Raw genomic sequence first — 72,089 nt, 5'->3', positions numbered from 1 at the left:
TTAAAACAGGAAGAGTATCCAGGTAGGTAGGACCTAATCCTAAAAGCCCCTTAAAAGCAGAGAGTTTCCTCTAGCTGGTGACAGAAAGGGAAGTCAGGGATCTCAAGCAGAAGGATTCAAGGCACCGCTGATGACTTCAAGATGGAGGAGGCTGCTTATCAAGAAATTTGGTGGCTTCTAGGAGAAGCAGCCCTGCTAACTACCAGAAAGGAAAAAGGGATCTCAGTCCTACAACTGCAAAGAACTGAACTCTACTACCAACAAGAATGGGCTTGGAAATGGATTCTTCCCCGGAGCCTCCAGATGAGAGCCCAGGCTGGTTGACACCTTGATTTTAGCCTTGGGAGCCTCTGAGCGGGAACCCAGACTCTCCATCCCAGATTCAAACCCTGACTTGTGAGATACTAAGTGGGTGTTGTTTTAAGCTGTTAAGTTTGTAAGGATTCCGTATGCAACACTAATACAGATCAGTGAAGAAATATGTAGTTCAGACTTAGGACTTAGAAATGTGTCCATCACCTGATTTATACTTCGGTTCTCCCCACCTTTATTTCCCATTACCTTCTTTATCATTTTCTTTTTGCCAATTTACTATCTGATTACTAGGAATCAGAAAGAATTTAACTATACCTAAGTGCTCGTAAAATATAAGAAAATAGAAAAATGTAAAGTCTGTCCCTGCTTCTGCCATTTAGTTTGTGTGGCTTTGGGAAAATTTTTTAGCCTCCTTCTTATCTCAGTTTCCCATCTATAAAGAGGGTTTATAAAACTTTTTTTTTTTAAAGATTTTATTCATTTACTTGACAGAGAGAGAGGGAACACAAGCAGGGGGAGTGGGAGAGGGAGAAGCAGGCTTCCCGCTGAGCAGGGAGCCCGACGTGGGGCTCAATCCCAGGACCCTGGGATCATGACCTGAGCCGAAGGCAGACGCTTAATGACTGAGCCACCCAGGTGCCCCGAGGGTTTATAAAACTTACTGCACTGAAGTTAGACTCAAGTCACATGATGTATTCCAATGTGCTTTACGAAGTATAAAGCTGTATACAAATGTGAGTGACTATTTTCATGAAGCCAGAACAGGCAACAGGATGCCTGGGGCAGGCAGGGGAGCCAGCAGCAGTGAAAAGTCCCAGCTAGAATACCAAGAAACCTAATAGAGAGGAGAAAATTTGTAAGAGGAACCCTTGGAGAAAGTGTTGGGGCATAGTGCAAGGGCTCTTCTCCTCGAGTGTGCTTTCATTCTGTAAGTACAAAAGAGCAGGCTGGGAAGCACGTGAGACTAATTCTCAGTGTCACCAATAACAGGGCTTAAAATCCTAGATGGGAAAAAAGCAGTATGGCCCCCAGAATGGCCTACCAAATTGTTTAGAAAGCTAGAGAGAAAAAACAGCCACACTGCAATGAGGACATTGCATAATGAGGACATTGCATAATGAGGACATTAAACATGGCAAATGAATGAAATCAAACGCCTATAAAGCAGAGGAGAAGCAGAAGGAAATTTCTTGGGGGAAGTGTTGTCATTGGCTAAAGACAGAACACGCCTATGTTTCACAATGGTGTATGAACCGTCTTACACGGTAAAGAGATGGTTGGAAAGAAAGGCTACAGGTACCATGGGGCAGCATGTGGGAATTCAAACGCTAACAAAGAAAATCAGATAAGAGCTGGGTGCTAAGCCCACCCATGAAGGACAAAAAGACATGTAAAAATCTGATGAGTTCTCCAACTACTAACAGCATCCAAATTAGCAGAATGTTTATTATGGATCAGATTACAATAGCTGCACAGAGAAATACTTTGGAGAAGATTCAGCAAAGGAAGAACCAGCACCAATGCTATATTTACTCTACAATAACAACAAAGTGTTTTGTTTCCTGCCTGTTCTGTTGTTTATTGACAAGGAAGCTGCATTTTATTTTATTTATTTATTTATTTTTTTAAGGATTTTGTTTATTTATTTAACAGAGATAGAGAGAGAGAACAAGTAGGCAGAGCGGCAGACAGAAGGAGAGGGAGAAGCAGACTCTCCGCCGAGCAGGGAGCCTGATGCGGGGCTCGATTCCAGGACCCTGGGATCATGACCTGAGCTGAAGGCAGCCACTTAACCGACTGAGCCACTCAGGTGCCCCAAGGAAGCTGCATTTTAAAAACATGAATCCAGGTAATATGAAAACACACACACACACACACACACACAAGGTAAATCTCAGATAAATTTACAGAAGGAATTAAAAGCTTTCACTAGCACACTAAATTTTGTGATCATCCTAGAGATGGACAAAACTGAGACCCAATTCCAGGAAGTAACCTCGTGCCCCAGAGAAGATCCATGTTTCAGATCTTGAGTTTACTTAAGAAGAGGCATGGGCTCTACCATTTATCCTTTGTGAGATACTGAGCATTTAAATCAGCCTCTCTGAGCATCAGTTTCTTGTCTGTAAAACTGACATAATAGGGTTTTGGAGAGGACTTAGTGGAATATTATATATAAAATGGCTGGCATATAATCAACGATCAAAAATGGTGACTAATTTTTAAACTACTAATGTCTTTCTAGCTGTAAAGGGGCTAACTAAGTACACTCAGGATTCTTTCCACCTTTAAAGTCTTATGGTTCCACCCTTGTACATTACTGGTGGGAATATAAAATGATGCAGTTGCTGTGGAAAACAGTTTGGAGGTTCCTCAACAAGCCAAACATAGACTCATCGGACAACCCAGCAATTCCACTCCTAGGTATATACTCAAAAGAATTGAAAGTACACTTACCTGTACACTGATGTTTATTATAGCATCTTTTAAAGTAGCCAAAATGTGGAAACAACCCAGTATCCGCCAACAGATAAATAACTAAACAAAATGTGGCATGTAATGCAATGGAATATTATTCAGCCGTAAAGAGGAATGCAGTTCTGTTACACGGATGAACCTTGTAGACTTTATGGTAGGTGAAATAAACCAGAGACAAAAGAATATATATTGCATGATTCCATTTATATGAAATATATAAAATAGGAACATAGAAACAGAAAGTAGAGATTACCATAGGCTGGGGGGAGTTATTGCTTAATGGGTCCTGGGTTTCTATTTGGAATGATGGAGATGTTTTTGGAAACAGATTGTGGTGATGGTTGCACAGTATGAATGTGATTAATGCTACTGAATTGTACACTTAGAAATGGTTAAAATGGCATCCTTTAGGTTATATACATTTTTTTCCCACAAAAAAAAGTGTGGTTCTATCTTTCGGACTCTTCTCCTGTGATATGGTAACATCCAAATTAGAGAAATAAATGCTACCTGCCTTTTTCTATTCCCTACAGTCACAAGTGTGGGCTCTGGAGACAGTTTGCCTGGGTTCAAATCCTCCCTCTGTCACTTACGATCTGTGCCATCTGGGACAAGCTGCTCAAATTTTTTGAGCTTCAGTTTCCTTTTATGTAAAATGGAGATAAAAATAATCCCTACCTCACAGACACTGTGATGCTTACATCGTTCCTGGTATGAAGAAAGTACTTATGAAATACAGTTTCTTACTATTCCTTGATAAGTACCACTAAAGCAGAAGGTAGAGAGCATCAGAGTGGGGTGCCTAATGGTGCTGGGGCCAAAGTTCCAATCCTGATTACCCAAGATGCTCCTCACTGAGGTGGAAACACTTGGCTCTTGTCCCCAGATGATCGGAAGACAACAAAGGGCTCCTTGAAGCTCTACTTCAAGCCCACTCCATCCTTCCCATTTTAGGCAGAGAGATCATTCTAATCTTTCAGTAGACAGCACCTTGCAGCTCTTCTATCCAGTCCGAGCTCGTGAATACCCCTTTCTGCTCCAACCATATTGACCTGCTTACAGCTCTGCCTGGAAGGCTCCTACCTTGCCACCTCCCCTGGCTCTCTGCTCCCCATCCTCTCAGTCTGACTCACCAGGGCAGAGTTAGATGCTTCTCCCATGAGCTCACATAATGCTCCTTCCTCTATCCCTGCAATTGCATACTTGCTCTGATGTTATTACCTGTTTTCTTATCATCTCTTATTAAGCTCCTTGTGCTATTAACCTTTTTATCCACAATGCCTAGCACAGTACCTGCAGTGCCTGGCTCATAGACCCTTGACATCATGTCAATATTAATGGGAAATAAAAAGTGACAGCCCAAGTCCCAAACAAGGGAGGTGGGCAATGGCTAGTTTTTTTAGAATTTACTGCCCCCTACTGTCTATTTTCAAATAGATTTCTACCTGTGGTTTCAGTCCCTCCACCATCCAAACCTACCTGTTTCTTAACTTTCTTACTTCTACTGGTGGTGAGTACTCTACTGAGCTACTAAAACTTAAAATCCTTTCATCTTTGACTCTCCCATAGCCCCTCAGATCTCTGCAGTCCCTCAGCCCACTAATTTGACCTCCTATCTACACCCACTTTCCTATTTCTACTATTACTATTAAAAAGTGCTTTGTTTAAGAACAAAGCTCTATTAAAGAATGTTTTCCTCTACACTGGGAAATCATCAAGGACACCCAGGCCACTCAACGTCATTTAATTAATATGTAACACAGACTTGAGGCTAACCTCTGTTTCTCTAGCACCTCTGGGAAAACAGCACTATTCGACTAGTTAGATTCTCATGGCAGAAACAGTACCAATTTTAAATGGCACCAAATGGGGCAATGACCTAGCACAGCTCCTTTTTTAATCTTCATAATACTAGGAAAATTAGGGGCATGTCCCCCTGCCTTAGGAAACAGGAAGGCTGGCCTTTCTCTTTTGAACCAGTGGCATTGTTTTATTGTCCTTGACTAGGAAAGGTCTTAAGCAACAATTGAATTTGTACTATAGTTATTGCCAGAAGGAACATTACTTAATATAAATTACACCATAATTAAATCATGGAAATAAGTAAGCATTCATCAAAATTCAAAAAGAGCAATCTTATACAATCTTCTCCAACTGGTTAAATTGAATCACTCTGCTATTTAAGTTGCCTTTTCACACTATTACTTATTTGGGGCGCCCAATAGACGCCTTCTTCAGCAAAAAGTAGAGAATGATAGAGAAGTTCGTTTTGGGAAGGTATAGACAGATGATCACAGCCTAAACCAGTTGTCAAGTGAAAGTCTTGGTTTCCCAAATAGTATGAACTAGAATTCCTAAGTCTGTCCAATTAGTACTGCACTTTGTTAAGAGCAGGGTCTCCACGCTCAAGGATGCTTATAGGTGACCTGTGATCTCCCTGAGCTTTTAATGTTCTCATCTGAAGAATGTAGATAATACTGGTGTCTCATTCATAGAGCTGTTTAGAACAGTGCCCAACACACTATTCAAATATGAGTCCAAGCTGTCCCCCTGCCCCACCCTGTGTGGCTCATGCTTGTCCTGCTGTGGGCAGACTGTCTGAGAAGGATTGGAAGTCCAGCTCTTACTATTACAACACAGAAGGATGTGTTACTTTCCCATCTTGTATCTAAATTGGATAGCTCTCATTCTAATGAACAGTTCAGAAAAATCTATATTATTTAGAGGCTATGGTCGTTATTTATAAGTATTTAGCATGTGCCCAGAGATTGTTGAGGCATCTGGGATTGGAGAGGGTCCAAGCATATAAACCACCCCTCAGAGATATCCAGGTTCAACTCGTGTGATTTTAGGAAGGACAGCATCACATTTTTTCAGCCTGTGGAGATGCTTTAACAAGTAGCAGGTTAGTATGTAGGGAAGCTGCTCTTATTTAAGAACAATATGAGAACCAACGGTCTGAAGTACTCTTCTGTGCCACATAAAACCAGGGTTAGGTATTTTCCACAGTGTTGCCTACCTAATTCCCTTCATTTAAGGTCCCTACATTAATTCTTTCTTGAGCTGTCTATAGCTGAGTTTTAGTGTTCTTATTGTCAGAAAATGGAAACTATGTCATCTAAATGTGTTTGGCATTTGCGTTCACTACCAGAAAGCTGATAACCAGCTCATTGCCCATATGTGCCCATCCATTCAATGTAAGTGCCAGTTGTCCACTCTCCTTGCATCTTTCGACTGTACCCTGCAGGACTTTGCTGTGAATTACCTTATCTTGCATTATGTTTTCTTTTTGAGTCCTTTCTGAAAAAAGGTTTTCAACCTTAAATGAAAAAAAAATGAAATAATTCATTCATTTCAACAACAGCAATAACAGCAAAAATACTAGGTAGGTATTATAAGCAAATGCGAGTAAATCACTGGATGGTATTTAAGATTTCTGTTCAGAAAGGATTAAATAGAAGCAATAAGTAAAAAACATTTGGAAATGTTTTATATAGGCACATATTATATATCTCTATGTAATATATAGATAGAGATAGAGATATACCTATACATGGATATATAGGCAGGTATCATATATAGATACATATCCTATATATCATACATATTTTCATATAGACACATACTATATATGCATATGCAAAGATATCAGATTCTAAAGTCAGACTGCTTAGGTTTGAATCCTAGCTTCACCCTCCACCAGCTCTATGTTCTTGCACTATGAGATTTATCATCTCATTCTCAGGCTCATCATCTCAAAATGACAGGTAAAAATACTCCCAACAAATGTTGCTTTGAGGATTAATGAGATAGTTACGATATGGCAAGCTTTCAATAGATACCAGCTCTTACTCTTATAACCCCCTTTTACTTGTTTATGATAACAATGTTCCTGATATAATATTTGCAATCCAGAATTTGAACAATAGGTTTACACGTTTTAAGGCAGTATCTTTCCAAAATGCTAAAGATTGAAAAGTCCTTAATTGTACTTCCTGTGAATAGTGCCTCACGCAAACTCCAGTAATCTAGAATGTATGAAGATCTTTAACAGGCACAGCTGGCTAGGACAGAGCAGCTATGATTAGGGAAGAGGGGCTCAAGGCTTAGTAACCCAGAGCAGCCCCCTTCCTTCTGCAGGTCACTCAGGATACACAAGGATCAGGGTAGAGGGAAAATGATCTCTTTTTTTGCTTCCGACCAATAGCTGCATGAAGGCTTGCTCTGCTGTTTCCTCCAAGCTCACCCCGGGGTAGGGTCCTCCACTCAGTGGCCAGTCTTCCCAGTATATGTGGTCAGAAGAGGCGGCTTAGCAGGGGACCAGCCTGGGATGATGTACTCTCACCTTGACAGTCATGGATGGGGTCACGGGTTTTGGGGGGGGGAGGTTGATGTTGACAAGGACATCTGCTACCTTACAAGCCCAGCCTCAGCTCTTGGTCCCCGCCCCCCACACCCACCCCAACAGGAAATGGACAACAGCCCCAAGTTCTTTTGGCTCAAAGTCATCAGCAATCAGATGACACAGGGAAAAAAACAAACAAGTGTGTTGCTTATTATGTTTTATTGTGTTAAATGGTTTGCATGGAATAGCCTATTTAATATAATGTGTAATAAACAAAAATGTGGAACTTGTGAAAGCTAAGTTTCTGAAAGTTGAGCTTTCTTAATTCTTAATTTATATGTTATTTCATTACATCCTTATTTAGAGAAGCCACATAAATGACAGTGTAATTATATTTTTAAGATATCTGTTCCTGTGTAGTTTTGAATATTCACTTAGGGAAATAGAATCCAAATCCCTTGATGGAGGGATTGGATTCAGCTAGGAGTCTACCAGGGCTAGCTACTCCATAATCTGAGACTACTATCCGGTCTGGTGACCACTGGCCACGTGTGGCCACTGAGCACTCCCAGTGTGGCTAGCACTACGGGGGCACCGCATCTTTTATTTTCCTTCATTGCTGTGATTAACATTTCAAAAACAGAAGTCGTGTAAAATATTTTTCTAATAACACCACTTGATCATTTTGGCAGGACCACACTTCACTTCAACCATTTCTCTTGCCTGATGGCGTACGTGTCGAGCATATGTGCTGTTTCTAGTATTACTTGTAAGCATTTCACTGATCCAGCTGGTGGCAACCTATGGATTCAATTCAAATGATTTTTTTTCTGTACATCAGTGTAACATTCTGATGTGTTTATTTGAATATTTTCTGCAGACAGTGCAAGTTACAGGAATACCCATAAATCACAATTGGTAGTAAAATAGAATATATTATTTTAATTGTAATACAATTTTCATTTTTAAATTCATTCCAATTTTAGTATATGTGCTGCCAAAGCGAGCACCATTTTTAAATTCAAAATGAAGGCACATAGCTGATGCTGCATTGCTTAGAGGTCCAGGAGCTAGTACTGTCATGGAAAAGATCTGTTGTAAATGTCACAACAAATGGCAATTGCAATTTGCTGAAGTGGTACAAAAGGAGAAAGCTGATTTTTGCATAAAATTTTTAAAAAGATAATTACGTGTGCAATAGTAAGGGACATTTTCAGCAAACACATAGTGAATTTGATAAATTTCCTCTCAATATTCAAAAAAGGGTTGTTGAAATTATACTTCAAATTAGAATCAAATGTCTAAGAAAAATTTTTTTCTTTTTTCCCTTTGTAGACAATCTATTTTCTTTCTTTAAAGTTTTTAATTTTGGGGGTGCCTGGTGGCTCAGCTGGTTAAGTGTCTGACTCTTGATTTTGACTCAGGTCATGATCTCAGGGTCATGGGATCGAGCCCTGCATCCGGCTCCATGCTTAGCATGGAGTCTGCTTGAGATTCTCTCTCTTCCTCTCCCTTTGCCCCTCCCCCACTCACACTCTATAAATCAATCAATCTTTAAAGTTCTTAATTTTGTTTTTTTGATGAATTTTACATGTTATAATTTAAAATTTAAAGTGTACAGCATATTTCTTTGAAACCTTTATATAGTGTAATATAATTGCCATTGAAGCAATATTTATCACATTATATCATGATAGTACAGTATTATTGACTGTATTTGTTATAGTTTGCATTAGCTCTCTATGGCTTATTCACTATGTGTCATAAGTTCATACCCTTAAACACCATCCATCTATCTCCCCAGTCCCCATCTCCTGGTAACCACCATTTCACTTCTCTGGTTTTTTTTATAGGTTTGACGTGTTTAAATTAATCAAATCTTTTTTTTTTCTTTTTTACAGCTTCATTGAGGTATAATTGAAATTTTAAAAACTGCACATACTTAATGTATACAGTTTGATGAGTTTGGGTGTAGGTAGACACCTGTGATATCATCACGACAGTCAATGTAATAAACATATTATCACCTCCAAAAGTTTCCCTGTGTCCCTTTGCTGTGTGTGTGAATGTGTGTATGTTAAAAACACTTAACATGAGATCTACCATCCTAACAATGTAAGTGCACAATACTATATTATTAACAATAGGCACAATGTTGTACAACAGACCTCTAGAACTTACTCATCTATTAGAACTACATTTATACCCATTGAACAATTCCCCATTTTCTCCTCCCCCCACCCACCCAACAGCAACCAACATTCTATTTTCTGCTTCCTTAAGTTTTCTGCTTTCTTAAGTTTAACTAGTTCAGATACCTCATATAAGTGGAATCATGCAGTGTTTGCCTTCCTGTGACTGATGTATTTCACTTAGCATGATGTCTTCCAGGTCTATCCATGTTGTCACAAAATTTTAAGACTTTTAAATAGGATCTCAGCTTGTCACTTTGGCCAGATATAAAACTGTTCTGTGTATGCATCTGTGTGTATGTATGTGATTCTCACATACATACACACACATGCATACATTTTTAGATGGAGACAAGGTAAAAGAAACTATTATTTCAGTTATAGAAATTTTATTAGAAAATTATAAGGAATTATAAGGAAAATTATAAGGAAAATATTTTTTTTAATTTTTTTTATTCTTATGTTAATCCCCATACATTACATCATTAGTTTTAGATGAAGTGTTCCATGATTCATTGTTTGTGCATAACACCCAGTGCTCCATGCAGAACGTGCCCTCCTCAGTACCCACCACCAGGCTAACCCATCCTCCCACCCCCCTCCCCTCTAGAACCCTGTTTGTTTTTCAGAGTCCATCGTCTCTCATGGTTCGTCTACCCCTTAAGGAAAATATTTTTAAAAGATATTTCACAAAAAGAACTTCAATTAAGCTACCAAACAATTGCTTATAAAATATAAGACCTTTTTAACAATATCAAAATCTGAAAAATTGCAAGTTTTTGTTTTGTTTTGTTTTAGCTTTGAGTCACAAGATATAAAAGACACTGCCCAATGAGTACTTGGAGTTTGTTTTGTCTCTAAGGACTTTGTAATTTATAAAGAAACATTGTCCATTCATAGCCTAAAATATCAAACTCATCGTGTAGATATTTTTTATTTTATATCTGTCAAAGAAGAATTTTGGCTAGGTATTAAAAAGTTAATTTCTAACACAATAAACAATTTTCCAGTTATGTTAACTCAAACCACAGATTTATTGGAATTTTTAAAAAGGAATTAATGTTTCCTTTGTTTCTTTGTTCCACTGTATGATACAGCTTACAAATATTTATGCCCAGTTTTCTGAAGCAGACTCCATGAAATTTGTCCTGGATACAGTAGTTAAAATCATTCAGTGCATACATGCAAATGCAGTGAATCATTACAAGTGAATAGAACTGTTGAAAGAAGTAGAAGACAGCGAATTTAATGGCCTCATGACTTCTTTGCCAATACTCTGAGGTTGAGTGACAAAAACGTTTTACAAACATTCATGTACTGTTAACTCCATTTCCAATTTTCATTCTTGAAAATAAAGGAATATTTACCAAATATCCAATAATCAGAGATGAAAAATGGCAACATGGTCTATATTTTCACACCAATATCACATTGCATATAAATGAGCTAAATTTGGAGCCCCAAAGAAAGGAAAAGCTTATCAGTGACCTACCTAGACAGATGCAAGATTTGAAATCAAAATTGAAACTTTTCATTATAGAATCAATAATAATGATTTTTATAGTTTCCTTTCATGAGTCAATATGCAGAAGATTTTCATTGTAATTGAAAGCACTGTGTAAACTGGCTGCAAAAACTATAAGAAAAATATGAAGAACTCGATACTGACAAAAACCTGCTTTTCACTGTCAATACCATTTTGAGTTCAATGTTAATACTGAGTTAACACAAGAGTTCATGCATTTACTTAACTTGGGCAGACATCAATTTGAAATTGATGTCTTTTGCTTTGAAGTCAAAGCAGTTATTTTCTAAAAGATGAGTCAGTTTTATCAATGTGGATGTGAATATGGAAGGAGAAGGATTTTCAGTTATGAGGAAACTTCTAAGTATGTTTGGAACACCTTAGGTATGTGAATATACTTTTCTAACTATAACATTTATAAAATCATACATTGCAACTGCTCCCCATAAAAACCAAGCCATCCGAATTTGCTGTGCTATACGTGAAAAGCACACTTAATACGAAGAAAAGAGTCTAAAATGTCACATTATTATATTTTATAGTGATTTCGTGTTGAAAGGTAATATTTTGAGTGTATTGTGTTATAAGTATATTAGTAAAGTTAATTGACCTGTTTATTTTTACTTTTTGAATATGGCTGCAGGAAAGTTTTAGATTACATATGTGGCTTACAATGTGTTGCTCTCAGACACTGCTGACCTGGGGGAGCCTGTGAAAACTGCCTCCTCAGTAAATACTGCACTTAGGTGCCTTCAAAAGGGAGGGAGAGGAGGGAATGGAGGAGAGGAAGTCAGTCTGGGTCAATGACAGCCGCCTTGATCACTAGGAGAACTTTTTGTCCTATTGGGTATATAAGTGTTTGTTACTGCTTGCCATTGTCTTCCTGACTTTTCCTCTTCTGACTGTGAAAAGAAAAGAAAAGAGGAAGGAAGGTCAGTTCTGGAAGCTTAAAGCCAGATTTCCTCTGGATGTCTAGCCTGCCAGTTAACATACGTCAGAGTCTATTCAGAGCACCAAGGAGTGAAAGAGAATGCCTTTCTCCAGTCAGTGAAGGAAATAGCTTATAGGCTCTTGACCCCAGAACCATCAGAAACCCTGAAGCAGAGAAAAGGAGAGACTCTGAGCTTCTGGGGCCCTTTGAAGAGCTAGGACTTTTTGACACTGGCAAACTTCATCTAAGAAAGTAAAATGTTGTTTGTGCAAAATAAGGAAAGTGGGGTTAGGAGAAGAGATTAGGGCTAAAAATTGAAGTTTAATGGGGAAAGGATATTTAATTTGCCCTTATGCATTTTATTTCTTTTGATTTTTCTCTAAAATATACAGGAATCACGTGCAATGATTTGTGATTATTTGTGACCTAATAATTCATGTTCTTATTTTAATAATCGCATTTTGAATGAATGAATGTGTATGAATGATCAGACTGTTTGCTGCTTTGGTCATGGTTCGGAAAGGGTTTTGTTTGTTTGGGGAAGTGGAGTGCTATGGAGAAATAACCCATTTACCTAGTGGCAGATACATGGACTCCAGACATGGAAACTGGGAGGAAACAAACACTTTCTGGAGCAAACTGACAAATTCAGCCGAGGTACTCACTCCATCTGTGTCATAAGCAGCTCTTTGCCTGGCCTGGTGCCTGCTACCACGTAGGCGGCCAGCATCATTTGTTGGATTGAATTGTAAAATGAGGTCATTTCCACAAAAAGATTTGTTGTCTAATCAGAAGACAGGGTGCAAACCCTAAGGAATTAAATAAATATAATAGGTCTTATTTTTTTGTATTTTTGTGCTTTGTATTTATTTTGTTAATTATAAAAATCTTTTTCAGTTTTTTTCTTTTTTTTTTTAAGAAAAGACAATGAGTACACAGAACACAATACAGACATTGAATTTACTACCTGAATCACACTCCCCAAATATTCTCTGTAATGACTTGGAACCATTTTTACCCCACATGCATTATTCTAATTGAAATCCTGCTATAAAGTATCTGCAGGCTGGGGCCAGTAAAAACTCATCATTTGAACACAAGTCTGGGCAAGAGGACATGGGGAGCCCTGCGGTCTATCTTAGCTGTTTCCCCCGTAAGATGGCTTCTCTCTTGTTTGCCTTGTCGATTGCGTTATTTAAACTTGTGTGTTATCACCATCATCTTCCCCACATTGGTAAGTGAAAATGCCTTCTAAGAAAGTGGAAAAGCCTATGAAAAAAGTACACAAACCAAAGAGGTCTAGAAAACCCAATCATTAGAAAGAGAAGAGAACCAAAAAAGCATTCTGAGAGAAGAAAATGAATATAAAACCCTAAGCAGGAAGAAAGAACAATATAATGTGTATTGGCTACTGAACAACATGATCACACAGAGCATTTATCCACAGTCACTAATGAGTTCATTAAATGCAATTGGTGTTTTAAATCCATTATATCTTTCAGAAATCTTCCATGGATAATTATGTAGATTCCTAAGAATGGTTTAGTGATATATGGGAAAATTGATTAGGGTTTTAAGGAATGCTTTTTTATTCTTCTCACTTAAAATAAGAAAATATAGGTTCAAGCTATTTGGAAATTTCAATATCCAAAATATTTTCGGGAATAGGTTGGATTTGTACAAGACAGGATGTCCAAGGTCACAGAGTGAAAGCACAATTAGATGGTGTTATGAATAAATCTGTTTTAAAGTTTTCGTATCTAGAAAGGCCTTTTAAACTACAAAGAACTTAATATTTTTATGTCACTTAGAGATATTTGGCAAACATATGACTCTAGATAATGTTCCATAACAGAACTTCAAAGTAGTTGTGCAATGTTGAAATAAAGTTGGAATCCTAAATCAAAATTAAAAAAAAATACATTTGAAATTTTTGAGATCTTCATAAACACTTCTTTCCTCAAAAAAGAAAAACAAAATTGAGTGTGGAAACTATAATCCATCCATGGACTGTTGTGGTTGTTCCTAGCTGGTTTCTCTACCTCTAGTCATCTCTGTCCCTCCTTGTCCCAGGGGTCAGCACGAAGCTCTCAGAATTTTCTGGTGAAACACTATTTAGTCATTACAACTTCTCGTTGAGGAAACATTCCCATTTCTTTTTGGGTCTGATTGAAATGTCTTTTTCCAATGGCCAATGATCAATGATCAAGGTCCCGTCACGTTATCAAGTCTTCTAAGTCTTCTTTAACAGTCACCATCAGTCTTACACAATTCACAGCACTAACCATAGCACATACCTTCCCCAATGTCTATCACCCAGTCACCCCATCCCTCCCACCCCCCACCACTCCAGCAACACTCAGTTTGTTTCCTGAGATTAAGAATTCCTCATACCAGTGAGAACATATGATACAAGTCTTTCTCTGATTGACTTATTTCGCTCAGCGTAATACCCTCCAGTTTCATCCATGTCGTTGCAAATGGCAAGATTTCATTCTTTTTGATGGCTGAATGATATTCCATTGTATATATATACCACATCTTCTTTATCCATTCATCTGTCAATGGACATCTTGGCTCTTTCCATAGTTTGGTTAAAAAAAAAAAAAGAAGATATCAGGAAGGGAAAAATGAAGGGGGAGAATCAGAGGGGGAGACAAACCATGAGAGGCTATGTACTCTGAGAAACAAACTGAAAGTTCTGGGGCGGGGGGATGGGTTAGCCTGGTGATGGATATTAAAGAGGGCACGTACTGCGTGGAGCACTGGGTCTTATATGTAAACAATGAATCATGGAACACTACATCAAAAACTAATGATGTATGGTGATTAACATAACATAATACAATTTTTAAAAAAAGATAAAAAAAAAATAGTCACCATCACTCTGTTAGCCTGCCCTCTTTTGTATGTTACTGTGTGGTTCTTTCAAACTTCCTGGTTTGGCAGACCCTCTTGGGCTCAGTTAGGGAACCCATGCACAATTGCCTAGGTATGTTCAGTTCCCCAGTCGTCTTGGGCACAGGTACAACAGGGGCAATATCCACAAGTTGCTTCAAGCATAGCTCTGAGCACAGAATATGAGGTCAACTAATGTTTGTTAAATGAATGGATGAGTATGACATTATCTGCTTGAGTAACCATGGCCAGTCTTGAGAGACTAAAAATCTACAGACTTCCATCTTTAATCATAGGCTGGACCAGATACCCTGAAATTTCCTGCTGTAAAACAAAATAAAATATAATTGACATCTGTTTAAATGCAAAGCTGAGTTCACAAGATAAGAAATCCCTACAGGAATAGGAAAACAGTCATGAATTTGTGCTCCTTCCAAGCTGCTTAGAGGGGTTTTTTACAACTGATCAAGTGAAGGCTTTGGTTTAAAGGACCGTAAGGAAGAGAAGATATAAATCCCATTCAGTATGGAACCTGGAACCAAGACCTCTGGAGAACACTATTGGTGGAATCATAAAAGCTACTTGCTTGGTGAAGGGAGGATGAGAAAAAAATGCACTCTACTTCTAGATATATATGGAGAATGAATACATCATTTACTGACACCCTTTCTGAAGCCCCACTAAAATTAGAGCAAAAAGATTTTTTTAATGAACAAACCACGAGAACAGAGTGCAGGAAAGAATCAGTAATGGTAAAATATTGGAACCTTAAAAAACCTATGGAAGAGTAGTAACTGACTCAGAAGATAACTTAGAGCACTTAATCCTAAATCTGCAGTAGAGAAAGCTAAGACAGAGCAGAATGTTGACTGCAAAATTCCCCCAAAACTCACAATTAGCATGAGGAATCTCTAGGGGGTGGAGGTAAATTCGAGGGTAAAAATGAAATGATTGGTTGAAAGTCAGTTTGGTTGAAGAGTCGTTGGTCCCCAAACTTCCACCCTGACCTCACTTGTCCCATCCCACCATACCATAGGTGATTGCATCTTTCAAACTGCAGCAAGATGACAAGAGTTAGTGGCTGATGGAAATAAAACACAAAGGCTCTAGGGAAGACAAAGGAAAATCTTCTGGGACCTCTGGCAAGCACAAGAGGAAGGGTCTAAAGCTACTGATGCCAGGGTCCCCCAAAGATACATCCCAGCCAGAACACCCCCACTGTGGAGACCACAGCTGGCAAGCCAAACTCCTTTCTCAGTGCTTCCAATCAGCTCGCTAGCATCCCATTCCTAAAGATGAACAGATACTTGAGGGTCACCAGATAACAAAGAAAGCCTCTATCATGAAAGACATAGACCAAAACAAAAAAGTAAATAAACAAATAGGAAAAAGAAAACCACTTGAAGGAAATGGAGACCATACAGGAAGAGGAATATTTAGGGGGAAAAAAGGTACAATTACAAACATCCTCAGAGAGATAAGAGAAGATACTATTTCCATAAAACAAAAATAGAAAGTCAAAAACATAAAAAAAGAAAAGAAACAATATTTAGTAAACAAATTAAAAAGCGCTCTGGAAATAAAAAAATATTATAGCAGAAATTTAAAATGTAATAAAAGAGTTGAAAATCACCCAGAATAGAGTAAAAACACATGAAAGAAAATATTATTGAAAAGATAAAGCCAGGGGACTGGTTCGGAAAGACCAAAATCCAAAGAGCAATATAATTTAAGATATTTTCCCCGAATAGGCAGATACATGTTTCCAGAGAAAAAAGATGTATCGACCACCCAACATTTTAGATGAACCTAACCCACACCAAGGCACATCATGCTTCTCAGAACACTAAGGCACGAAAGAAAATATCCCACAAGTTTCCAGAAAGTAGAGAACATATCACATCCAAAGATCAGGAATTGGAATACCAAGACTCAGACCTAACAGCAACACTAGGACCTAAAAGACAATGGAGTAATGCCTTTAAAATTATAAAAGGAATTAATTCATAATCAGTAATTCTTTTCTTAGCTAAAAAATAAGTGTGAGAGTAAAGACAATTTCAAACATAGAAGGTCTGAAAAGGTTTGTCTCCATCCAGTACATCGATTCGCAGAATGCTGGTGAAGGGTGCACTTGTCACAAATAAGGGAGGAAGCTCAGAAAGAGGAAGACAGGGCACAGGAAACAGGGAATCCGGCACAAGAGAGAAACACAGAGACTCCCTGGGAGGAGGGTGAAGGAACAGCCTAGGATGAGACGGTGCTTCAACATAGATGGCCGCCATCCCACCTGGAGCACATTTGAAGGCTGCATGCCATATTTCTTGAAGAAGATGCCACTGACAGAATGTTTGGTGTACCTGAATGTCTTGAGAGATGAGTGCAATAACGGCGAAGAGTTTAGCATTGAGTCAATGATAAATGCACAGGAACCTATGCAAACAAAAATTCAGGACTCTAGTTATTTGCAGAAAAGATAAACAAAACTAGTTCACAAAAGGGGAAAAATTAAAGTTGCTTGATTCACCTATAAATAGAGTTTGTATAGTTATAAAATAGCTAATGCAGAATATAAATCATACAGGCCTATATTACGATATAACTACACAAAATGAACCACTTACTGTCTCTCCTGGAATTAACCTTGTGGGGACAAGGGGAGTGAATGGGATGATGGAGGAGGAGAAGGGAAAGACAACCCAGCCTCATCTGCCAACCCAAGGGATTTACATGCAATGACTAAAATGAACAGTCTGGAAGTAGTAATGTAAACATGTTATTTAGAAATATGGAGGTAAATCCCCAAAGAATTAACTAAAAGAGGGGAAAGTGGCTGATCAGAAGAGGGAAAACAAGAGAAAAGATAGGTTTGTTTTTTTTTTTCTTTTCTTCTTTAATGTTTGGCAATAAATGTTATGAAATAACAGTAATATTTATGTAGAAATACATTTTGATAACATTTATGTGTTTATGTATACATATACATGTATGTGTGCATATATTTATAAATGTGTGTATGTATATACATTTGATCTCTTTCAGTTTCTATTTGTCAGCTTATATACAAAGATAAATCACAAAGGAATTTTTCTATTTCTGCCTGGACTTTGGGTCTTGTGGAGAGAGGAAGAGGAGAAACAAAAAAATGTTTCCCTAGGACTCTTAACCCTCATAAGGGTGTTGGGTAAGAATTCTTACTTTGGAAGATTTTTCTTACTCTATATATTTTGGAAAATTTTGCTTACTGATGTATCCCATGCTACTAGCCCAGTATTAGCACATAGCAAGCACTCAATAAATATTTGCTGAATAAGTAAATAAATGTACGAAGATAAAATTAAATTAGTAGCGTATAATAGCATGTATGACAAAAAGGGAAATACTTATCAGTAGACTTTGTTAAAATTAATATATTTAGTAAAAATTTAAAGTTAGTGTCTATAATAATTGAAATGGAGTGTAAAACTTCCAAATTAGTGTAAGGGAAAAAAGTTGAATTTAAAAAAATGACCAATCTAAAAGAATGAGAAAAAAAGAAATAAGAATAGAAAAAATAGAAATAAATTCAAATGCATAAGTAATCGCAGTAAATTTAAGTAGACTGAAAACTTACCGATTAAAGGACAGAGATGATTAAAATGGATTTTAGAAAATTCAGCTTTATACTTTTACCAAAGATACATCTTAAAGTAAGGACACAGAAATGTCAAAAGTAAAATGATGAAGAAAGATATTATAGGCAAATACTAATAGAAAGAAAGCTCATGTAGCTACATTAGTATCAAGCAAAATACACTTTTATGTGAAAAAACTACTAAAGGTTAAGAATATCATTAAATATTGATAAGTTTTCATCCACCATAAAAAATAACAATTCTATCCTTTTCCACATCTACTAAAATAGTTTCAATATACAAAGCAAAAATTGATAGAACTACAAAAAGAAAATAGCAAAATGCACTTACCCAGTGGAAAATTTTAATACAATTCCCTCCAAAAATGATAGATCAAGCAGGCAAAAAATTAGCTAGAAATAGATTTGAATGATGTAATTAACACATTTATTCCAGAGGTTATATATAGAACTCTGAATCCAGCAATTGGCAAATACACATTGTGTTCACATACATGGAACATTTATGAAAATTAAGTCTGTATTATTAAGCCAATTAAGCAAGTCTCTGTAAGTGGGAGAGCTAACATACCATAGACATTATCTTTCCTGACCAAAATGGAATTACACATTTCTCTAGAATAATATTTAAAAAAAAAAAGTATGTTTGAAGTTTTTAAACATACTTCTAAAACATCCATGGGTCAAAAAAACAAATGAAGTTAGGAGCACCTGGTGTCTCAGTTGTTAGAGCGTCCAATTCGTGGTTTAGGCTCAGGTCATGATCTCCCCATCCTGAGATTGAGCCCTGCCTCACGGGGAGTCGGCTTGGAATTCTCTCTCCCCTTTCCCTCTGCCCTTCCTCCCACTCACATGCATGTGCACTCTCTCTCTCTCTCAAATAAATAAATAAATCTTTAAAAAAAACCCAAATGAACTTAGCAATTGGAAAATACATAAATTTGAAGGACAATAAAATAGTACATACCGGATATGTGTAATGAACAAAGGTGACATTGGTGGGAATTTTGCAGGCTTAAATGTTTATATGAGAAAATAAGAAAGAATAGAAATTAGAGAGCTAAGTGTCTTAAGAAATTACAAAAACAATAAAATGTACACAAAGAAGAAGCCAAAAGTTGATCTTTTTGAAAATCTTAAAACTGATATTTTTTTACTAGTTTGATTTGGACGCCTGGGTGGCTTAGTTATTTAAGCATCTGATTCCTGATTTCGGCTCGGGTCATGATCTCAGGATCCTGCAATGGAGTTGGGCTCCCCGCTCAGCAGGGAGTCTGCTTCTCCCTCTCCCTCTGCCCCTCCCCCGCGTGTGTTCTCTCACGCGCACGTGCTCTCTCTCTCTCTCAAATAAATAAATAAAATCTTTAGAGAAAAAAATCAGAACCAGAGTAAAGATATCTTGTATCACTGCTTCCACTGAATATCGTACTTCCCGTTCTGGCCTGTGCAGCAAGAAAAAGAAATAAATGTTATAAGAAATGTAAAGAAAGAGATAAAACTGTTATGTGCACAGACCTACCCAAATAGTTTTTCTGGGTAAGGTGATTTTAAAATTTATACGGAAGAATGGATGTTCAAGCGTAGTCAAGATGTTTTTGAAGAAAAGGAATGGGGTGGAGTGAATTGGCACTACCATCTCTCCATCAACATTTATTTTGAACTATAGTAATTAAGACAGCGAGGTATTGGTGCAAGGATAGAAATATGTGACCGGAATAGACCAGAGAGCCCAGAAATACCGAAAATGTGACTAAGATTAAAATGGCACTTAAGATTGGTAAGGAAAAGATAGACTATTAGTTAATTAGTTCTGGGTCCATTAACTTCATTCAAAATAACAATTTGGATCCCAGCATCACTGCAATATCGGTATCAATTCCAACTAGATTAAAGGCTCAGCCTGAAAAGCAAAAGTTAAATTTTTTTGATAAAATCATAGGAAGATATCTTTAAGACTATGATACAGAGAAGAACTTCTTATATAAGATATAAAAGGTACAATTCATAAAGAAAAAGATTGATAAATTCAACTACATTACGATTTAAAACTTCTATACAATAAAAGAAAACATTTTAAAAAAAAGACAAGTCACAGACTGGGAGAAAATACTCTAACATGTAACTAATAAATAATTAATATCCCGAAAATAGAGAGCTCTCTTGACACAACCCAACAGTTCTCTATGTGTGATGTGCTTTACAACATAAACATGTGATTGACATTTTTTACTATATAAATCTATATATTTTAAAACTATAAATCCATATTGTATAGATTTAAAATAAGATGTGGCTTGAGAGAGAATTAGTGGAATTAGTCGAACGGTAAAATAGAAATGAATAAATTATCTGAAATGCAGCTCAGCTGTTCAGAGGTAGAAACTATGAATAAGAAATGGAGAGACATAGAGGACAGATTTAGAAGTTCTAATAAGGGGCGCCTGGGTGGCTCAGATGGTTAAGCGTCTGCCTTCGGCTCAGGTCATGATCTCAGGGTCCTGGGATCAAGTCCTGCATCGGGCTCCCTGCTCCTTGGGAGCCTGCTTCTCCCTCTGCCTTTCTCTCTCGCTCTGTCTCTCATGAATAAAAAAAAAAAAAATCTTTAAAAAAAGAAGTTCTAATAAGTATTAATCAGAGTTCCAGAAAATAAAGACTGAGTAGAGGAAATATTTGAAGAGCTAATATCTGAGTCTTCCCCAAAACTTATAAACAGGGGCACCCACGCTGGAGAACAATTTGCGAATACATTCTAAAGTTGAGTGTGTGCATTTCCCAACAACCCAACAATCTTACCCCTAGGTATGTATATACCACCAATAATTTCTTGCACATATGTATAAGGTAACATGTACAAGAATATTCATAGTGTTAGCGTTTGTAATTGGAAAATACTGGAAATATTCATCAATATGAGAGAAGATAAATTATGATATATCCACATAATAGAATACCATGCATCACTAAAAATTAATAAGCTACGTATGTCAACACAAAGAAATCTTGCAATGATACTGAGGGATAAAACCAAGTTAAAGAAAGCATATGGTACGATGCCATTTATTTAAAAGGTACAAATGTGTAATACAATAAATATCACTCAGAGATAAATACAATTGTATTTGTATAAAGTATAAGTATAAAGAAATGCTCAGAAATAAACACCAAACTTGGGATGGTTATTTCCTGTGGACAGAGTGGGGAGAGGCAGAGTTATGATCAGAAAAGGAGGATGTAGGGGTCTTTAATTGTATTGGTAACATTCTGTTTCTTAAAGAGAGTAAAAGTCTCACAAGTTCTTTACATCACTCTTTATAGCCTTTTTTATGCCTGAAATATTCCAAAATCTATTTTTAAGCAGCTAAAAGGCCTTTGAGATATAACTGAGGATGTCCAAGAAGTGGGGCTATTTTAACTGAAATATTAATAGAAAAGTTTCTAGAGACATCTAAAGATTCATTAAACACAGTTTATCCATGGGTTATTCTTGACTCTTCATCTTCCTTTCTCCCCCGGAATACACTGAATTTCCCTTGGACTGGCAATATCATATATCTTCATGGCACGCATGTTCTCCTTTCTCCTCTCCATGTTCACTGTATCCTCAGCTTATAAACATTCTCAAGCCTCTACTGTCCTTGATAAATAAATAAGGAACTCCTGTCACTTACACCTGCTGTGAACTCCTTGCCTTCTCTCTCACCCAGAGTTCTTGGAGGAGTAGCTTAAACTTCCTATCTACAGCCCATCACTTTTACTCGCTCTGTAAACCACTCCTATCTGGTTCTTGTCCACTTTGCTGGAAGAGCTCACACTTGGGTTACAACAATCACTTGAAAGTCAAATTCCAAGTAACTTTTCAGTTTAATAGACACTGGCTGCACTTGACATTGCTGATCTCCTCCTGCTCCCCCAAGCTCTATTGTTCCCTTGGTTCTGCGATCCTCATCGTTCCTTGTTCTCCTCACACGTCTTATTCCCCTTCTGTTTGCTTCATAATCTCTGAGTTAATCACTTTTGTTATAAATCAGGTGACCCAATGCACATGGGTGGGTTTCTGAATTTTCTGTTCTGTTCTGTTCATATCCTTGTTCCAGAACCACACGATCCTTTTTTTTTTTTTTTTAAGATTTATTTATGTGAGAGAGAGAGAGCAAGTGAGCGAGAGAGAGAGAGCGCGCAAGGAGAGTTGAGGGGGGCAGAGGGAGAGAATCTCCACACTCTGGACACAATATAATAATCACAGAATTTAAACTCAAGTTGTTAGAGGTTTGCTGTTTATTTGTAGGTTATTAACTTCACAGCACATAATATTCAACCTCCGTAAGTAAGGGCTCACGAGGTTCTCTTATTCTAAATAAAAAATACTGCTTATGTTTGAATTGCTTACTGCTGAGTAACAAATCCCCCCAGAACGTATTGACATCAAACAATAAGCGTGTCATCACATTCGAGAAATCTGTGGGTCAGGGAAAAGCAGGAAGGGCTTGTGGGGCCTCTGCTGGGGACCCTGGAATGGCTGGAGTTTCCTTCATTCATACTTCTGGCGCCTGATCTGGGGCTCTGAAAGGCTGGGTTCAGCTGGAGCTGTCAGCCTGAGTGCCTAGATGGGGCCTCTCCATGTAGCAAGTGACAGCAGGGTTCCAGGAGAGGGAGCATATCTGGAGAGCGAGCATTCCCAGAAAAAGGAGGACACTGCAGGACCCTTTCTGATCTAGCCTCTGAAGGGCCCAGCAGCTCTGGCATCCTCTTCTCTTAGTCAAAGCGATCACAAGCCAGCTCAGAATTTTTTTTAAAGATTTTAGTTATTTATTTGAGAGAGAGAGAGAGAGAGAATGAGTGGGAGGGGCAGAGAGAGAGGGAGAGAGAGAGAAACTTAAGTAGACTCCACACCCAGCGCGGAGCCCGAGGCAGGGCTCGATCCTACGACCCTGAGATCATGACCTGAGCTGAAACCAAGACTTAGACGCTTAACCGACTGGGCTACCCAGGCGCTCCAAGCCTGCTTAGATTTAAGGGGCAGGGACATAGAGCCTGCCTCTCAGTGGTAGGAGTCTCAACAAGTTTGGGACCATATCTTAAAATCACCAAAGTTAATAAAAATATCAAGACTTTAATCATGTTTTTTTCTTTTATTTCTGCTCCCTAGTTTCTCTCTTTATGCCTTGTATCGGGTCTGGGAGTGATGCCTTCACAGTACGCATAGTACTGTAGCATCTCACAGTGTCCACAGTTAGATATATTCTGCAGGAGGGATGTGACATTTCAATGGGTCCCCATCACCCCGCACATCAGGAAGATGTGGGGCAGTATTAGACACAAATTCTAAATCTCCCATTGCTCTCTTCTGGAATTTTCCCATTGTCATGAACCATGAAAAAACTGGCATCATATGGTACCCAAGAAATGTAACAGGGAGAGTTTCCCTGGCTTAAGAAACTTTATTTTAGGGGCGCCTGGGTGGCTCAGTCGTTAAGCATCTGCCTTCGGCTCAGGTCATGATCCCAGGGTCCTGGGATCGAGCCCCGCATGGGGCTCCCTGCTCCGCGGGAAGCCTGCTTCTCCCTCACCCACTACCCCCTGCTTGTGTTCCCTCTCTCGCTGTGTCTCTCTCTGTCAAATAAATAAATAAAATCTTAAAAAAAAAGAAACTTTATTTTAAATTATGATAATAAGTAACATATGGGGAGATACTTAAGTGAAAATAAATATTTTAATATTTCATTTGAATAGTAATAGGGTACATTTATAGAGTACTTAACTCACCACTTGTCAGTACCATGCTCAGCACTTCTTTGATCTTTTAAGATTCTATGGCCTTTCTCCTCAAAGTCCTCAGACCAGCAGCATCCACATCACCTGGGAGCTTGCTAAAAACACAGAATCCTGGGCCCCAGCCCAGACCTCTTGAATCAGAATCTGCATTTTAAACAAGATCCCCAGGTGATTCGTGCTCACTTGAAAGCTTTAACATACTGCTTTATGAAGTAGGCACTATTACCATCTGCCCATCTGCCTGAAGATACTTGCTGAAGGAGCACAATTCTGAGTTAGTCGAGCCAGAATCCAAATCCAGTCTGACTGGCTACGAGACCCCTATGCTCCTGACCACTACTCCCAAAGGCCTCACAGTAAATTCCATCATCCTGTTAGCGAGGGTTTTTGCTCTATGGACAACTGCCAGGTGTTTAAAGGGAGGTTGTGAAAGTCTTCCAGGATTCTGAAAACGAGGCTCTAGAACAAGTTTCTCCACCAGAGCAGCATTGCTCCATGACCTCGAGAACTGTTCAGCCCTCTGTTTCCCCTGAATGATTGAGAATACCTTAAAGATGGGACCATTGCCCTGTTTGTTTTCACATCTCCAGAAATTAACACAGAAGCTGGCACATAACATAGGATCCGCTCCTTACATGCTCATTAATGAATCAACAATAGACCTGTTTGTTCAAGTGATCTGTATAGATTGTGGACAGTTAACTGGAAGCTGATGTTATTTTGCAATAAAAGAAGGTGAGGGGCTTTCTCTGGCGTTTGTTAAGAGCCCAGAAGTTCAGCTGCAGAAAACCAAGGAACGAAGCTGCCCTTGGCTTGTCAGCGCAGCTTCTCTCTCCATGAAGGCGGCCCCCAACCTCAGCCAAGCAATGGAACTTCCTGAGAAACGTGCTCCTTTCTGTCTCAGCTCTGGAGCGCAGCTCCTCTGTGGCTATAATTAAGTTCCACCCGATTTATGAAGGACAGCACCTGTGAAATGCTGGGATGCTTGATTCCCCACGTTTCTGTGGTCCCACACCTTTTCTCCTTCTCCTCCTTCTCCTTCTCCCTCCTCTTCCTCTTCCTCTTCCTCTTCCTCTTCCTCTTCCCCTTCCCCTTCCCCTTCCCCTTCCTCCTCCTCTTCTTCTTCTTCTTCTTCTTCTTCTTCTTCTTCTTCTTCTTCTTCTTCTTCTTCCTCTCTTTCTCCTTCTTCTTCCTCTCTTTCTCCTTCTTCTTCCTTCTCCTTCTCCTTCTTCTTCTTCTTCTTCTTCATCAGTTAAATCTCATCTCTTCCTACCAAGAAATCTAAGGAGAGGAGAACGTGGACATGAGGCAGTGGTTCATGGTTAGAGCAACCAGACGTCCTGGTTTGCCCAGGACGGACTCTGTTTATGCTTGCTCTCCTGGTGTAGTTATTAAAAACATCCTCTTTCACTGTCAAAAGCGTCTCTGTTTGGATGATAAATGAGGTGGTCACCGGAGTCACTGGGACCTAGTGATGGCTCTGAAGTCAGCTCAGGGGCCAGAACAGGGCAAGTCCCTCATGCGGGCATCTGCTTTCTGGACGGGCACTTTATCAGTGGTTGGCTATTTCTCCAAGTGTGGTCCTCAGGCCGCCTGCTGCTGTCTCTGCAGAGCTGCCCAGGCCCCACGTTGGCCCTACTCGGTCAGAAGCAGGAGCTTCCTTTCCTCCTTTAGTCTGACACCCTGCTCTCACCTTAGCTTCCCTCAAAGACCCCCTGAGGACCTTCTCTCCCCCCAGCCCACGTCCTCCTAACCCTGGGCACCCAAATTCTTAGTTTTCAGTCGCAAGGCCTCCAGCTTCCCACCATCCTTCAGCAGTAGCCTGAATACCACCCTTGTCTGCACACCACGGTGCTATTATTAGGGGCTAATGTCAGAAACTCAAACTGCAATCCCTGGCAGCCTTTGATCCCCCCACCCCCAAGCGGAGGAGAGAATCGCCGGAAGGGACAGCCCAGCCTGAGGTTAGATAGTCCGGTGCTCTTTCCTCTGGGCTCCAGGGCACTGCAGGCCAGCAGGAAGGAGCTGAGCTATTCTTAGCCAAGGTGTGGGAGCCTGGCAGGAGCTGCAGGTGCTGCCTCAAGGGTCAGAGACAGGAAATGGCCACCCACTTTGGCTGCCCCCCCTTTGGCTGCCCTTCACACGAGGAAATGACCACCACACTCCCTCAACCCAGCAGCAACTAGGGCCACCCCCTCGGTCCCCTCTGCAGCGAGCATGGCTCAGCCTCCCTCTCACCGGTCAGTGTGTGGGTACAGTTAACCACCATCTCGGTTCCTTCATGGAACCCTATCATTCCACAGATGCCAAGGCTGAGCTCCAGAATGAGGACGTGATTTGTCCAGGCCCCCTGGATATTCTGGGTCTGACCCAGAACTCTAACCAGTGCTGGGCAGGGTCCTAGGTTATGGCAGCCATAGGGTTGGGTTAAGGTTTCCAAATGCCAGTCAGAAGGCGTGGGCTGTCTGTGACAACATCCTCTTAAGTCCTTGGGAAAATGATGAAAAATAAGATAAGATCACCGATTGTACTTTTATAGAAAGGGCTTTCTTTTTAGTTTATGCTCTCCTCAACTTGAGATTGTAAAAAAAATGACCTTATTTTTATGAAAAGACTATACTAGCGTATGATAATCCTATGTCAGCCCCTAACATGAATACATCTTTTACTGAAGTGTGAAGTGAAAATATGTCTGTGAACCAATAAAGCAGAGAATACCGACAAGAAAATAAAGCCACAGTTAATTAATTCATTCAGGAAATATTCAGAGGGTCTCCTAACTGGCCTGCATTGCATCAGGGCACAAAATACACATGGTTCTGCCCTCATGCTGCTTACAGCCAAATGGGGATGACAAGTGACAAACAAGTAAATGTGGGACTGGAAAATGTCATAGGTGCTACAAATGAGTTTTTTAAAGGACGGTGCTGTAAGACAGTATAGAAGGGACTGGGAAGACTTAGTTTCAATCGGGCGGTCAGGGAGCCCGTTGACAGAAAGCCATCAGGGGACAAAGGGCAGCAGTCAGGCAAAGGGACAGCTTGGATGGAGATCTGAGGTTGGAAGAGACCTCGGCAAGATTTAGGAAGCTGAGACAGCCAGTGAGGGGGAGAGTGGGCGAAGGGGCCAGCCTCAGAGTGGAGGCCGACAGGCAAGGTGAAGCCCAGACCCTTCAGACCTGATTGGCCATGGTGAGCAGTTTGGATTTTATTTTAGAGCAAAGGGAAGTCACTGAAAGGTTTTCGGCAGGGGAATGAAATGGCCCGGTTTTCATTTTAAACATCTTATCTCTGCCTGCTGTGTGAAGAATGAACAGGGGAAACTCCAGAATGGTCAGAGGGAGACCAGATCAGAGGCCACTGGAATTCCAAGTGAGAAATGCAGGAAATACAGAGAAGTGGTAGACTTTCCTCAAGATTATGTTCTACTTGTAAGCAAACACACACACACACACACACACACACACGCACGCACAATGAGTCAGATTATTTGGCAAATTCAATAAAGTCATATGTTTGGACACAGATTTTTGGAGACAAGAGCTGAGAACACTCCGGGACCTTCCCACTCCCTCTTTAGTTCTAATCCTCTGGCTTGACTATGGGGTCTTCAGATGGTCACTGTGCTTGCTCCCCTAGGTCAATACAACCTCAGAGACCCTGTCCCTGCTGTCCCCAACCAGTCCTCCCAAAGTCCCCGAGTTTGGATGCAGCTATCTCTGGAGAAAACACACATCTGGGAAACAGCTTTCTGGCCACTCTCACAAAATCATCTTCTAATCCAGTTGAAGCTGGAGTGGAGTGAAGGCGTGGAGGACTAAGGAAAAACATGAAGCCTGTCCAAGATGGGATCTGGGTAGAGTGTCAGGGGCACCACCCCATATTTGGAGACATGCCTCCAGGGTAGCCCTTGGGATTTCAACTGGCCTTTGTGCCTTCCTCTTGTCCCTGCAAAATCAGATGGGTCCCACAGCTGTGTACCATCTGCTACCCTCCACCCCAGAGGAAGCTACAGTTTGGGGGTTAAGGAAGTGAGGCAAAGACAGTGACTCTTCTTTGGCTCTGGAGGGTGAGTTGTAGGAACGAGTCTAGACTTCCCACGAAGTAGGCAAGTGTCCTGGAATCCATCTGCACAGTGGCTCCCCCAAAACTCTCTCCTGGCATGGAAAAAATGTTAAAGGAAACTCAGTGTCCTGAGGCTTCCAAACTCCTTTCCTACTGAATGGTTCATAGACTCTGGCTTAGAGACTTCATCTTTCCTGTTCACTCTACTCCCTGCCCCTCCTCCTTCCTGCACACCCCAAGCCCTTGCACCCCAAGTTTCCAAACCTGGCTCATTATAAGTCTAGCAGCACCTAGTCAGGCTGACATGCAATCCTCCCTAAAGGAAGAGAACTGTACTTCCACCCAGTAGATGATGTTATCAGCCCCCTCCCTGAGCTCAGAAGTTTGGTACAGCCCAGACATATGGATCTTTTTAGGGACTCATGCAGTTTGGCAACCCTGTTTCACACCCAAGTCTGCTGTTCTGACATGGCTCTGCTGGGAGTGTACCAGGAGAGGGAATGAGAGGATCTGTGCAGGCTCAGTTATTCTTGTTCTTCTCTGGTCATTTCTCCTGGCAACTCTCTACTCAATCTGGAAAACAAGAATTGTTTCTTTCCTGGTCCAGTCTTTGGCTGAAAACAGAAAGGAGCTAAATAAGAGAGAGAGAAAGAAGGAGAGAGGGACAGAGAGAGAGATGAGAGGAAGAACACAGAACTACACTGGCCAGTTTTCCAAGACAAAGACTGGGAGCGCCTCAACTAGCTATATACTCTGCCTTGCTCCTCCTCCTCTTCTCCATCTCTGGTCACTCCAGGGAGAGCTATTTGCATCCCCCAAGTGTGTGTGATTGGTGCTGCTGGATTGTGCAATGCACAGCCTGAGCACTATCTACTTCAACCCAGCCTCCTCCATCAGGTAATCCACCCTGAGCCTCTGGTCAGTAGATTTAGCCTTGCTCCATATGTTCTAAAATGATGAAAAATTCTTCTGCGGAGACAAAAAGAGGTCTCTGAACCTTCTGCCCCCCCTTTCCCAGCCAGACACACAGGAGGCTGGCCTGTCTTGGAGGAAAGGGAACTTTCTTGCTGCCCCTAGAAGAAAGAACGACTTCTCTGCTCAGAAAGCAACAGCCAGACCTGCCAAGGAAAGTACTCTGGTGCTCAGAGGTCTTCTCCCAGTGTGAGACCTCTGGTGACCGCCCCCGCGCAACCAGGGAGTCTGTAAATTTTGAACCCTAAAGGGTGATGGCATCTTGGATGAAGATGCTAAACTAGGAGGAGTCCAAAAATTCACAGGAATCGGGCCATTCTGGAGCCATTTCCCCACCCTCTGCCTCCCAGGTGGTCTCTTCCGGGCCCACAGAACCAACACAGATGATGAGAAGCAGGAGAAATGAGAAGTGAAGAATGCCTTGCCTTTTTCTTCCAGAGCCAGGCCTGGACCAACCACCTTATTTTATTTTTGATGGTTTCAAGACAGAAAAGACCTCTACACAAAGCGTAAGAGTCAATAGCTTGGGACAGATGTTTCCTTTCCAGCCACATTTTCCTGCCCTGAGTTAAAAATAGCCACCCTCTTTGCTTTGGCTTCCATAAGATGTATGTTAACGCTCTCCAGTTGGGTTTGCAGAGACAAAGATTGATGGGTCCCTGGATTTTAAAGCCTATTGGCCTATGAACTAGATGCAATATTGGGTGCAAGATGATCCAGCCCCTGGAGCGGGGGGTCCCTGGACCCTCTCGTGAGGGAAACTGCTTCCCTACACCTACCTTCAGGTAGCACCAGACAGAACTTCTAAGTGAAGAAGGCAGTTTGCTAAGTAGCTCCTCTTTTGTTTCTCCATAAATCCTTCATCTTGGAATTTTCTTGAATCAATTACACGCCAACCCCCAGGGTAGCCTGGACCCCCTTTGATACTCCGGCTTTAATGGAAACATAAACGCTATCCACTAGCATTCATGAGCAATGCTGAGACAGGTCTGCAAGGTCAGGAAGATTTATTGAAGGCCTAGAACTGACACAAGGGAAATGAGCAGAGACAACACCAGAAGTACAGCCCCACTGACAGTCACAAACAGTGGATGTCTGACCCATTCTCAGAGCGCTGCTTCCCGGAACTTAAAGGATCCTTATCCAAGTTGGCTTCATCACAGACGTGTTCACCCTTTAGCCAAGCTGTGTTGAGCGATCACAAGGCCGCTCCCAGAGGACACCCCAGATCCTGACAAAGCCAAAGGGAAGAACTATAATCATAAATAATTGCCACACCTTTCACCTTCTCAAAACAAAAATAGCTTTGCTTGTTATTTTGGTTTATAGAAGTAATGCACAGCTATTGTAAACACCAAATGCACAGGCTGCCTACAGAGTGGAGAAGAAAGTGAAGTTTAGCCATAATTTCACCACCAGAGACAATCCTTGTGCATGTACAGGCTGCATGTTATCATTTCACAAAGTAAAATAACATCACACTGTGACACACTGTTTTCCCACTATATCACCAGCTCTTAATAGGTGCAGCAATGCACAGAAACGCTGTGGGTTGTGAGCAAGTCTAGCTGAAATGCCACAGCCTTTCTCTCTGACTCAGGAGCTTGTCCCTTAGGAGCCAAACTGAGATGGTGGCCCTAGGCCAATGCTTGGAGGGGAGGGGGAAATGAGACATTAGATTTTATGCCTCTTTTCTAATCATCATTACATTTTTGCCTTTAATGATATCCCAAGGGGCCTGTGAAACGTGCCAACAGATTATCTTGGGCGCCTGCACTGGGTGGTCAGCCCAAGCTCACTCCCATCTAAGGAAGAGCCCACCTACTCAAATGCAATGAGGATGTTATCCCAACATATAAGTCCTGTATACATACATATACATCCATGAGTAACTTGAAAACTCGTATAACTTAAACATTTGTAACAAATTAAGACACAAATTATTCACGAACAAGTAATGATATGGATTAGAAAGGGGACATACTCCAGATAAAGCACAGAATAATGAGACAGAGGAATTTTATCAATAACAATTTGAAATCTTTGATAAATATGTAATTGCCTAGGAAAATAATAACACTTGCTCAAGGAGAAATTTTTTTAAACTGAGAACTCATAACAACTAATGGAATCAGTATTTTAAAATAGTCTCACACTAAATACTGGACCCAAATGATTTCATAGGCAAGTTCTAACAAATTTTTAAGGAAGTAATCATCCCAGTCTTATAAAAATTCTTCCTGAGGATAGAAAAACAAAAAGAAAAGAAATACTCTCCAACTCATTTTATAAGGGCTTTATAACCCCAATACCAAAATCAAACAATGACATAGTGATGAAGAAAAAATACAGGCTCATTTCACTTATGAATACAGAAGCAAAAATCATAAATAGAAAATTGGACTAGCAAATTAAATTCTACAGTGTATAAAAATGATAACAAACCATGACAAAGTTGGGCTTAACGCAAAGTTGGTTTAATGTTAGAAAATCTATATATGTAATTCACTGTACTACCATATTAAAGGAAAAAATATATATCATTTCGATAGATCTAGATAAGACATTTAAAAAAATCATAGTAAGCTCATTACTAAAGAAAGAAATCTTTTAGTAAATGAAGAATAGAAGAGAATGTGTTTAGCATGATACAGAGCACATATAAAAAATAAGCAAACATAATCCTAAGTGGGAAAACATTAGAATATTAGCCTTTAAAACCTGGAATGAGGCAAGGATGTTTAGGATCACCACATCTTTAATCCTTGCAGCGGATGTTCTTGCCAGGACATTACCTTAAAAAAAATAATAATTCAGAGGGAGAAAGATTGGAAAGAAGAAACAAAATTATCACTATATGCAGCTGATATGATCATTTACATAGAAAACCCCAGGAATCTACAAACACTTAGGAATAATAGGAGAGTTTCACAAGGGAGCTCAACAGAAGATTAATATAAAACAATGAATTATTGTTTCATACACCAGCACAAAAATAATTAAAAAGAAGATACGATTTACAATAGCATTAGAGGACATCCATCATCTAGGAATAAATCTAACGAAAGATGAATTACAACCACTGCAAGAAAAATCAGAAACTTTAAGGAAGACCCAAACAATGGAGAGCTATGCCAAATTCACCAAAGGAAAGATTTGGTTCTCTCCAAATTAATCAACAGAGAAGTTCTGATCGAAATCCAAAAGGCTATTTTAGGGAAGAACCTGATAAGCAGATTCTAATACATATGGAAGAGTAAAGAGCAGAGAAGAGCCAGGCCGCTTTTCTGAAGAAAACTAGGGTCTTCACTTGCCCTACCCATATCAGGACTTACCTGAAGCTGCAGTAAATTAGACAATGGGAAAGGCACCGGGGTACACAGGGTGACCAGAGGAGAGAGTCCAGGAGCAGGCCCACATTTATACACAATGTTGGCATATGACAGGATGGCATTTCAGATCGGTAGGGAAAGCAGAGACTACTCAGTAAACAGAGCAGGGAAAGTGGTTATCTGTATGAAAAATATATGAAACTGTATGAGTGCCAGTTATTCACCCTGAGTCCCTTAGTTCTGACCCCACATTTCTAGACGCTTCTCTATAATGCCGGGGATAGTGTGTGTTTGCTCCGTTATGTGAGAATATTCGATTCTTCTGCAGAGGCCAAGAAAAGCAAACAGGATGGGCAAAATTCTTCCATTGTATTTGCTATAGACAATAGGTAAACAATTGGCAGAATTCAGATATGCTAAAAATAGGTAGCAAGTTTTTAATCTGCAAAGACATGAAAAAAATAAAATAAATGGAATATATTGTAAAAAGAATATAACGAACAAGAGTATCACTTACAGGTGGAAAGGGATAGAAAGATTAAGTCACTACAAGGTAGAGAGCATATCACCTCAGGGCTGACAGGCAGGTCATTATCTACTTAAATTGTCTACCTATTGGTGACACCATTCTGGTCCCTGTATGTTCTGCCCCTGAAATGCTGACAAAGGAGATGGTTGCACAGAACACTGACGAGCTGTGTGAGTAGACCTGTGACCAGGCCTACCTGCCCTTGCACCCCACAACAGAGCAAGCATTGGTTGCCACGTTGGTTCCAGCCATGTTCCATCCCTTACTTAACTTCAGTTCTGGTCCTTACAGCTATACCATTGGAGCATACCACAAGAGCGAGGCTCTTTCACCTTGCTTGCTCCCTATGCCAAGCAGACTAACCTACCCCAACTCTTTCCTCGTCTTTCTGGCAGTATGTTTTAAATAGATTCAATAACCTTTGTAATCCGATCATCATAATTTGGCCTGGGCCCTCTTGCTCTGTGGTCTCTATAGCCTGCCTATGGCATATTTGGAGGCAAGTAATTTCCTACCAGACACTGGGGCAGGGAACCCACATGCCATATTTCCCAGACCCCCTTTTCCGTGGGTTTCCAGTTAGGTTCTGCCAAGAGAAGGCATTGGACAGAGACTGGGAGTCAGGAAGAGGAAAGAAGGTACTGACTTCCGACTTCAAGGCCTCATGGCCTCCCTGTGGCATCCAAACACCTCTGTCACCAAGGCTCCCTCCCTGCTCAACTGGGATCTAAACCCTGAGAGTTTTCAAAGAGCCAAAACAAGTTTGCAATGTGGGAAAAAGGTGTTGGTTCTAAAATATGAAACTGGAAAATCAAAATGAACAAAAGTTGTATTTACTGTCTATAAAAGGTAAACTTAGCCAACTTGTAAACCACAATTCAACTCTAACAGTTTTATATAAACCTAATAAAGTTTGAATTACAAGAACCAAATGAATAAACTTCAAAACTCAAAAACATTTTAAATCATTTCCCTTTTTTTTTTTTTACATCAAAGTAGTTATATTTAACATGGGGTGAGGGTCTATTTTAAATTGATCGATATGATGTGTGTGTGTTGGGGCTGAGGTGGGGCGATGTTCCATAGTAAAGATGGTCATAACCTAGAAGGTCTATAAAGGGCCTGACAGAGCCTCTCACTCTGGATCTTTCTGTTGCACCCTCCACTATGTGCCGTGTAGTTACCACCCTTTCTAGCACCAGCTTATGTGATGAACTAGGGGGGCAGAGATACCAAGGGTCAGCCAAGAAAGGCTGGAGCTTTGAAGAGACTTGAGAGCTCACCTCTATCTGACTGTGAGGAAACATAAGACGGGGGCCCCAGGATGGACTCATCTTCAGTGGCCAGACTGAACCTGAGTCTGTGGGTGGTGGGGGCAAGCTTGTGTGTGCGTGAAGTGGTGAGTCTCAGTGACTCTGGAAAATCGGAAGGGTAGCCAGTTAACACCTGTTGGCACAGGTGTGGTGCAGACCAGAGGAGAACAGCTCTGGTTTCTCAGAGGAAGAGATGTGCCGGCTTCCCATCCCTCACTCCTAATCTTCCTCCCTGAAGTCTGCCCTCCACTTTGCATGCAGTGTGTCTTCTTTCTAAACTAGGGCTTCTTGAGCTTAGTGTGCATAAGAATCACGGACACTGCCTATGAAAAGTGCAGAGTCCTGGACCCTAACCTTGATTCTGTGTAGACCACATTTTGAGAAGCTCGGCACCAAAGCTAGCTAAGAAATTCAGACAAACTCTTTCCTGTCTCCTGTGGTCCAGCTAGGGCAGACAAATGGCATTTGAAGTAACCAGAACAAAAGACAAAGAATGCAGGATGAGCCATGTGAGCCAAATTGGTCTTCCTACCTAGCAAGGATTGGAACCCCACATTTTGTTCATGACCTCTCACTGGGGGTGAAGCAGCCCGAGCCCCTGGAGCGGAGAAAGTTGAGGGGGAGCTAAGAAAAGGGGTGGGAGAGGAGCTCGCCTCTTTTCTTTATTAATTGGAAGTCCCAAGGACAAACGCCTGATTTTTAAAATGTATTTTTCAGCCTTTTCTGTCCCCAGCTGCAAGCCTTTGAGATCACAATGTGGTCAGATCCACATCACCATTTACACTTTGAAACAGATTCATTCCATACCATTGTGTTCTATTAAATTTGCATCTTAAGCCTTTGGTTTTATTGTGTGATGAAAGGCATTGTTTCCTAATTAAAGGAAAGTTAGCCAACAAGATCAGAATAGAGAGCTTCGGATTGTGTTTTTAGACCTGGGCCCACTTCTGTACAAACCAAATAACAGTAGATCAGAGAAGGACCATAGAGATAAGTCTACTTTCATGATGCTAGGGAGTCTGCAGACAAGTAAATCAGGAAAGATCAGAGGGAGCTGGTCTGACCTTCCTTCCTCCCCATTTGGGCTGTGTGTCGCCCACATCATGGAAGACAGCACACTGGGTATTTGTAACCCTGTGATTCCATTGAGGACCTCAGACTGGGCCTTATCTTATCCCCTCCCTGGTGCCATCATCTGTTCCTGCCCACCCCTCTCTCTCCAGCCTCTACCTCCCCCATCTGAACCAATCTGCGACTAGGCTGACCGCCCAGCTCAGAGTTTCTGCAGTTCCCTTTACTAACCTCTAGAACAACTAGTGAGGAATAGGGAGCTCCAGGATCAGTCAGGTAGTAGAGGGTGGGGTCAGGGGCAGTCCTTTTTCTGATGAAAGAGCAAGATAAAGCCTGTAGACTCACAGATCCAGAGCTGGAGAGGGGGTGCCTGGAGAAAGGGCCACCTAGGTGCCCGGAGAGTCCTTTGTCTTCGTGATGATGGTGATCGGCTCAAACTATGTGGAAAATTAGGGACAGTCACAAGAAAAACCCCTCCAAATTAACACAAATAGACAGATCCTGCAGGGGAAAAAAAGTGAAAAGAAAATCGACAAGAATGGTTCCGAAGGGTAAAATGAATAATTACAGTCATTTATGTGTCCTGCTCTCTCTTTATGCTTCATTACCATGCAGCACAGTCTCTGGTGTGACTGTCATGAAATGCATCAGATGGGGCATGTGCTGAGTTTTACCTGATTAGCAAAATGCTCACACTTGTAAACTCGGGTCCTAGAGCCCTTGGGCAAGATTGTTCTCGCTTAAAGCTAAAAATAAAGAAAAACAAAAAGGAAAGAACACACACAGAGAGAGAACTCCGAGGAAACTTGCCCCTGCCACCGGCCAGGCTGACACAAAGGGGTTAAAAGTTAAGTGGAAGTCGAGCTTGAAGGAGCAAGACGGGGCCTCTATATAAAGTTGAAGGAGTCGTCTGGAGCCCGCACAAACCTCCACCTTTTTTGGCCTCCACGGCGGCAACCCCGGCCCCTGTTAACGTCCTCCGCCTGTGGGACTGAGCGGGGAAGCTCACGGTAGTGGCGGCCAAGGAAAGGGGCCGGCCTTGCCAGGAATAAAGAGGGAGGGGAGGGAAGAAAGCCAGCTCGCCCACCCCGCTCCCGGGCGGAGGGCGGGGGCGGCGCGTCCCGCGGGCCGAGCGCGTCTCGGGCTGAGCGCATCTCTCCGGAGCGGCGCGGGAAGGATGCTGGTCGGCAGGGGCGCGCGCGCGGGGCGCGGGATGCCGCGGGGCTGGACCGCGCTCTGCCTGCTCAGTCTGCTGCGTGAGTACCGGCCGCGCGCCCGGGCGGGCGGGGAGGGTCCCCGCTCTCCCGCGGCCGAGAGCGCAGAGCCCGGGGGCGCGGAGGGAAGGGACCCCGGCCCTCACCCACGCCCCACGCCCACCGCGGCTCGGGGCTCGGGCCGGACCCGGGCCCTTTGAACCGCGCCCCGCCGGGACCGGCGCAGTCACCTGGGAAGCGGCGGGGCGGACGGGAAGGGCAGGGCGGGCCACCCCGCCGCCAGGGTCAGCCAGCCCAGGTGTCAACGGGCCGGCGCGCCCCGGGCTTCCCAGAGTCAGAGCGTGCGACTCCTTGGAGTTGTCTCTAAAGTAAAGGGCTTCGAAGATGCCAGTCTGTTCGCGCGGTCAAAGGTGCGGAGCGCAAAATCGGAGCCAGAGCCAGGAGAGGGGAGGAGGGAGGCAGGAAAGTTTTGCGCCCGGGGGTTGATTCCGAAAGCCCCCGCCTGAGCGGCTGCTGGGAAGCGAGCGCAGGCGCCCGCCCGACCACCGGGCAGGGCAAGCCCGAGTGGTACCTTTAAGGAATGCGAGCGAGGCCAACCTGGGACGAGGCCCCGGGCTCGGACGCCCAGGAGGCCTAGGAGTCCAGCTGAGTTAGGTGACCAGGGGAGTGTGGAATGAAGAACAGTCCGTGAAAAGATCCTTCCGTGAAAAGATCGGAAAGCTAAATTACAACTCCCTCTTCCCACACCTACACCCAGTCCCCTCTTCCCACACCCACACCCAGTCCCAGGGAGAGAAGGTGGCGGTAGATGGGGTTTGTTCTGCGCCTTGCCTCCCTCTCCCCATCGCAACCCCCCACCCTGGCACCAACTCAGACTTGTTACATTTGGGGGCTTTCTCCCCCTTCCCCCTCCAAGTTCTGAAACTAGTGAATAGGTTAGCAGGCTAGTGGACGCTCCTCCAGTCACACACACTTGCCCCTACTCCTTAAGATCTTGCTCTCACTTTGGTGAAGAAATAATAGGCACTCAATAAATATTTATTCTTAATTGCTTTCATTTGGGGATAGCATTCTCCATCTCATCTCATTGCATTTAGAAGGTTTTAAACATTGTCCGTTGTTCTCCCTTTTGCTCAAGATTCTGCTTCCGGCCCTCTAGGGCTCCCAACTCCCTATTCTTACTCCATCTGAAAGGCCACCCACCATGGCCGCACAGAGTGACCTGGGCCTGCCAGTTAGGCCCCTTTGCTCTCATTGTCCTCTGCTGTCCCCCTCTGTGCCCACCCAGTTAGAGAGAGACTCGGGCTTGAGAAAGCTCTAAGGAAGGCTCTGGTTTGACCAGTTTGGCAGCCGTGGATCTGCCCTCTGGGGCAGGGAAAAAGCTGTTACTGAGCTGTCGAAGTGCTAGACTGGGGAACTCCCCTGGGTGCTAGACGACACCCTCCTAGCAGGGGGGAGTTGATGAACAGCTGATCAGATGTTCCACTCTCCTTTGGCTACACAGCTTGTGATGACCTGGTCCCCGGCCGAGTGAGGCCCACCCTTTTTTATTTCCTCAGCTGGTCAGCTTCAGTCTCGCCTTGGCCTGTAGCAGGAGGTGGAGGGAGCAACTGACCTCCTGCAAAATCTGGGCCAGACAGGCTGAGAATGCCACTGTTTCAGCTTTGGGGGTGACAGCTGGGGCATGGACTACTTGGGCCAATCTGGAGCTTTACGTCTTCCCCGAGAACTTTCTAGGGTTTGTTTATTTTTTTAATGCTAAGAGTCATTTTCTGTCCTGGTATACATCGTGGGATAAATAAATGAGTGATCGTATCTTGAAATGCCAACGGAGGGACATTGCAGGAATTCCGTGCTATTACTGCAAAATGTAGGGTACCGGGGTTTCGCTGGTTTCCGTGTCATGTACACCGACAGAGAGCTTTGTTCTGGGAAGTTCTTTCTGTCCCCGTGAGAAGTTGGCATAAGGATGGGCACAGCAGTGAACCAAAAGTAGACTCTTCTTGCTGTGGATGGGGCTGCTCTGGGTGGTGACCAGAGTCAGAGTGGGAGCTGAGAGGCCACCAGGGAGGACTGCCGTGCCACCAACTGGGAGGAGAAGCCTTTCAGTTATTAGGAAACCCCATTTGTCAGGCTCGGGCTATCTGTTCCTTCCAAGACCTCCATGGCCTATCTTTCCTCTCACCATAAGGACACCCCCCCAACCCCCCCCCGCCCCTTCACATTCCTCTTCTTCCTTTGGGTCCTTCGTGCATGCTGACCCCACACCCATATCCTGTCTGGGGCTACATGTAAGAGGGGAAAAAAGAAGAGGGAAAAGAATTTTATCAGATATTTTCCAGAGGAGAGAGGACTCCACCCTTTGAACCTCTGCCACATGGCGACTGAGGAGGAGGAGCAGGCTTGGGGACCTCTGACTAATTCAGTGGCCCCCAGTGGTCCCCTTTGTAGGGTCGGTCCGGTTGGCAGCACCTTTGCAAATGCAAGTCTTCTTCCGCAGCATTCCTGTTTGACTGAGAAAACACGCCTGGGCATCTTTGTTCTTATCCCTTTGGCTCCACCTCCTGGGCCTCCTTGCTCGCTTGTCCTCACCTCTTTCCTTCTCTGAGTCTTTGTCTCCAAAAGCTCAGGGCAAGGAGCACCAAACTGCAGCAGATAAACTCGGGCACAGAGTCTTACAAAACAAATAGAAAAAGGAGGAACAAATTCCACTTCACAAGGCCTCACTGCCTGATTTCCCTTAGATGCCGGGCAGGAGGGCCTGGGCTCACTCTCAGAGCTGGAGGGTTGCTCAGCTCCCCGAGGGTGCCTGGCCTCCCTCTCTCGGTGACTTTGCCTGCTCTCACTAAACAGCCCTGAGTGTGGAGAACTGAAAATGTGAAGGTGTGGAAAAAGAACAAAAACACCACCCTCCAAGAGAAAATGCTCGGAGTTGCCAGGGCAGAATTTCCTATTTTTCTGGATTTTGACTTCTCTAATGAGAACATTCTCTTCCCTCCTCAGCTAAGAAATAAAAACACATTATCTATGATGTTTTGTTCCGACAGCTGCTGACTTTGCTAAGGAGAAAGATGCATGCATCCCGGGGGAGTGAGGTGCACACGAATAGGGATGGACTGAGGTGTACTTTGTAGCACCTGTTCTCTGGCCCCTCCCAATCCCCGGATCAGTCGCTTCCCTTTGGATGTAAAGGAAAAGGCCTTTTGGCTTAACTGGGAAGTCTGCTTCTTCCTGATTTGGGGGGAAAGACTCCAAGAACCCACAACTGATAGCTTGTAGTGGAGCAGCATTTCTAGGTGGCCAATTGTGTTGTTAAAGAAAATGCCTTAAAGAATCTCTGGGTGAAAAAAAAACCAGGCCTTGGATGTGCAGGGGCAGACAGGAGGTTGAATTGCTGAGCATGATACAGATAAAGTGGAACTTTGTATCTGATGGGCCCAAGAGATGCAGGCTGTGGGAATCCAGAGGCCAGAAGGAGGAGAAAGGAGGGGTGCCTGGAGCAGCACAGAAACAGTGGTGCCTGAGGGTGGAGAAGACCCGGCAAGGAGAAACTCTTCATGGTGTGGCAGGGGTGCTTAGCACAGTGATGTCTAAGTAGTTCAAGCTTACGCCGGTGTCTCTTCTGGGCTGGGCTGTGATCTGGTGCCATGCCCTCAAACCTTTGATAAACACACACTCACCTGGTATTAGTGTGCTCTGGAAGAAAGGACCGGGTACTTGGCTGGCCCCCGGTGAATCGGAAGGAGAAAGGCAGCAGCCTGAGGACAGGGAGGCACAGAGCTGTGGCAAAGGGGTCAGTGGCAATGAGGAGAATGAAGGAAGAGGGGACTGGGAGAAACGTTGGGCCCCCAGAGGAAGCTCAGGAGCCTGGGGTTCCAGGGTAAGTGGATGGGGGCCAAGACCAGCTATTTGCATATTAAAGAGGAGTCCCAGTCCACTGGTAGCCTCAGACCACAGACACTTGGTTTATGCTCACATCACAGCTTAGGTTCAGAGGAACCATCAGAAGGCCAACAAGCCAGTTCTTTGTGCTAGTCCAAGATGCCCAATCTTAGTGAGACGCATAACAAGGACGCTTCCTGAGTGCTCCCAGAAAAGACGGGTGGCTCACCACCTCCCAGAGTAGTTCATTCCATTAAAAAACAAAACAAAACAAAAACATGTTATTTTCAGCATTTCTTTGTATTACAATGAAGTTAGCTTTCTTGTATCTTCTAATCATTAACTTTAAATTCTATTCTTAATTAGAACCAGTTAATCTTCAGTAACTTCTTTTTTTTAAGATTTTATTTATTTATTTGAGAGAGAGAGCACAAGCAGGGGGAGTGGCAGAGGGAGAAGCAGGCTCCCCGCTGAGCAGGGAGCCCGAAATGGGGCTGATCCTGGGACTCCAGGATCATGACCTGAGCCAAAGGCAGACTCTTAACCGGCTGAGCCACCCAGGCACTCCAATCTTCAGTAACTTCTAATCTAATTCTATTCTTGGAACTACCACAGATGAAGCTGATATTGACCTGTCTGATCCCACTAGATTATAAACTCCTTGACGACAGAGATTTATTTAAGTTGGGATGACACCCACACCACACCGCAGGAAGGAGTCTTCTCTTACTCTGTGCTCCCACAGCACTGAGCATGGTCCTTTGCACATCACTGGTGCTTATGACAAAAAATAAGAGTGAGTAAGTAAGTGAAATGAGTCTTGAATGAAGTTATTTATTCTCCCTCCCCAGATTCTTCTTTTCTGGATCAGAGGTTGGCAAACTTTTTCTGTCAAGAGCCACATAGTAAATATTGTAGACTCTGGAAGCCATATGTTGTCTCTGATGCATAGTCTACTCTGTTTTATTTTACAACACTTGAAACATGTAAAAGCCCTTCTTAGCTCACTGGCCATACAACAAACGGCCTGTGGGCAGATTGGGTCCACCAGCTGTTCGCCAACCCCCGATCTAGATGAAGTAACTCCAGGGCCTCAACCATATGAGGCTTGGTTTCTAGAACTCTCCTGATTCTGGTCATCCTCCCATGGTCGCTCCCTAATTTAATAAATTCCCTCTTAAACTGAAGCCCTGAATGCAACGGCTGTCCATAGAGGCGGTTGGCGTGCATATGTCTGTCATGGGCGCCATGCAATCTGAGGACTTCTTCCGAGCTCAGATGGTCGTGCTTGGCGCCCTGAGTAGAATGAATGAGTCCAAGAGACGCTTCCAACACTAAAGAAATTTATAATGTAACTGAGGCAACAAGACCTATACTCAGGAAACATCATATATGATTTTGTGCCAGATAAGTGGCAGAGAGACGTGTCTGAAGGCCTCTGAGAAGCAGAAGGAAGGGGGCCCTTGACTAAAGATAACCGCTATTTCTTGAGCGTTTACCAGCCGGGCTAACTGCTTTAAGCCCCTTAACTCCTCTATTCCTCAAAACAACTAGGAGGTAGGGGCGGTTTTTATTCCCATTTCACAGGTAAGGTCTAGAGAATTGAGGAAGCCTCCTTCCAAGCCCTGACAGCGAGAACAGGGTAAAGAAACCTCAGTACACGGTCTGACTGCCGAGCCCACACTCTTCACATGGAGGCTTCTCTGTTTTCTCAGAAACAGACTGGGAGGTCCCAGTGGAGGCAGCAGGCTGCTTCTTCCCAGTGCTGTCTCCCTGTGGGCTGAGACACCCAAGAATTCCTCCCAGAAACCCCTCTGGGGCCGGCTGCCAGGATTGGAACAGAAGGATGGGATGGGGCTGTCTGGCCAGGAGATCAGGGAAACACCAGCAAAAAAACCCCCACTAAACATAAGAGGGTCTTTGAAAAGCAAAACCAAGGGACACCTGGGTGGCTCAGTTGATTAAGCATCTGCCTTCGGCTCAGGTCATGATCTCGGGGTCCTGGGATCGAACCCCAGCATCGTCGTTGGGCTCCCTGCTCAGTGGGGAGCCTGCTTCTGCCTCTCCCTCTGCTCATCCCCTGCTTGTGCATGCTCTCTCTCTCTAAAATAAATAAATAAAATCTTAAAAAAAAAAAAAAAAAACAAGACCAAGTATAGTCTCCTAAAGCATGGGAATTTAGCTAGTTAGGTAGCAGAGCTTTCTGGATGGGAGGAGCTGTACACCCTCTTTCAAGATGAAAAGATTTTTCATTTTACTAATTGTAGGTAGAAATCTCTTAAAAATATATTACGTTCCGCCCCTGCTTCCTTAGTGTGCCCCTCAAAAAAAGGACTTCAACTTCCATGATTCGGTTGGATCAGGAAAATAATTTGGTTATGGTGCAACTCAGTGACTTTGTTAGTGCTTATTAAGGTGTATGCATTTATTTACTCCTACCATAAATGATGCCAGTTTGGTGTGGGTTTTAATACTCATGCCTGTTTTTCTTTTATCTCTGTTTCTTCTTTTTTAAGCTGTTGTTTCTCCTTATTGTTTGCTTCTAGGAGTCTCTAATTTTTAGTTTTAGCTAGGATATCAAATAACCAAGCTTGTTAGAACTACGTGGAAGACAAGAATAATCGTCTCTGAATAAGTGCCTATAAGTTAAATGCATTACTTTTACTACAGGACTTTTGTGACCTCTATTTGGCCATTTTGGGTTCTTATCCTCGTTTTTGCTAACTTCCTGATACCTTGTCTCCTCCCTTTGCCCCAGGTTCATGAGTTGAGATCAAATAGGGTATCTAGAGTCAAATCGGGTACCTAGGGAGACACAGTTAGTAAAGGTAGAATGGGAAGTAAACAGCAGAAGCTAGCCTTTTGTTTGATTTTAAATTGTACTTTTGTTTGATTTTAATTTGTTTGATTTTAAATTTGAAAATGATCTGTTGGATTGGGGCTAAAGGCTATTTGTCTGGAAGGCCCCGGTCTAGAATGGAATGGAGTGGAGGTTTCACTGATTGTCTCCTAGAATCGAACTGGTAAGCTGCTGTTACTCCCTTACCGAGTGGGGAGAACAAAAGCTCAGATAAAGAAGGGTCAGCATTTGACGGTTTAATGCCACGGACGTGTGTGGGAAGAGGATGAACAGAGACCTGTGATCAGTCTTTATTCATGTAAATGTTATTCCTGCAAGATGCAGTCTCTTCAGGGGAGCTCTAGGTAGAATGGGAGCCCTAGAAGCTGTGAAACCACGGGACTCCCTCCCTGCCAGTCACTCCGCAGCAGCCCCCCACCCACCCCCGGTTGGATTAGCTTCCAGGGCCCTACCGCCATGTTCCCTCGCTCTATACCAACTCAAACGTATCCTGTCACTGAGCCTTGCCTTTCTGGCCTCCCTCTTTGACTGTTTCTCCAGGCTCTCAGTGGGCATCCTTGCCCACTCCAGGCTCAGGGACATGAATCTGAGGTTGGGCTTTCATTCGCTTTGCAGATGGATCTGCTACCTTTGCTCGGTGTTTGGCCAGGTGGTGGGTGAGAGGAGGCTGCGGCCGCCGGGAGCCCGACCCTAGTGGGTCAGTAGCTGGCCTGGGTCCAGAGTTGCTTCACTCATCGGGCACAGGCACTCCTGTCCTCAGAACCAGCAGCAGGTCTCCGCGCACATCTGGAAAAGTTCAAAACTGTTTGTCTGGGCGAAGGAGGCCCTGGGGGAGGGGGTTCAAAAGCATGACATCACCTCAGTCAGGCCCAGCTTTCTTTGGAAAGAGAAAAGGGCTGGGCCAGGCTGAGCCAGATAGGATTCCCAGGAATTGATGTGTTGGAAGGAAGAAGAGGAAAGGGTGGGAAAGAAGGATGATGTCAAGGGGGAGTTCCAGTGGTGCCTTGGAGTGGTACCCGGAGAGGACGATATTTCGGTTCAGTGTCCACATGTTCCCACCACCTGCCCCCTTCGGTGAGTTCATACCTTAGAGGCAGATTGCTGAGCAGGTCCTATCTAGGAACAGAGGAAGACTGGATATGCTTCCCCATCTATTTTATTATGAGAAGACCACCTCCCACCTGACCCAGATAGGAGCCCATTCTTTTCTCTCCAGAAGGGTGGAGGATGCATCCTGATCCTTAGCAGTTTAGACTCCCTGACCCTCTGGCTCCTTCCACTCAAGTGTCTGCTAAACCTCAGTGGCCCCATTGCTCCCTGCCCCGCATAAACTATGGCCTCCCCTCTTGCCCAAAACCTTGGTGATTCAGGTTTTTATCTCTAAAATGGAGATGGTAATATCACTTCTTCCTCCCACTCACCTGCACGTAATATTAAGATATGATTATTGTCGGGCGCCTGGGTGGCTCGGTCGTTAGGCGTCTGCCTTCGGCTCAGGTCATGATCCCGGAGTCCCGGGATCGAGTCCCACATCAGGCTCCCTGCTCGGCGGGAAGCCTGCTTCTCCCTCTCCCACTCCCCCTGCTTGTGTTCCCGCTCTCGCTATCTCTCTCTCTGTCAAATAAATAAAATCTTAAAAAAAAAAAAAGATATGATTATTGTCTTCACCTTTCATATCAATCTACTTGTAGCAGGTGGGGAGGGAGGCAGATGTGGGAGAGTGAAACTTGTCACCATTTTTAAAGGCAGCATTCTTGGTCCCAAGTTAATTGCAATGAAACAAAAGCCTGACTTCCCTCTTGATGTCGAGGGAAAGAAGAGGTGTCATTCTACACTGCTATTTACCTGGAAACCCCAAAAGATACAGACCTAGATCTCAATCAGGAAAATATAAAGACAAGCTTTAGGGTGGCCTGGAATCCTCAGGGGTCTTTCCTTAAGGGTGGTACTGCTGGGCGCTGACCTCTAGGTACCAAGCCCATCCCTAAGGTTTATAGGGCCCACGCCAAGAATAGAATAGAGGCCCTCAGTCATATGTCTAAGTACTTCAAAGTTACCAATCAGGCCTATTTAAATGAAATATCCTCTGTCCTCTTACCTTGAAAATCATACCTTCATGGCCATCTGGAAGGCCACGTGTGAATTTGGACCCTGCCGGTCTCTGAGCAGGAAGAGATGGCCTTTAGCCCTAGCCCATCCCTCTTCCCTTCTTACTCACAACTCTGGCACACATTGTTGGGGATCTTCTATGCATGCAAGTGACACACCACCCACATGCTAAACGTGCAACCCTTCTCCCTGAAACAGCCACCTCTTGGCCACTCTCGTGCCTTGGAGGTACATACCCGGTGCTGCAGTTCACCCTCAGAAGGATGGACTGGGAGAAAGGGCTGCATGAAGATCCTCAAGTGAGCAAAGAGCCATTTGGGCAAGAAGTTCTAGAAATTCTGGTCCCCACTGTATGACCTAGGAGAGAGGGCACATCTCTGTTGGCCCCATGGACTCCTCATGGTTTGGGGCCGGGCAGAGTAGAAGGAGGAACAGAATACAGACTCTGAAGTTCAGGTCCAGTCAGGAAGCTTCTCTTTCCTGGGTGTAAGGATGGCACTGATAGGTACCCCAGGAAACATGGAAGGGCAAGGACCTTCATGAAGATCTTCAGAGAATAATTAAATCCGGGAGCATTACACTATACCAATTTAATATTTGTCATTAATTTTCCCAACAATCCATGTAAGAAAAGACCCTCACTTTAGAGATTGGTAAACTGAGATACACACATATATATACACACACATGCGTTAAACTACGTAGTTATTGGCAGAGTCAGAACTAAGCTTTCTTCCCACTACATTTGATGAGAAACCAGGCCTTATATTCTCTAGTCCATCCACTGGATTCCTAGGTCAGAGCTTCTTGAAAGAAATCTGTGTGTGTGCGGGGGGCGCTGCTTACTGAGTTTCTCAACAAAAGACAAGGAGGATGAGTTTGCAGGCCATAAGGGAAAGAATGAAGGGAGTTTGGGAATGGGGAAGCCTTAGACAGAAGATTTTTAAGGGGGGGGGTGCATGGAAATGGCATGGCTGTAGTGATTATTCCAAGAGTATATTACTCTAGTGGATGGAGAGTGATGGAAGAGAGGAAGACACATTAAAAAGGAAATAAAGGTACTTCCTCCCCCATATTTTAGATCTCTGTGATATTTATTGAGATATAATTTGATATTTTAGTATTTTACTTAACATGTTACAAACATTGCCTTGTATTCTCATGTGGCTTTAGTTTTTCTTACAATTTTTTATTTGTAATGATTATGGTACATGACGTGCATATAGCATTTATCCTATTGTAATTCATTTAGTTGTTTGCAACTTTCCCCTCCTATAAATAGTACTATATTAGACACTTGGTGCATACAAGCTTTCCCTTCCTTATTTTCTTAGGGAAAATCTAGTAGTGAGAAATTAGTCACCTGTCCAGAAGGATAGTCTTGATGTCATGATGTCATGAGGCTCCAGGATGATTGAGGTTCTGACTTGTCCTCCTTGTTTCTTTATAGCCTCTGGGTTCCCAAATACAGAAAACATGACTGCTATCACCAAAGAGTCAACCCCCCAAGAAATAACTTCAACTGTGTTTGCAAATGTATCCAACCAGAAGGCCACCACCCTAAGTCCTCTTGGAAGTACCACCCTGTACCTTGTCTCTCAGGACAACAGTGGTACCACTGCAACCATCTCAGGTAAAAAGTGCTTGTCTCAGGCCCCAGAGGGATGCTGCTGGTGCCTGGGTAAAGCATTAGGATATTTGCAGACCACCGCCAGGCCTCCTTTCCCCCACAGATGGAAACATACAAGCCCCACGAAATATGGTTTGTGCATCATGCTTTGGGGACCCTGAAGTAAGTTCCTGATAATTTATAGTGATATATAGTGACAACTTTCTCAGGCAGCTTTAGCAGCTGATCCTGATCAGTCATTCTCCTTGTACCCTGCTCTCATGCTGAGTTCAGGTTAGTGATAAAACAAGGATCAGATGAAGACTCCCTAGAAATCTCTGATCTCTTCAGGTTCAAACTGCTTTTTGACTTCTTTAGGGTAGACCAGAATCCAGTTCAGTGTCAGAAACCCAAAAGCTCTTCTAATAACATTTTCAATTATAGCTGTGGTTCCAACAGCTGGCTTGAAATGAGTTTGGTAAGGGTTGGGACATGAAGTAGCTCTTAATTCCCCAAATTCCCTTTTCTGGTTTGAAGTTCATGCCAATATCATTCTCTATAAGGTTTTAATTCAAGACGGTGAACTGAGACATGTGTAGGGGTGTGTGTGTGTGTGTGTGTGTGTGTTTATGCAAACATGTGCACATGCACACTTGTGTTTTGGTCTATTTCAGAGACTACAGTCAATATCACATCTACCTCTGAGATCACCCCAGTGCCCGGGACCACGAGCTCTTCTGTCCAGTCACAGACCTCTTTAGCTATCACAGTAACTTCTATCCCAACCAACTTTTCAACTTCAGACATGACCTTGAAGCCCAGTCTGCTACCTGGAAATGTTTCGGATTCCCCATACAACAGCACCAGCCTTGTGACATCCCCCACTGAACACTCTACATCATTTTCTCTTACCCCAAGTACCATCAGGGTGGGTGAATTGGACCAAAAGTGGCAGATTACCCCCTCACTTCATATGTATGCAAACCCTCTCTTCCTTTCAACCTCTCCTCATCCCAAGCAGTGAGATTTGGGTCATGTAAGAATTAGCAGGGAAAATATGTAGCTTAGGGGTGCTTGGGTGGCTCAGTGAGTTAAGCGTCTGACTCTTGATTTCAGCTCAGGTCATGACCTTAAGATTGTGGGATCAAGCCCCATGTTGGGCTCCACGCTCAGCGAGGAGTCTGCTAGAGATTTTCTCTCTCCCTCTGCCCCTCCCCTTTCTCACATGCTCTCTCTCTGTCTCTCTAAATAAATAAATAATATTTTTTTAAAAAAGAAACTATGCAGCTTAAATATTCCTGGAAAGGATAGACAGGGGAAGAGAATAGTGGAGACAGGTATACCCAATGCTGTGGGTATTGCATTTCTAAGGAGTAGAAAGTAAAGAGGGATTCTTGGAGGTCTGCTGTGGTTCTTGTTAGTACCTCTCCATCTGGGCTTTGACCAGGGCACCATCTCCCTTTGGGCATATTTGGAAACCATCCTCCATTTAATGGGGCAACTTTTCCAAAAAGGTTTAGGACAACTACCATTTCCTGTATATGAGAAGGTTTGGGCGCCTGGGTGGCTCAGTTGGTTGGGCGACTGCCTTCGGCTCAGGTCATGATCCTGGAGTCCCGGGATCGAGTCCCGCATCGGGCTTCCTGCTCAGCAGGGAGTCTGCTTCTCCCTCTGACCCTCCTCCCTCTCATGCTCTCTGTCTCTCATTCTCTCTCTCTCAAATAAATAAATAAAATCTTATAAAAAAAAAAAACCTGCTGTATATGAGAAGGTTTGACAGTATGCCAGGCATAGAGAAGCCGTGAAGAACCGGGCAGCCCAGGGATGGTGAGCTCAGCCTTGGGGTCTATGGCTGTCAACAGCTTTTAGCAGGAAGGGGAGAAAATATGAGGGCATGGAGCCTCGAGGCAGGTGTAAGGAACCTGCCTGGTTTCTGTTTTTAAAGGAACTAGAATAGGAATCTGGGGAGTCCAAGGGGCCAAGAGGAAAAAGAGTGTCACCAGGTTCTGCCTGGCTACCCCATTATCTGTTTGCTTACATGGCCTTGCTTGCAAGTGTATAATCCACTGCAGGGAAAACAGCCCCAGTGGGAAAAGTTCCTCCCTTCTTCCATTTCTGTACCATCCAAGCTAATGTTTACCAAGACTGCAGATAGCTACTTGCTGGCAAGCCTGGGATAGTAACAAGTTTTGATTATCTGATGGGGATGGGAGTGAGATGGTGGAAGGGAGGAATACCATTGTATAGCTCTAGTCCCTTAACATTTTTAAATTTCCTTTTTCCTAAAACCTCTTAAAAGAGTACCTCACAGAAATCAAAGAGGAAAAGGTGGGGGAGGGAATGAGGGGCAAAGATACTGGCTTATTTACTTTGTTTTTGTTTTAATACAGGGAGAAATCAAATGTTCCCAAGTCAAAGAAGTGAAATTGGCCCAAGGTATCTGCCTGGAGCTAAATGAGACCTACAGCTGTGTAAGTCAAACTCCCCTCCACCTCACCCCCATCCTTTCCTCCTCCCTCTTGTCCCACAATCCTTTCTGAACATCCTTAAGCCATCTTGGACTGGACCAGACTTTGGTGGGGGTGGGAAGAACTTAGCTTGGTCAGGCACTTTCCAGCACTGAGCTTTGGGTTTAGGGAGTAAGAGGCCCCATCTGGTGGGCAAAGAAGGTAAAACCAATTTTATTTAAATTTAGTTGTTACTTTTTCCCTCCTCTGTTGTACATTGAATATGTATGTACATAGTCAGATTTAGGTTTGCTTTTGTGTTAAGAAAGTCCTTAGTGAAATATAAACTGGTAACCTAAAATACCAATTGTTTATTATTATTGACATATAACTCTTTAATCCATATAGAGTGTCTTTGTGCTTAATGCTATAGTTTCCATATAACCGGTTTTCCTAACACTATTTATTGAATGATACCCTCTGTTGTTGATTGGAATGCTGTTTTTTAGCTTCTATTAAGTTTTTATATGTCCCAGGGCATATTCTTCAGAGATATTTTATTTGTTCGGTTTGTCTTTTTTTTTGCCTGTTTTAAATTTTTTTAAATTATTATACTTTTACATTGTAGTATTTTAAATATCCAGCCAAGCAGGTCTTTGCTTGCTACACTATAAAAAAATGTATTTTTTGCCTATTCTTTTAGAAAAACTCTAGAAACATCTTGTCAAAATTAAAAAAAAAAAACAAAATTTTCATTGGAACTGCTATAAGTCCCTCTGTATTTTTCTGGTCTTCTCTTGTATTGTTCAGAATATTGTCCTTTTAGTTTTCAAAAACTAAAAGCTAGGTTTTTTTTCCTGTAGGCTTTATGAACTTTTTAAGGTTATTTATAATATAGATTTCCCATTAAATATTCTAATTGATCATTGGTGGTATATTAGAAAGTTGAGTTCTGAAATTTATCTTGGGTTTAGCCATTTTCTTTAACATACTTGTTAATTACAAGAGCTTTATAGTTGATTTTTTTTTTAAGGCAAGCTATCTTGTTACCTACCACAATACATTGTTTTTCTCCTCCTTTTTAGTAGTTACACCTTGTTTCAGTTTCAAGTCTTATTGCATTGGTAAGACTATACTGTACAGCATTAACTTTTAATGGTGATAGCAGACGTTCTTGCTTTGTTCCGGTAAATTTTCCTGACAGTTACAATTTCCTTGACAAAGAATGGAACGACAGGACTCTTCCTATTCACTTGTAGGAAAAAACATTTCCTTACAAGTTGGGAATCCATTTAAGGGAGCCATATATGTGGTGTGTGATTGCATAGATTGGGAAGGACCTGGGTAGACTGTAGTCTGTAGAAAACATTCGGCTATTTATTTGGTCCATTCTGACTACCCATATTTTACCTGTGATTTTCAGCTGGGTCATTCTGACTCACAGATCTCTTAAAATTATACCTAAGGTCTTTATTTAGCCTAGGACTTTTAAAAACAATGGGGATTGCAAAGATACTAGGTCACACAATAGATAACAAGTGCAATGTGCAAAATGGTGAACTTAAACATGATTATACAATGTACAGGTAATACTCTGTGTTTCTGATACTGACTTTCAACTCTACTTATTTAAAAAAAAATTGCCAAACCCTTTGCTAATTATAGCTTTAAAAAAGTAACTTTTATTTTTTTTTAGTAATATCCTGGTTAAGCACTTATTTTCCTGTGCCAAAATGCTGCTTCTTTGTACCACCGATTTAGAACTAATTGCAGAGCATTCTAAGTGTCTGTCCATTGCTCTTCGAGGTTCACATTTAACTAGGGTCATCGTACAAGACAAGGTGCTGGAAAGTTACTGCTACTCCAGAAATAACTGCTCTTACTGTGCTGTGGTTGCTTTCTCTCTGTGGTCTTTATGGTCTCATCTATTCATGCCACAGCTGAGAAGGTCTGTACTCCCTTCTGAGGTCTGGGGAGGATCTGTGAGTAGGGATGTGGAAAGACAGCAAGTCCTCTGGTATCCTGAAGAAGGCTTCTGCACTGCTCATGATGAATCAGCTCTGTGGTAGCACCAGGTCATGCTACGGTTTTCCTGGCCCCTCTGCCAGTCTTGGTCCCCTTTCTTCCTCAGGGGTCCTTTGCCCCAGCCCCCAAGCAGCAGTGCCTCCTAAGCCCCGCAAGGTAATTTTTCCCCAGTCAGCAATTCTCGCTCAGAATCTTTAGCCAAAGCTCCCGATTGTGTTTCAGATTCCTTTTCCTTGAGTCCTAATGCATGTTTGTCTGATAATCAATCTGTTCCAAGGGCTGTGAGTGGCATGGTGCCTGCTCATTTTCCTTAGGTTGCCTTTGCACTCTTGGTGTCAGAAGGCCTTAAGGCACTGGTTCTAACTGTGGGAAACTCAAGTCCCACTCACAGCCTGAGGAGAAGCATGAAGGATTTGAATTCCCCTAACATCATGTCCTTGAGTACTTGTGTTGTGTTGGCATGCTCCTGCATCCAGTGTATTCCCATAACAGAATTACGCTTGACTGTTCTCAGGTATTCAGACACTCACTCTGCACTGGGATGTATTGCATATCCGACCTCGTAGCTCTCATTCTGTGGATCATATAGACCTGTCTTTTGTCCATGTATCTGCAGATATTTATTTCTCAACTACTCTCCTTTTGCTCCCCATCCTTCACCTTTAGACAGAAATCACCTCTGTCAGCTGGGGAAGGGAAGGCAACCCCACGCTCTTCTCAAGCACCTGCTACCCCATCTTAGAGTCCTCATTAGCAGCACCTGTCACTCTGAGTCTGACTTTCACTCTCTTGGCTGCAGTGTCAGGGTAATTTAGTTATTGTGGTTATGGTTTCCCAAATAATTTCCAAAATGTGAGATTACTTTATTCTCTTAGGCTATACCCATTTATCTAGGGGTTTCCACCAAGAAATTTTTTAAGGGTGGTAAAATACACATAACATAAAATGTACCATCTTAACCATTCAGAAGTCCTACAAATAGTTCAGCGGTATTAAGAACATTTGCATTGTTGTGCGGTCTCCAGAACTCTTCATCATCCAGAGCTGAAACTCTACACACATTAAACCACTTCCCATTTCCCCGCCTCCTAGTCCTTGGCCACCACCATTCTACTTTCTGTCTCTGTGAATCTGACTACTCCAGGTACCTCATAGGAGGGGAGTCATACAGCCTTTATCTTTTTGCGACTAACTTATATCACTTAGTGTAATGTCCTCAAGGTTCATCTGTGTTGTAACCTGTGTCAGAATTTACTTCCTTTTCAAGGCTGAATAATATTCCATTGTTTGTATAGACCATATTTTGTGTATCTCTTCATCCACCAACGAACACTTGGATTGCTTCCACCTTTTACCATGGTGAATAATATTGTTATGAACATGGGTGTACAAATATCTCTTTAACACTCTGATTTCATTTCTTTTTGGGTATATACCCAGAAGTAGAGTTGCTGGATTATTTGGTAAATCTATTTTTAAATTTTTGAAGACTCGACATACTGTTTTCTATAGCATTTGCACCATTTTGCATTCCCACCAACAGAGCACAAGGGTTTCAATGTGTCCACACCCTCACCAACATTTGTTATGTCCTGTTATTTATATATATATATATATATATATATATATATATATATCATCCCAGTGGTCATGAGGTGGTATGTCATTGTGCTTTTGATGGGCATTTCCTAATGATTGGTGTTGAACATCTTTTCATGTGCTTGTTGGCCATTTGCACATCCTCTTTGGAAAAATCTCTATTCAAGCCCTTTGCCCACTAATTTGTTTTTGAGAACTACCTTTCTTTTGAACCACATGTGTTTCTATGCAGAGGTTGTATTTACTCGGCTAGTTCACATCACCCTTATTCTGTCACATTGACTTCATCTCAGGCAGGCTGCTTCCAACCTCCAGATCATATCCCCCAGCCCACGCCTTCCTTGCCCTCTGCCCAAACACTAAAGGTCAGTTTCCATGCAGAAAAAAATAACTTACAGATGGAGGACAGATGAAGACAGTGTGTCTCCTGGAGAGAGCCTGAGATCTGGAGACAGCCTAACTCCTTGCCCTTGGCCTGCTGCCCCCTTGTTGTGTGACTTGTGGCAGGCCCTTCACTCCAGTCTCTAAATGAAAATAAAGTTTTACCTCCAATATCAAACTCGCACCAAAATAGATAAAATGAGAGAGAGAGCGAGAGAATGAGAATTGATCCTAAAAATCTCAGCACTGAGAAAAACCTTAAGGCTCATTTAGAAAAATACCTGTCCCTCTCTTCCCCACTCCAATGTTTAACATGCTTCTTTAACATGTTAAGAGTCTTTGCAAAGTTTGAGGGTGCTACCCAAGAAAGGTTAGATGGTTTTATTATTGTAGGTATTATTTTTGCAAAGTAACATGTGTGAGCAGATGTGGCTAGGGGCTCACAAATCTGATTCTCGTGAGCAAAATGGCAAAGGTTGTGGTTTCCTCCTGCCCACTCTCCCATGGTATCTGCCCACAGCCTCTCTTGGGGAAGGATGTTTATTTCAAGCATCCGGAGAAACACTGTGCTTTGTTCAAGATCCACCTGCTCCTCTCCAGTCCCCAACACAATTCACTGATGCTGCTGAACTCCAAAGTGGGAGGCTGGCCGCGGTCATTCCCTTGAATTTAGTCCAAGAAACTAAGCAAAGGGTGGAGGAATCCTGTGTGGAGGCCAAACCAGTTGGGACGTTAAGTTGAACAACAATTCTGTGAGTTCCTTTGTTTGTTTGGTGCTGTGCTTAGTGCAGTCTGGGTTCAAAATTATGAAGTTATGTAACGTACACCCACTCCCCCAACTAAGGAGTCTTAGAGTCTAGCCAGAGTGAAATGACTATAACAGTAAGGCAGAAGATGATCAAACCTCAAAATGTGGATTCTGAGGGATATGGTACATAGTATGGTTGTTTATTAATAGTAACAGTACTAGCTGTCATTTGTCCAGTGCCCATTAGGTTCCACAGACACCTTGTTGGGCACTCTTCATACAACATCTCCTTAGTCACAACTCAGTCTTCAGCTTAGGAACCTCACACTCAGACCAGCTGCATGACTTGCAAAGAACCTAGTAAATAGCAGAGGCAAGGCTGATGCCCAGTCTATGGAAGATAGGACCAACTTCATGGAGGAGGTGGGATTTGAGTGGAGTCTTGAAGGATGGGGAATCCAAGGAAGAAGGTGGTGTTCTTCCTTCTTCTTATAGCCAGGGTTGTGAAGGTCACAGGCTCTCACACATTTGGGCTTCCCATGGTGGTAGCACCCCATCCGAAGGCCTTTCCCTACCAGCTTCTCCAGCACACATTCTCCCCATTCTTCAAGACCTACTTTGACATGTTACTGCTAACCCCAAACCTGATGTGCCCTCACCCTCCTTTGAATGTCCATAGCATTTTAGCAGTACCTTTGTCATGGTTCCTACCATGGAACTACCTCTGTCACCTGTCTCTTTGTGCCTCAGTTTCTTCATCTGTCAAAGGGGGAGAATAATAACACCCATCTGAAAGGGTTATGCAAAGCCTAAATGAGCCAATATGCGTAAAGTACTCAGAACAGTGCCGGAGACATAGTAAGCATCATGTATGTTCTCTGCCATGCATGCAGACAGAGCTGTGACTGTGTGAAGTTCATAGCTATCCCCACCCCCACCCCTAGCCCACCACACACTTGATACACGTGCAGAGATTTTCACAGTGTCTTACAATCGGGGCTTCATAAATGTCAGAAGAGGTGACTATGGTTGAGGTGCAGCTTCTTAAGATTCTGTAGTTTGAGCAAGGTGCCGTTTTGTGTGGCTTGTTTAGATTATGCAGGAGCCCTGTCCCTCTGTTTCTCTCAGGAAGGAGACGTAGCTCAACCAGAGACACTCCAGAAGCCCGGAGTCATCTACGTAGGGACTTCCCTCCTCATCCAGAAGGCATGGTGTTTGGGAGGGTGTGGTGCTCACAGGAAAGCAACACAAGGCTCCCCAAAGAGAAAGGATCCTAGAGAAGAAACAGCCTGTTGATCATATCCAATGGTGTCCAGACTGCCTGCCGCAAATGCTGTTTTCAAGAACCAGATTTTTCCAGAAACAGAGCCTCTATCCAAGCACTTCCTTAGAGACCTTTCCCTCAGGGGTAAAACAGCAGTGGCTGGAGAATTCAAATTTCTGTGACCTTGGTTCTTGAGGGCCTTCTCAGGCTACCTCTGGACTCCTCTCTGTGACCTGGAGGTTAGGTAGCCCTGCTCTTCTGGCCTCATCCGAGCCCAGTGAGCTCCTCCTGAGCTCCCTTAAATTCCAACTGAGAGAAGAAAGCTGGGGCCTCGGGCCAATCCCGACTCTGCCTTGTGCAGGAGCAAAGGATCCTGGGCTTTCCTGCCGCGGGCCACAGCCGTAGGAAAATACCCAGGCTGCTTTCCAAGCTGGGAGGGCCCCAAGGAGCGGCGCTGCCCCACAAACAGGAAGCTTTCTCCCCCACGGAGGCTCAGTTCGGATGCCCCTCACACGCCCCAGCAGTTTTCCCCGAACAGGAAAGCTGTCGGAGCTGTTCAGGCATTTCCTCCTCACCATCTGCCATCCGGACAGAAGAGAGAGTCTTGGTTTCGGTTCCTTTCCTGTGCGGGGGGGGTGGGGGGGTGCTCTGATTGGAAGCTGCTGGAACACATCCTGGGACATGTGAGAAGAACAGGGTGTTGCAAGGGTACAGCCAGTGTTTCCGACTCATCCCGGTCCCGGGACTCAACTATCAAAGAATCATGAGGATTTCTCCTCGGGGGGCTGAGTCCTTGAGTCCCAGAGACCAGCCAGCAGCCTGGAGCAATCTGTGAACCTCATGGAAAACTGGGTTCCATGCCATTAATGAGAAAGAGGGGATGATAAAAAAACGCCATTTCAGTTCGAGCCGGCTCTCTGCGAGCCCCCTTGGGGGGGTAGGAGGGAAGGGCCCGCTGATGCCACTGAGGCTATAGCCAGAGATTTGTGCTCTATCCTCACTTCCCTTGGCCTTTCCTCCAACATTTGGGGCTATTGTGACCTTGAAACAAAGGATTTTCTCTTTGTCAGTAACGTACTGTTCGTATTTTCTGGTATCGGCGATTTCTTTCGACTTTAATTTGAAATAGTGTGTGTGTGCATGGGCAATCCTTCAATAAGATGATGTTCCCTGAATTCGTTCTCAGCCCCTTTCAGTGCTGCTTATGGCGCTGATACATATTGTCTTGGTTACTGGAAAATTTTGGAGTTTTTTTCTTGTTGAGTTTTTGCACATATATAGTTCACAGGATTTTTTTTTTTTCCAGTTATAATTTTAGGGGGGAAAAGGGTAATAGAGAGTAATAGTGTGACTTGAATCAGGATTATTGCCTAAGACTCTGGACCCAGTTCAGGGTACATTAGTAATTTCATCTTCTGCTCGCCATTTCTTTCTGTCTTCCCAGGAGGACTTTAAGAAGGATAATGAAGAGGAACTAACCCAAGTCCTGTGTGAGAAGGAGCAGGCTGAGCCTGGGGCCGGGGTGTGCTCCTTGCTTCTGGCCCAGTCTGAGGTGAGGCCTCACTGCCTGCTGCTGGTCTTGGCCAACAGAACAGGTAAGGGGCGCATCTGTCTTGGGGTCTAGGGAGAAGAGCTGGGCTGACTTTGGGAGAGGCTCTCCTGAGATGGACCACCCTGGCCATCAGAGCATCATCTAGAACATCATAGGAGGGCACAGCTCTTCCAGCTTCTAGATTCAGCAGTCCCTGTTTCTAATTCTAGAACTTTCCAGGAAGCTCCAACTTCTGAAAAAGCACCAGTCTGACCTGAAAAAGGTAAGTTCTCTAAGATGATGGGAATTCTCAGAGGGAATACTCGGTCAAGGGAATTCATTCGAGTAGGGGAGAAAGTAATTCTCTTTTCTAGACCTGTCCTTCCTATCTCTCCAACTTTCTCCGACAGTCTTTACCTTTCTGTGCTTGAACCAAAATTTTATGGTGCAACTTGATTAAGAGATGTCAGTCTTCAATCCTGTTTAGAAAAATCCCTGAGGTCAAAGTCTTCTTGTGTTTCTCCTCTGTTGGGTCTAGCATGGGCTCCAGAACTCACATCCCACAAGTGACAGTCTGTCTGTTCTGTGTCTTCCCTTCCAGCTGGGGATCCAAGGCTTCACTGAGCAAGATGTTGGGAGCCACCAGAGCTCTTCCCGCAAGACCCTGATTGCACTGGTCACCTCAGGGATCCTGCTGGCTGTCTTGGGCACCACTGGCTATTTCCTGATGAACCGCCGCAGCTGGAGTCCCACAGGAGAAAGGCTGGTCAGTTTAGGGGTCCAGGGCAAAGAAAATGAGGAAGATAGTGGTCCTCTGGGGAGGTCCATAAGTGTCACGAAGCGGGGAGGAGAAATCCCAGGAAAGGTACTTCTGTGCCTTTATGCATGGACGTGCATACACGCACATTACCATGTCAGTGGACAAGGCTGAATAATATGGAGCAGATTAGGAAGAGGGCACTAACTGGGGTCAGCCCAACCGCTCACTGTGGCAGCAGATGGCTCATATCATCTATTTCTGATTTTGCCAGGGGTAGTTCAGCTGGGTACAACCAGAACAGGCTGTTAAATCAGCCACACTTTTTTGCATGTGTATTAAGTGCCCATGGGTCCCATCTAGCTCACAGGAAGGGACATATGGAAAGAAAATATACTCTTGAAGTGTTCTGGATGTGGGAGGACAACGCTGGGGTTTGACTCTTGGCCTCTGGCCTGCTCCCTTCTCTGGGGAGGTTATTCCATCCTGGGGACTGCCTGGTTGCTGGCGGGAGCTGGTTATTGAGTCTCAGTGGCACGGTGTGGTGCCTCTCCTCTGTCCTTTCTCCTCTAGGAGCTGGAACCCTGACCGCTCTTCAGGAAGAAAGGAGTCTGCACATGCAGCTGCAACCCCCCCTCTCCCTCCTCCCCCCCATCACCGCCTCACTCCCCTGCTTACCAGATAATGCTCCTTTATTTATACACTGTCTAGGGCGAAGACCCTTATTACACGGAGAACGGTGGAGGCCAGGGCTATAGCTCAGGCCCTGGGGCCTCCCCTGAGGCTCAGGGAAAGGCCAGTGTGAACCGAGGGGCTCAGGAGAACGGGACCGGCCAGGCCACATCCAGAAACGGCCATTCAGCAAGACAACACGTGGTGGCTGATACGGAATTGTGACTCGGCTGGGAGGGGCAAGGCTGGGCAAGGTCTGGGGAAGGGGACCCTCCCTGCATCTGACCACAAGCTGCTTCGATCCCTTACCTTCTCCCCTTCCTGCTGCACACACCCTCGGAGGCCGTTCCTGGGGCCCTGCACCCCACCAGGCCGAGGGTCTCTCTCTACCTTGGGGACCGGGAGGTAACCCCTGCCCTTTCCACGTTCAGCTCGCTAAGCTTAGAATCTGGTCTACTTTGAGTGAAGGTATGAGGGGGAAATGCCAAAGTGCAGGGAAGCTACCAGGGTTGGGGGTGGGGGGATGATGATCTTGCATCATTCACACATGGGCTTCTTCCCTCTCCCTCCTCTCTGCCTTATTAAAAGAACTCCCAGGGGAAGCATGGGCTTTTTCTGGGCTACAATTTCCTCCCAGGAGGCTTTGCCTTTTCCTGTTTCTTCCTCATGTCTGTCTTCTCTACTTTAGGGAAACCAAAGCAACCCAATGTACCCGCTCCTTTGTAATGATATAACCAGCAAGACTTGTTGTCTTAAACTGTCTCCCTTATGCCCACGCCAAGTCACTGTGGATTCAGGCACTGGCTTCCCTCAGGTTCCCCTGAGCTCCACACCTTCTTCCCCCACATCTGCGTACAAAAGCCTGCACTGTTTTCTGGCTGAGCCTGGAACGAGGCTCCAAGTTTTGAACAATGTCTTGTGTCTGTGTTTGGGAGACAGGGTAGGGGTGCATGGACACATGCGTTCCTACCTTTGGGGACAGATGAGGGAGAGGGGATGGCTCAGTCCTTGTCTCTCTGGGGCTCACAGAGTCTCCTCTTGGGCCCCTGTTTCTCCCTGTGGGTCCGAGTGGACAGGACCATGGGACCAGATCTTTGAGCCAAGCCTCTTGACCTGTGCACCTCTGAGGAAACCCCTTGCTCAGAGGCTAGGTCCTGGCCTTATCCTCTGATCTCGATGGCTTCCTCCTTCCTCCCCCTGACTCCTGGGTTGAGCTGTGGACTCAGTCTCCCAGCAGACTCCTTTCTGTCTCTGCCTCCCCCACCCCAACCCCCTCACTGCTCTGCACCCCCGTGTAGTCAGGGCCCCTCAACATCTCCAGAGGGGCTTCATCACAAGCCACCTCCTCTGTCGGTGGCCCAGGTTTTCATTTGTATTTTTGTTTTTTTTTCCAGAGGGGTGAGCAGGGATCCTGGTTTCAATGACGGTTGGAAATAGAACTTTCCAGAGATAGGAAGATTGGGTGGATTTTATTTCTGAATACAAAATGGTGTGTGTAAATACTGTAATTAAAGTGATACTGAGACACATCTGTTCTATGTCGCTGTCCCAGCCAGGTGTGTCTGAAGGCCACAGTGGTGTCCCAGTCATACTGGGCTGGACTTCACAATGATATGGAGTGGGGTCGGGGGGGGTGCTGGGGGGGGGCAAGCCAGGAAAGAGGTGGGCCCATCTCAGGGGATACAGGCAGAAACCAGGGTGCTGCTCTTTGGCCAAGTCTCCGGCAGTTGGAGGAGGCTCACAGAAAGGTTGGATGTTTCTAGTCCTAGAAAGAAAGACAGACCAGAGTGCAGCAGAGGCCTTCAGGATGGAGGGGGTTGTGCGGAGGACGTAGGAGCTGGGGCCTCCGTGAACACCTCTCTGGGAAGTGGCACACTTTGGTCCCTGTATGCAAAATATGCACGAGCAAGAGAAGGAGCCCCATGCACCTTGGATTATCACACCCTCTCCACCCCGAGCCAGGAGCAGGACAGTGGAGGCTGGTGCAGGCAGCTTGTGCTCTAGAGATCGGGCTGCCAACTCCAGGCGGGGATGCTTCTGCCTTCAGCTCTAAGACACCAGCCTAACTGCAAACACGCCTGCAAGGGCAGCCCCCAGCTCCCAGAGCTCCCCCCCCGCCGCTGGGATAGGAAGTCCGGGAGGGAGCACTGCCAGACACTGCTTAGTAGCTTCAGGAAACACCCCCAAGTGTGTCAACAGTGGTAGAGGCAGTTGGGGCCAAACAAAGGATCCTTCCATTCTTATCTGGCCAAAGCCAGACCTTTCCCTTTGGCACTCCCCCCACCCCCAACTTCCCCCTTGCTTTTCTCCAACTGCTCGCACCAGGGGTTCCCCCGCAGGCCCCGGGGGGGGGCAGGGCCGGGGGTGGAGGGCAAGGAATGAGATCTAGAACTTTCCCTAGAAGGTGATGGCTGACCCTGGGCGATGGCAGGAAGGGGAGATGGTCATCTGGAAAGAGAAGCGGGGTTGGCCCCCATCTAGTTACATCCTGCTGTGAGAGTGACCCGATGGGGTCTGGCAGGTTTCAGATGGCAGGGAGAAGGGGTGTACAGGCTACAGGCTCCTGGGAAATGTGGGAGGAGGAGAAAAAGCACCTGGATCTTTGAAACGTGTCCCGCCTTAGGCCCAGCAACTTACTATTGTATTTTACCTTGAGTCTGTTGGCCAGTGTAGACTTTGGGAGGAAGGGGTGTGTGTGTGTGTGTGTGTGTGTGTGTATTTAGAGGGTGCCGTGGCAGCTAGTTCTCTCTGGTGGCTGGACAGCTTGCCCCGAAGGACTCCTTGTACTCTTAAAAAATCAAACTTTCCCACCTTTGGCTGAGCACCCTGGCGCAGCAATGGCTCCCCCTGCTGGCCATGCTGGGCTCCTACCACTCAACTTCAGTTTCCCGGTTTCCGCGTGGGGATTCTCTCCCAGCTGCCCCACCCTTAAACAGCCTAGTCCAGTAGATCTCATCTATGAGGCTCATATAACTATAAGAAGTCACCGCTGAAGAGGATTTTAGAGATACACGCAACTTAACTCCTTTATGTCACATTAAAGACAAACTAAGGCCCAGAGAGATGTGGCTGGCTGGCCCAGACGCCCTGGAACTCCGGTGTCCTGCATCCGAAGCTCTTCCCTTCATCCTAACGTCCCACTCTTCTGCCAGGCTCCAGGGTTCCTCCAGTTGGATGTCATGAGGCTGGCGAGGGCAGCCCCAGGTTTGGGGCTTCACCTCTAGAGCCTTTCATCAACATGTGCCAAGCAGGTCCCGGGGTCTTGGGACAAAGGAGAGGCTGAAGGCCCCGGGGAAGCTGTGAGGCTCAACTCCCACTGTGGTGCCCATAGTCGGCCCCAGGGAATGAACTGGAGTGTTACATAGTCCGTTGTGGAAAGCATACCCGGAAGCGTCTTCTGCCTAAGTTGCATCTAGATGGATAAACAGAATTGTCCTCTAAGTCTATATACATGGGTCATCCCCATTCCATCCCCTCTAGGTAGATCAACCCCACACTTCCTCTTCACGCAAACCCAGTAGCAGGTAAGCAATTTTGGGCAGCAGGTTGCTGCTTCTGTTCCGAAAGCCCCCACCCAAGGAGTTCACGGCCAGCCTTGAGTCATTCCAAAGTCTTAATGGAACACATCCTGCTGGGTCCCCACACTGGTCTAGTGGCTGGGGACAGAGCAGGCACAAATCCATACAGAGCTTACAAAAGAAAGACAATAAGCAAACACATTTCCCTAAGTAAATAAAGACCTATGTTTTCAGATTGTGTGAAGAGCTATGAAAAACATAAAATGATTGAGAGTGACGGCCAGTACTTTGCATATGGTGGTCACTCCCAAGGAGGTAAGAATTGAGAGCATAGCTCACTTGAATGAAATGAGGGAGAGATCATGCCACGCAGGGGGGATGGCAAATGCAAAGCTCTGTGGTGCAGACCTCGGCCAAGTTCGAGAAGTCACGGATGAAGGAGGACAAGAAGGCTGCAGAGGTGACATCAGAGTGAATGCAGGGGGGGTATCAGTGGGCCAGGTCACAGTAGGCCTTTTAGGCTTCAGTAAGGAGTTTGACTCTTATCTGTAGATTTGGAAACTACTGGAAGGTTTTGAGCAGAGAAGTAATATGATCTGATTTATGTTTTTAAAGGGTCAAGCTGGCCGCTGAGTAGAGAATGGGGTTAGAGAGGCAAAAGAGCAGAAGGGAGGAGGGCAGGTGGGATGATTGTACCCAGAGGAAGGATCACGGCTGGGAGCTGGGTGAGAACAGCGGAACCGGAACAGAATTCCAAAGAGGTCTTGAAGGTCCAGCTAACAGGGCTTGGTCCCTCCGTGTATTCCTTCAAATACCAAAATTTAAACAGTGTATTTTATTTAATATTCACAGAAACCCAATGAAGCAAGTACTATTATCTCAGAAAACAAAACTGAGTTTTCAGAGTAATGGGGGGCTGTGCTAGAGGCTCAGGGGGTAGAAGCAAAGACGAGTAAGGTATGAGTTTATTGGAAACCACGGAGTTTTAAATCTTGAAGAGAATACTCTAAGTGCATTAAAACAAACAACAACACTACAAAGTGCAAGGCAGGAGGTGAGCAATAACACAAGTGAAGTGTTGTATATCCAGAGGTGGGCAGACTCCTTCCAGCAGGGAGATCAGGGACTGTGAGTCCTGGGGAGGCGGTATCTGAGTGGGGTGGTAAACGTGGATACAGTTTTGGTGGCAAAAATGGGTGAGGACAGTTGAGGCTGATAGAAGAGCATCTGTACGTGCATGCAGAGGTAGGAATACAGGGAAGTAAAAGATCCTTTCAAAACACTGTGTTTGCCAGCACAGCAGAGTAGGAGGATGTATTAAGGGAAGCCACATACCAAAAAGGTGTGTGTCACAGTCTGTGTGGGGCATTGAATGCCGGGCCACAGAGCTTCATTGTATTGAATAGGAAAGAGAGTACCACTGAAAAGTTCCCATTTATTCTTGATTTATTCATTTATTCAACAAATCTTTCTTTCTTTTTTTTTTTTTTGAGTGTTTATGATAAGCCAGGTACGATGCCAAGTACCTGGGATAAGACACAGTTCCTTCTGGAGCGCCTGGGTGGCTCAGTTGGTTAAGCGACTGCCTTCGGCTCAGGTCACGATCCCGGAATGCTGGGATCGAGTCCCACATCGGGCTCCCGGCTCAGCGGGGAGCCAGCTTCTCCCTCTGGCCCTCTCCCCTCTCATGCTGTTTCTCTCTCTCTCTCTCAAATAAATAAATAAATAAATAAATAAAATCTTTAAAAAAAAAAGACACAGTTCCTTCTGTCAAGTTTTTACACTGGTGAGCGTGGGAGGGACAAATGACAGAACAATTAGCACTGAATCTAAGTGATATGGTGAAGGATACTTTGAGTGGAAGGGGCACGGATACCATGGAAGGCTTCCCAGAAGAGGTGACATCTGGGACAAGCAGGGAAGAAGACACTAGAGATCAGTGTTCCAGGAAGAGCAAAGTGGGGGTGGTCATTCCAGAAATGTGAGGGGTTCTTTTAAAGTCCAAGCAAAGAATATGATTCTTCTTTGTGTCTTCTATTTCCACGCTGAGACTTTCTATTTGTTCTTTTATTTCAAGCATGTTACACAATTGCTCACTGAAGCATTTCTATGATAGCTGTTTTAAAATTCTCATCAGATAATTCCAAAATCTCTGTCATCTCAATATTGGTGTCCGTTAATTATCTTTTCTCATTCAAGTTGAGATTTTTCTGGTTCTTGGTATTACAAGTGATTTCAGATTGTATCCTGGACATTTTAGGTACTATGTTATGAGACTCTAGATCTCATTGCAATCTCCTGTTTTAGCAGTCCCCATGTGATACTGCCCTGCTGGGGTGGCCTTCCTGTTACCCCCTGGGGGGTGGGGGTGGAAGTCCAGGCCCCCCATTCGGCTGTTTGTACCTGCTGGTGTGGGTGCCCCGTTATCGTTGGGCCAGAGTGGGAGTTCAGTCTCCCTACTATCTCTCTGCTGATAATGACATAGCATTCTTTGAGTCCTGAGGTCCCTACCCTTCTTCTCTTACCTTTCAGAGTCTTACGTTTGTTTTATATATAATATCCAGAGTCTTTAGAAGTACTTAGCCCGAGAGATAGGAAGAAGTGCATCTGCTTCATCTTGTCTGGAACTGGAAGTTCACGCAAACAAACGTGAAGGAGGAGGGGCCAATCACAGGCTGCGAGGCTGGAGCGATAGGCTGGTTCTAGAGCAACTGTCCCCAAAGCCCGCTCACGCCGTGAAAAGTTATTGACGACTTCAAAGAGCTTTTGATTTTGAGAGTTATATCCATCAATAATCACTATGTCAGAAATTAAAATGGGGAAATTTTTAACTTATTCAGTAATTCATTTAAAAATGATCATTTTGGGGTGCCTGGGTGGCTCAGATGGTTAAGCGTCTGCTTCCGCTCGGGTCATGATCCCAGGGTCCTGGGATTGAGCCCCACATCGGGCTCCTGGCTCAGCGGGGAGTCTGCTTCTCCCTCTCCCTCTGCCTCTCCCACTGCTCATGCTCTCTCTCTCTCTGTATCTGTGTGTCTCAAACGAAGAAATAAAAAAATCTTAAAAAAAAAAAAAGATCAGGGGCGCCTGGGTAGCTCAGTTGGTTAAGCGACTGCCTTCGGCTCAGGTCATGATCCCAGAGTCCCGGGATCGAGTCCCGCATCGGGCTCCCTGCTCAGCAGGGAGTCTGCTTCTTCCTCTGACCCTCTTCCCTCTCGTGCTCTCTATCTCTCATTCTCTCTCTCTCAAATAAATAAATAAAACCTTTAAAAAAAATGATCATTTTCTCCTTATGTGAGTATACAAGTAACCTACCCTTTCAGGAAAAACAATGATATTTTCAAGAATAAAAACACTTGGGGGAAGAGGGGCGTTGTTTTACATGTTGGCACATCTCTTCAGTATCTGGCTCAGTAGAAGACCCCCGACTCTCATGTATGTTTCTGTGTTCAGTCTGTTGTCATATTTCATGTCATGTGGCTTCTGGAACACTGTGGTATCTACACTTCAGAGAGAAGAAAAGTGGAAAATGGCAAATCACATTTTTTAGCATTATTACAAAAATCGTTTTGACCCTAGAGACCCCTTGGAAATGTTCCAAGGGCCACCAGGGGACCGTGGATCCTACCTTGAGAACCACCGCTCTGGAATTAGCCATTTGTCCGTGGCCGTGGCCGCTGAGCACTGGAGATGTGGCTGGCATGAATGAGGAACAGAACTTCCCGTTTTGTTTCATTTTAATCAATTCAAATTTTAAAACCGAAGCAGCATGAATTTTTTTGTTGTTGTTAAATATAATCTTCCTGTTTGGGTAGGAATACATTTCACTTTAGCCCTTGAAGACTTAGCATCTGCATTGAGATGTGCAGTATGTATTAAATACACATCAGAATTTGAAGACTTAGGGGGGGAAAAAAGAATGTAAGAGCCATCTTATTAATAATTGTTTTATATTGGGCTTGTGTTGCTATGGTAATATTTTGAATATACTGGGTTAAGTAAAATGTATTTTCAAGATCAATTTCATTTGTGCGTTTTGGAGTTTTTGTTGTTGTTTGGAGGTTTGGTTTGTTTGTTTCACTTTTTTAAATGTAGCTGCTATCAATTTAAAGCCACAGGAATAACTCATATTAGGTTTCTATCCAGCAGTGCTGCTCTAGCTGAACCTGGACGATGAAGTCTTTGTACGCCACGTGAAGTTTATTCTTTATTTTGAAGGCAATGCGGAGCCGTCGAAAGGTCTCAAGTAGGGCTGCGACATCATCAGATTTGCATTGTAGAAAGTTCGCTTTGGCAGCAGCATGGAGCGTGGTTTGAAGGAGGAAGAAGTTAGGAGGTGATCACACTACTGAGGATAAAGGGAAACGGGGGCCTGGAAAAAAGTGGCTTCACTGGAGATATATTGGGGAGATCAAATCAACTGGCATTTGTTCCTGGGTGTAATGATGACATATAGGAGAATGTCCTTATTCTTAGGAAATGCCTGCAGAAATGTTTAAGGATGAAGTGTCCTATTATCCACAATCCACTTTTAAATCCTGTATATTCACATGGAAACCTCATACCAGTACACACACTGCACATCTGTGAGAGCCTGGGGGTGGAAAGGCGAGTAACATGTTAGTATTATTATGAAAAATATGTGTATATAGCGAGACGAGGTGGGGAGAGAAAGCAAATGTGATATAAAATATGAGTCATGGTGAATCTCGATGAAGGGTTCTACTAAATAGGGGATCATTTTACTCTTCATTTCATCTATCTGTATGTTTGAAATTGTTCAAAATAAAAAGATGGGGGGACATGAAAAAGCAAAAACGCTGAACATGCTGATTGGATGTAAGAGAAAAGGAGCCGTCAAGAATGATTTTCTCATTTCTTGCTTGACAATGGAATGGACGAGGCTGTTCTTCTTGAGATGGAAACACAGGAGGGGAAATAGGACCGAGGGTGAGGATGAGTCCAGTGTGGAAAGTGGGCGCCTTGGGGACCCAACAGGTGGTGTCCACGTCGAAGTTTCTGAGAGTTAACTGTTCTAGAGATGTAGCCCCTCATGTTCTGGAGTCTAGACAGTAATTGGAAGTATTGGAGAGCACTCTGGTATCAAGAGTGTATGGAGAGAATGAGAAGAGAAAGAGGCGTGAGGACAGACCCTGGGGAACACTGACGTTTAAGGGTCAGCAAAGGAGAAGGCTGTGGTAGACAGCCTCCAGGATGCCCCCCAGGACTGCCTTCTCATACTTGTAACAATCTTTGTGACAAGCGCAGAGGTGACGGTGCATCACTGCTGATATCGGATTATAAAAGACACTGTGGCTTTCATCTTGGCCACACATGCTCATTCTTCTTGGATCACTTGTTCCGGGGGAAGCCATCTGTCATGTCATGAGCAGCAGTATGCAGAAGTCCATGTGGTAAAGAATTGAAACTTCCTGCCAACAGCCATGTGAGGCAGCTTAGAAGAGTTGGAAGAAAATAGTCACAAATGAATGAATGAATGAATGAATGAATGAATGAAAAGTGCAACCTCATGAGAGATCTGGAGCTAGAACAACCCAGCTAAGCTGTTCCACCCAGTTGACCGGCTTCCAAACTCTGACCCTTAAGAAACTGTGAGATAATCAATGCTGTCTTAAGCTGCTAAATTTGGGTAATTTGTTATGCAACAACAGACAACCAACTAATACTGATGTCTCAGTGGAAACTTAGAAAGGTGGGCAAAGAGATCTGAGAACTTTGAGACTGGAGTAACAAGAAACCTGGGAAAGAGAATATTTCACAGAGAAAGGTCTGGTATACAGTGTCAAAACTCCACCAAGTGGAAGAGAAGTGGGATTTTCAACAAAGGGGTGGTTGGCAACCTTGGCTACAGCAATCAGTAGAGTGTAGGAGGGCAGAAACCAGATGATAGTAGACTGCAGACGAAGTAATAATAAAAGCTGTAATTTTTCCATTGTCACAATTAATTGGGGGGGGGAAACCCTAGTGATAAGTATCATAATCCCCATTTCAGGGATGAGAAAGCCAAAGTCACGCTGCTACTATGTGGTAAAATCTGGCCCCCCTCCACAAGTGGATTGTTAAATAATTCTGTCTAACTATATTCATTACTCTTTCTGGGAAGAGCTCTGATAAATTCCATTTCGGTAACCTCATCCCATTTGCAGTGATGTTCTTGCATCCTTTATAATTTCGGTGTCCCAGACGACTGCCCAGTGGGGATAGATGTCCCTTCGTCTAGTTCTGCCTAACTCAGCCTCCCTGCCTTAGGTAAGCCCTTGGGAAAAGAATGACAAATTAAAGTGAGCGAAAAGCCATTCTCCCATTCATTCCACAGCTACTTTTTGAGCTTTTTGTAAGAGCCTCAGCTACCTGGCCAGCCTTCTGAGACATGGATGGGCTGCCAATGAGATGTTTTATAATATGAAGTCAGCACTCCACAAGCAAAAGAAAGTCTGCCTTACCTTCCTAAAGAGGGGGCCCCTACCCAAGGTTGAATAAAGCTCCGCATCAACAAACGAAGCAATCAGAGTAATCACTCCGCGGTGATTAATAGCAGTAACTCCTGGGTCTCATACACGGAGCTATAGCTATGTAGCTATTTCTAGCTCTGGCTCTGTTCTAATGTCTTTGACCTTCAGTCAATCAGTTTGCTTTCCTGGGACCCACACCGCCTCCCCCACTGAAAGGTTTCCTGAGAAAGGCTTGCCCTGTGAGAAGAACCCACCTCGGACCTGCTTGAGCTTTATCAAGTGACCATGTGGCATTGTGGTCGATCTCCCTAGCTTGGGACTCAGACAGGCCTCCACGGGGAGTCCAGCTCTGGCGTTATCTATGTGATCTTGAGTGGGTTACACTTTTAACTTTTATCATTTCCAGGTTCCTTACCTGGAAAAAAAAAATGGGGATAATATTTACCTCATAGCATCCCCAGAAGTATAGCAGGGAGAAAAAAATTGCATGTAAAAATATGACTGCCAAACTTCTTCATTCTAGGGTGGGGCAGGATTCATCTCAGAGATGCTTGGCTCATTTGTTGAGGAAAATGCTTCAGTAAACTTGTGTGGCTAAGAAAAGCAGCTGAGCACCCTCATGTTCACCTGTTTCAGTTTCTTTTCTGACCCCAGATTGAGAATAGCCCAGAATGGACACATTTGTTCAAGAGAGCTGAATGTCTTTGTGTAACAAAGTAATAGGAAACTGCTGTTTCCAGGGAGGGGTGCGGAACAGTAGAGAGATGGAAGAGAAGGTATCTTAGTGGGGAAAAATGGCCGTAGGCAGGGCTCTGGACAGCAGGACAGCCCCAGGGAGGGCATGAGGTGAGGGAGGTGGGAGTGTAGGTGTGGGGACTTCTAGCTGTTGCTTGCTCTAAGTGCTGCTACAGCTACCTTATCTAGCTTCTGACCTCCAGTGAAAGTCTTCCACACAAAACGGCCCCATGTTCTTAGGGTTTTAGGGATAGAAGGAAGGAAGGAAGGTGCTCAGCTTGCTATGAGTAAGAGTGACGGGTCAAGAGAATGGCATCGTCACGAGGCAGATAGAAGAGGTTAAATTCAGCCAGAACAGGAATTCATAAGGAAACGCGATCGTGAGAATGTCAGCCTCGGGCGCCTGGGTGGCTCAGTCGGTTAAGCATCTGCCTTCAGCTCAGGTCATGATCCCAGAGTCTCGGGATCAAGAGCCCCACATCGGGCTCCCTGCTCAGCAGGGAGTCTGCTTCTCCCTCTACCTCTCCCCCCTGTTTATGCCCTCGCTCTCTCTCTCATGCTCTCTTTCTCTCTCAAAGAAATAAAATATTTTTTTAAAAATTACTAAAAGATAATGTCAGCCCATCCCCCAAGAATCCTTGAGAATCTTGGGGCGAACACAGACATCCCACAAAATCTGGTATGGGGACTGGGCCTATTTCAAAAACACATGATCCAGGATGGCTGGTAAAAATCAGGTTACATTAGGATTAAGTGAGAGAAGGTATATAAAGCATAATTAGCTCAGAGCCCAGCCCGTGATATGTACTGAATTATGGGTAACTTCTTATTATGATTTAGTGTGCAATTTCCTCTTTTCTTCACCCTTTAGAACTTCAAGGGCTCACAATCTACTTGAAAATGATGATATAGTCATTCATTCATTCTACAAACATTTATCAAATTCCTTCTGTGTATCAGGTAAGTTAAATAATTTCAGGCAGTGGTGGTCATCACAGCTAATGTCACTCAGGGCTCAGGATGGGCCACGTACTGTGCTCTGGCCTTACCTGGCTCACCTGGTGTGTTTCATTTGATCCTCACAACACTCCTGGGGAGAAACAGTTGCATTCCCACTTTACAAATGACCAGGCTGAGGCACAGTAAAGTTAAATGACTAGCTCAGACGACACAGCTGGCCCGTGGGGGAGCCAACGTTTGAACACAGGCAGTTGGATTTCAGTGGACTCTTTTTTAAATTTTTAAAAATATTTTATTTATTTATTTGCAAGAGAGAGAGCGCGCGCACAAGCGGGGGGTGGGGAGGGGCAGAGGAAGAGGGAGAAGCAGACTTGCCGCTGAGCAGGGAGCCCGCCAAGGGCCTCGAACCCAGGATCATGACCTGAGCTAAAGGCAGATGCTTATAACTGACTGAGCCACCCGGGCGCCCCATTCAGTGGACTCTTTTAAGCTCCAGGCTTCGCTGTTTTTTTGAATGCAATTACTTGTGTGTGAGTTACGGCGTACAGGAGGGGAGGGATCATCACGGAAGGGTCCTGGGGAGGTAAACCTACAAGCATGGGCAGGATTGTCTTGCTTCCTTTCTCCTCATCTCTCCCACTCCCTTTCTAGTTCTGAGCTCTCAAGATGGGGGTGACATCGGGATCCCAACACTTACATGTGTTCAGAGCTGCTCATCAGCTGGTTTGAGTTCTCCCATTCTGCCTGTGCTCACCAATAGAAAGGGGAAGGAGGAAAAGAAAGAGAAGGAAAAGACCCATTAAAGCAACCAATAGACAATTAGAAGCTCACTATTTTGCCATAATACAGCACAACAGCAATAAATAAATCAATCACTTGGGGGGTGGGGAATGACTTTCCTATAATCAGCTATTAAAGTCTTGTACCACTAATTAGTCTATTAATTAGAACTGTTCTCGTCCATCCACATGTTATCGGCCTGCCAAGGCAAAGAAAACTCAGCCCCAGGGGCAGGAGATAAGAGAAGCAAGAAAGACGGAAGTAGCAGATTCAAACAGCTGGGCATGTGTGTGTTTTAAAAGCAGGGCTCTTAGTGCCCCGGGCAAATCCACCTGCTAGTAGGAAAGGAACATTTATCAAAAACCAAAGGGCTGTTGTCTTCGTTGAGCAGAAAAGGAAGAAACGATTTAATCTTTAAAGAGAAAAACCACCATAACGCCACAAGGGGATCTGGGAAGGGCAGTTCCCCTGGGTGTCCCCTGGGGCACTGGACACGGGGAGAAGCGCACACGCTTAGTGCAAAGGCAGCGTTTCAACTGATGGCGTTTCTACCTGGCACCAGGTGTTGAGGATGCTTTGCAGAGCTCCCAGAGCACAGCCCTCTACGCACTGAGGCTGTAGCACACTCAGCTCGGGGAACCGACACATACTGAGTCCCTACTATGTGCCAGCCACCACCTCTACTCTTTACGTTGGCAACAGCTTGTTGGGTGATTTCACCGGCATTCTTAGGGCGCCCTAGAGTTATTTCTGGGAGTTCTCAAAAAGGAGCCCCATAGGGAGCCCTCACAGCTGTGGTCATCAAAACATGGCGGCTTGGCTCTTCCTCTCCTGTTCTCTCAGTGGTCCACGCCCCCTGCCCACCGAGAGCTTGGAAAAGCCTCTCGTCACGGAGGCTGACTCGAAAGGCCCAGAAACTCACAAGTCCTTCTCGCTCGAACAGTTCAAACAGCCTCTGAGCTCCACAGCTCTCTCCATGTCCCCAGGAGGGGCACAGCAGGGAGGACTGTGGCCTTCAGACTCCTTCCTTCCCTTTTCCAACGGCTTTGCTCCCCTCCACCCTCCCCTAGTTACCAAACTGACATGCCCGTGCACTCAAATGAAAACTAGCAGACACAGAGTGGGGTGTCGGAGGCAGGTGTCTCCACTAGCTA

General features: G+C 44.0%; 1 protein-coding gene across 3 annotated transcripts; it reads left to right on the top strand.

Annotated features, from left to right (window-relative positions):
* The first annotated feature begins 36,310 nt into the window (after window positions 1–36,310).
* On the top strand, window positions 36,311–59,998 carry CD34 (CD34 molecule). Of its 3 annotated transcripts, XM_021682519.2 has the most exons (9): window positions 36,311–36,627; window positions 46,887–47,069; window positions 47,720–47,973; window positions 49,436–49,516; window positions 56,954–57,104; window positions 57,271–57,323; window positions 57,642–57,806; window positions 58,509–58,723; window positions 59,864–59,998. In XM_021682519.2, the coding sequence occupies exons 1-8, from the start codon at window positions 36,549–36,551 to the stop codon at window positions 58,692–58,694; spliced, it is 1,152 nt and encodes a 383-aa protein (XP_021538194.1). In that variant the 5' UTR covers window positions 36,311–36,548; the 3' UTR covers window positions 58,695–58,723; window positions 59,864–59,998. The 3 variants fall into 3 exon arrangements, with proteins under 3 accessions (XP_021538194.1, XP_021538193.1, XP_021538195.1); XM_021682518.1 differs by having other exon boundaries at window positions 58,509–59,998; XM_021682520.1 differs by lacking the exons at window positions 58,509–58,723; window positions 59,864–59,998 and adding an exon at window positions 58,371–58,468.
* The last annotated feature ends 12,091 nt before the right edge of the window (window positions 59,999–72,089 follow it).

This window comes from Neomonachus schauinslandi, chromosome 6 (genome assembly GCF_002201575.2).
Source record: "Neomonachus schauinslandi chromosome 6, ASM220157v2, whole genome shotgun sequence".
Classification (NCBI taxonomy): Eukaryota; Metazoa; Chordata; class Mammalia; order Carnivora; family Phocidae; genus Neomonachus; species Neomonachus schauinslandi.
This window is presented reverse-complemented; position numbering and strand designations above follow the sequence as displayed.

Excerpts from the sequence above, each read along its gene's own strand:
- CD34 (XM_021682519.2), top strand. The coding sequence starts at position 36,549 with ATGCTGGTCGGCAGGGGCGCGCGCGCGGGGCGCGGGATGCCGCGGGGC. Across the intron at positions 49,517-56,953 it reads TAAATGAGACCTACAGCTGT|GAGGACTTTAAGAAGGATAA; the intron begins GTAAGTCAAACT and ends CTGTCTTCCCAG. Across the intron at positions 57,807-58,508 it reads GTCCCACAGGAGAAAGGCTG|GGCGAAGACCCTTATTACAC; the intron begins GTCAGTTTAGGG and ends TACACTGTCTAG.